Below are 72,089 nucleotides of genomic sequence, written 5' to 3' on the forward strand. Positions count from 1 at the left end.
CAAAGTTTCTATCCTCCCTTGACTCCCATTTTATAACTTCTCTAGAGAAAATACAAACATGCTTTTCATGGGCAATTCAAGAATGTGGTACAAAAAGAGAACTGCTCTTTTGCTAGAAAGTCTCTTGTTTGAAGACTAGTCACAACTTAAGGAAAAGAGCTACATCATTCAGAAATAGACTTAAAACTGCCCATCAGTTGGGAAATGGCTGGTTCCTTCAGAATAACTTCTGAGGAATAACTTCAGAATAACTTCTGGAAGTTGTTAAGAGCTAGCAAGATTCAAATACTATTGTGCTGGAAGAAATGAGAAGGATGGCTTTGAGTTCCAAATCCTCTCCCTTCCTCCACTCCTTCCCCATATATTGGGGAGCCAAGCATATTATATCAATTATCATTTATATCAACATTATGTGAATTATCACTATATCAATATTATAAGGGGTTTTGAAGCTGAAAGGAAAAAGAATAGAGGGAAATCACATTGAATGACCTTAATTTTCTCAATAAAGAGGTGAGATACTCAGCTAAGAGGTTTGAGGGAGTTTGAGAGGTTTGAGCTAAGAGTCATAGAAGACTTAAAAAAAGATTGGTTTTCAAACCTATTTTCCAAACTGGTAAAGTGAAAAAAAGTAGGTTTGGATTCCAAACCTATTCTCCAAACATGGAAAATTAGATAATGAAATTGGTCAGGTTGAATAAAAGAATTACCTTGTAAGAGTGAAGGCAGTCTTCAACAGTGTTAGAACAAGAAGTTAATTCCTGATTGAAAATGAATACCTGGGCCAAAAAGAATGTTCAAGACCCAGCTCAGAGAGAACTGGAACCATGGCAGCTCATTGAGTTGAAAGTTTAGCATGATTTCCCCTGAAAATTACAATGCAAACATGCAGAGGAGCCTTCTGTGTAACCTAGTCAACAAAACTGAAATGAAAATTATGATGACCCCTTCTCCCTGGTAAGCAATGGCAGGAGCTATGCAAAAGGCAGAGTAGGAAAATGTAGGAAAATGTTAAGAGAAAAGAAACAGAGTCAATATCATCAATCATACCCATAACCATGTCCACTATTGCTACTCCAGGAAATATCCAGGGCTCACCAACAGGTGAGCTTTAGTTACCAAACATATTTTAGAGAATCAAATGGTCCATTTCAAATCACTTTCAAGAGAACAGAAGGATTTTCAGAAGAATATACAAATAGGACAGTTTTGAGAAGAGTTTGTAGAACTTATTCTTTTAAAACATGGCAAAATGTACTTCCATGGTTTCATAAAATGTCTGTATGCATGAAAATCGCCATTTTGGTGTTTAAGTTCAAAATTTTTAAATGTTTAAAAGGAAACCCTGCAAACTTCATTCTCTCCCTCTTTTTGAGAGAAGCTCTGAGTAGAGTTGAACAACTATGAAAATAAAGAAATTATGAAACTATATCTGGTCTGATTCAAGGACTTATTCCAAATCTGCTCATCCCTAGTTTAAGACTCAATTGCCCTTTAACTCAAAAATGGCTTTTCATCCCATCATCCTGCTGTTTTTGTTACTGGGCACTCACCTAAGCTTTCTCTCCAAGCCAACATCCCCAGGAGAGTTCTGTAGGGCACCACTCTACCAATATCCTTCCCTGAGGGCTGCTTCAGAATAATTTCTGAGAAAGTTGATTGGAGCTAGCAAGACTCAAATGCCTGTAATACATAACAATGAGGCACCATCACTCATTTTTTCTCTATCCAAGCCAACAGTTTTTTTTTATTTTCAGCTCACAGAAAATCATGCCTCCAACCTCTTTTAGTTTTAAAATGTTAAGAATGACTGCAGGCAATTTTTGACCAAGGAAGAGATGGAGAACATCATTAAAAACAAATTAGATAATTTTGATTACATTAAATTAAAAAGCTTTTGTGCAAACAAAACCACTGTAACTAAGATCAAAAGAAATGGAATAAATTAGGAATCAACTTTTACAACTATGATTTATGACAAAGGTCTCATTTCTAAAATATAGAGAGAACCAAGTCAAATTTATATATAAAAATAAAAACAAGCTATTCCTTAATTGACAAATGGTCAAAGGATATGGAAAGACAATTTACAGATGAGGAAATCAAAGTTATCCATAGTCATTTGAAAAATTGCTCTAAATCATCACTGATTAGAGAAATGCAAATTAAACCATCTCTGAGGTACCACCTCACCTCTCAGATTGGCCAATATGACCAGAAAGGACAATGATCAATGTTGGAAGGGATATGGGAAATCTTGGACACTAATGCATTTTTGCTGGAACTGTGAACTCATCCACCCTTTTTGGAGGGAAATTTGGAATTATGCCCAAAGGGGAATAAAAATGTGCAAATCCTTTGATCCAGCAATACCTCTACTGGATCTATACCCTGAAGAGATCATGAAGAAGGGTAAAATCATCACTTGTACAAAAATATTCATAGCAGCCCTGTTTGTGGTAGCAAAGAATTGGAAATCAAGTGAATGTCCATCAATTGGGGAAGGGTTGAACAAATTATGCTATATGTATGTTATGGAACACTATTGTTCTATAAGACTTGCATGAACTGATGTTGTGTGAGAGGAGCAGAGCCAGAAGAACATTGTACACTCCAACAGCAACATGGGGATAATGAGCAACCTTAAAGGGCTTACTAACTTCATCAATGCAATAATCAGGGACAATTTTAGAGTACCTGTGACAGAGAATGCCATCTATTTCCAGAGAAAGAACTGTGGAGTTTAAACAAAGACCAAAGTCCATTACCTTCAATTTAAAAAAAATGTGTCTTATGTACTACATAATTTTGCTCTCTCTAATATTTTATTTTCTCCTCAAGGTTATGATTTCTCAACACATTCAATTTTGATCAATGTATAGCATGGAAATGTAAAGATTTTCAGACTGCCTTCTGTGGGGGGGGGGGCTGAGGGAGGGAAAGGAGAGTGAGGGAAAAAGTGTAAAATTCAAAACTTTAAAAAAAATGATAGGTAGAAACTACTATTGCATATAATTGGAAAACAAATAAAATATTTTAGAAATTAAAAAAATAAAATCCCATCTTCTATAGGAAAAAAAGAATGACTGCAAGCAAGTCTTTCTATAGTGCACATAAAATTATGTCTCAAATCCAAATGCCCTCTCTCATAAACAAGTCCAATTTTTAATGATTCATGTAAACTTCCAGAAGATACAATACACAGACTACCTGGGTGCATATATTAGTTCTAACCTGGTCTTTGTCAGATAGGAAGAAGCACTTTCAAAACTTCCCTTCTTTCTGCTAGTTTTTCTCTGCTGATTTGATCGACCTTCAAACTGATCCCTGCTTCTAATTACAAATGCAATCTGCAGAAGTCAGGGCCAATCCAAGAGAGACTGTGTGCCCATGACCACTAATCCTCCAAAAAAATTCAGGGTATATCATCTGAGACCCCCTTGTTCCTATTCAAGTTATGATCTCAACCTTTCTGCAACAGGGATAATTCAATTATATTCAATGTCATATAAGAATTTCTTTGCCTCAGCTCCTTCATCTGCAAATGGTGAGGAATTTAGATCAGAAAAACTAAGGTCCCTTGCAGCTTTTACATTTGTTATATAAGCTAAGGAGTCATATTCTCTGTTGTTTTTGATTTTTTTGAGCCTTGTTACAATATTATTATCATGAATTTCATTCCAGTGTAAATCAGAAACTTTTCTTTTGTCTATAATAATCATCAATTTCAAGCTAGAAGGGACAGAAACTTGAAGATCCCTATCCAAATGTAAAGGATAGGAAGTGACTTGCTCAAGCTCCACAGTTACCTTAGACAGTAAAAACTTCCTAATTATTAAAGAGTTCCAAAGTTGAATAAGTGAACTCAATATCATATGTCCCTCTTTATTAGGGTTCTTCAGGAAGAGGCTATATGACAATTTTCTTTTGGGTTATAGCAATGAGGGTCCTGCCTTTCAACTCTGAAATTCTGTGATTCCTAAGATTTCTTCTTCTCCTTTAAGGTAGGACATAATCCTCTACCTATTATCACATAAGTTGCTTGGGAGTATTGATTTCTTTCATTCTTTGTGTCTGAATCCCCTGTGCAAAACATTGTAAATAGCACACAGTGGGTGTTTAATAAAAGCTTCCTGACAGATTGATAGAATGAAATTTTCCCACAATAGATAAAAATTGATCACTTCCTTTAATAAGCCCAACTTAAAGCAATCCCTCATCCAAGAAGAAACTTTCATTGATCTCACTTGAAATAAATGATATTCTGATGCAATGTATATTCCTTATTAAAAAAGACAAGTTCCTTGAGGGCTGGAACTATCTTTTCTCTTGGCTTGTTTTTGTATCCCCAGTTCTTAATATAATGTCTGGTATACCATAAGCATTTAATAAATACTGTCACCTTGAAAAACTTGAACATAAATAACTGATCTTATTAAAGCTGTGTTTTAGGTATTTGTATACATAATAAGCTTTATTTTCACATACCCAGCCTAACTGGATCATGGATTTCTTGGTTGGCAGATATTGCAGGGTTGTGCACTTTTTATCCCTAGCACTTCACACATTCTTTGGCAAAAAACTTTAGTTGAATTTAACCAAAATTTAATCAAGTTAAATTAAAATGGGGGCGGCTAGGTGGCACAATGGATAAAGCACCGGCCTTGGAGTCAGGTGTACCTGGGTTCAAATCCGGTCTCAGATACTTAATAATTACCTAGCTGTGTGTCCTTGGGCAAGCCACTTAACCCCATTTGCCTTGCCAAAAAAATCCTAAAAATAACAAACAAAAATATTAAATTAAAATAAATTGAATCGAAAGATTTTCAAGTCACCTTCTAAGCTGCTTAACCTGGTTACCCTGACATACCCTTGGAGTTCCAGAGAGTTTAATGGTTCATATGGTCATAGAATAACACACCTCTTTTTCACTCCTAAATCATACTGAATAGCCCTACCCATTCCTGGTTTGAACTTTTCACTAACACTTGGGTGCATGGAACTCAAGTTGCTTCCTTCCATGAGGGAAGAGTCAGTCTGGAGTCATGTGAAGAGAATAAGAATTTAGAGTTGGGGGTATGCATTCAAATTTCACTTTTGCTGTGGACAAGTCACCCCTTTTCTGGGTCTCAGTTTCTTTATTTATAAAATGAAGGAAATCAACTAGATCACCTTACAGGTCCCTTCTAGCTTAAAAATTATGACCCTATGATCCTGAGAGATCTGATGTTGGATGCTATGCTTGCTATATGTTGTGGATGCTAGGGTATTAAAATACTAAAGACTTGCCAAGGTCACATATCAAGGATAAGATGTGGATGCTGAAATGCAATGACTTGATTGCATTTCATCTCCCCAAACTCACCCTGCAAGGTGGATTCTATTTATTGTCACCATTTTAATGATTCAGAAACTAAAGTTTAGAGAGGTTAAACAATTTGCCCAAGGCCACAGATAATAAGGTATCTTCCTGATTCCAGCTCTATAAGGGATCTTCTTGATTTCAAATCTAGCATTCTATTTACTCTAGCACTCTATGACCCCAGAGGACATAAGACAAAAATGACATTTGGTTTCACAATTTGTGACCTACCCTCTCCCAATACTGGTTGAGTTAAGTCTACATAGCCCATCCATTCCCAAATATACAACTTCACTGCTATCGCCCTTCCCATCTACCCCACCCCTCATTTCCATTATCCCAGAGTTGCTGGACATTCTGGGTTTATTACGTTCTCCTTTTTTCCATGCCTCATCTTACTCCCTACTGTGTCTGAATGAAAAATGTTCCCAGTATTGGAACCTGATCATACCAATTTCTAATAACTGATTATAATCACAATCCCTCCTTTCCTCTTTTCCTTCCCAAACCCTGCTTGCTCAGAAGCCATCTTGTGTCCTGCACTTTAAAATCATATCCTCCTCAATAATGCCACAATAAGCAAAAATCAGTGCATGGGACATTTCCTTTGTACCTCAGTGAAAGTCTCACCTGAGAGACCAGCAACTGCTGAAATCAGAAATTATTTCCATCCCTCTCTCCAAATCACCTCCCCACAAATTCAAACCTTTTGCTTGCTTAGAGTTGTCATAGCAACACACCTCACAGTGACTTCAGCTTTGGCCTAAGGGCTAAAGGGTGAAATAGGAGAGGGCCAAAGGGTAAACAGAGGGGGGGTGTATTCATGTTCAAGATGCTAGGGATGGCTACTGTGTTGAAATAGCTAATACAAGGACACAGTGTTAGAACCAGAGACAGAAGGAGATTGAGCTATCCAGCATCAATTAGCCTTGCAGCATTCAAGTCTGGGACTTCTTTTAAAATAATTATTTTAATCATCTGAAGTTCTCAATTTATTCCTTCCTTGCCCCCTCAATGAGAGTTATCTCATAATAAAAATTTAAAAAGAGGGGAGACAATTTAATAAAATTGACCAACACATTGAAAAGGTCTGCCATTTTATTCGGTATTCCACACATCCAGTCCCCAACTTCTGTAAAGAAGGGGAAGAGGTTTCTTTTTGAAATTTCTTAGCTCTTTCCACAAAAAGGGCTTAATGTGAATAAAAAACAAAAAAGGACAGTGACAGGTAGTGATAATGGAAGAGGTTGACAAAATAAGTAAGAGGATGTGGTACAGGAAAGAAGATTTTTCTGAAAAATAGAGGGTTGATATGAAATCCTCCTAGAAAGAAGTCACAAAGCTTTCCCTACATTATATACATGATATAGTGCCTAAATGTCCAACAAAAGACATAAGATTCACAATACTCTGGACTGGGTCATATAATTGGAAAATATTTAATAAATAAAAATACAAGAGAACACTGATAATGTCAATATACGGCTTTCTTAATCATTATGTTACCTGCAGGTATCCTTCTGTGGCTTAGTGGATTCCCATTTCTATTTGAATTTGATGTCACTGGTACAGTAGAAAGATCAGATCTAAAAAAAGAAAAGAATAAGGATTTATTAAGAGTATATTATATTCTGGGCTGCTAGGTGGCGCAGTGGATAAAGCACTGGCCCTGGAGTCAGGAGTACCTGGGTTCAAATCCGGTCTCAGATACTTAATAATGACCTAGCTATGTAGCCTTGGGCAAGCCACTTAACCCCATTGCCTAGAAAAAAAGCTAAAAAAAGAGTATACTATATTCAAGGAACTATGCTATGCAATACTATGAATATTATATGTTTTGATCTCACAACAACTCTGGATGTAGCTGACTTCTGGGTTTGAATTTCTTCTCTGACACTCTGTCACTTCTCTATGTGTTCTTGGAAAAGTCATTGCTGTTTACTATATGGATAACCCCAGACTTCATTGAGTCACACTGTCCTCACTTGTAAAATGAGGAGGGGTTCAACATGCTATAATCTGAAGTAACTTCTCTTGTCTGGATTTTTACCTGTATAAAAAAAATGAAAATATTGAACTAGATGACCTCCAAGATCTCTTCTAGCTCTAAATGCATTCTTATTGTTCAGTCATTTCAGTCATGCTCAATTCTTCATAACTTTATTTGGAGTTTTCTTGGCAAAGATACTGGAATGGCTTGCATTTCCTTTTCCAAATCATTTTACAGATAAGGTACTGAGGTACACAGGGTTCAATGACTTGCCCAGGATCACCAAGCTAGTGTATAAGCTCATCTCTTCTTTTAAAAGTGACTAGACATATTATTTCTTGCAAAGAAAGGAAAATTAAAAATTAATAAAAGTGATTATATAATCTCTCAGGTCTCTTAAAGTGCTGAATACTAAGATTTCTGCCCACCCTCCTGAACTCTCCCTAACTTCACAACCATTATGAATACTGTTTCACAATAAACATCTGCATAAGAGGTGCAATCATGAATACATTTCCACATATCCAGATTACTCCATTGTACTGTCCACCTTTCATCCAGTTTTTTTGGATATTCTATATCCTGAAAAAAAGATGCAGGTAAGTCCTGGCTTAGTCAATATAAATAGTCAAGGATGCCCCTATGCACCTGCAGGATGAGAATACAAGCTCACAACTCTAGACATATCCTCCACTGCCATGATTTTCATTACTGCTAGAAAGCATTATTTTCCCATCCAGCCCCTACTTGTTCTTGAGAAGGCCTGGTTCTCCCTTTTCCCCCATCCCCCTCTCCTCTGTCTTCCCTCTGACTCCTTCATTCCAAATATTTATTGCGTCATGACTCATTATCATTCCTCCCAGGACATCTTTAATAAATATGCTGAGGGGAAAAAGCCTCTGCTTGCATATTAAATATTAAATTTATAAGACATATAATCCTCCTAATTAAGTTGAATTTTAATCTTGCACATTAAATTAGAAGAAAAGTAAGTGGAGAAATATCTATCCCCAACCCACCCTGCCCCCCCAAAAAAGAATTCTGGTACCCAAGTGCAAAACCAAGTTGGTTTGGTGTTCTGTTCTGTTTTTTTCATGACAGCTTCGTCCTCTATTCCCATATCAGCCACCACCTAACAGCATCTCTCTGGTCCAAGGGCAAGGCCAAGTGGCAGAGCTAGGTCCCCTGAGATGATTTCTACCCAGAATGCTCATTATGTTACTGACATCCTAGACCTGGACCTGCACACACACACAAGTATATAAATACTTGGCTCACAAAGCAGCAGGTGTGATAAAAGTCGAGGAGAAAAGAGTCTCCGGAGGCTAACCTTGCAATTCTAAAGCAGTCCACTTGCCACAAGCATCTCACCCACATCTGCATATCCAACTTGCCAAATGAAATCTTAACTATGCCATCCTTTACATACCCACACCCACAAACAGGTCTATTCATGTGGCCCTAATGGCATTGTCTGAACCCATGAATTCATTAATGTGGGAACACTCAGTGTAGAAACATTCTGCCCTAAAGTATATCAGCATTTCATCCACACCTTACAGTCTCAGAATTGTCAGAGATCTTAAGGAAATTGCCTTGGTCATATAGATATATGTGTGGTATAATAAAAAAAAAAACAAGATCTAGAGTTAGAAAGACCTGGGTTCAAATGTCACTGTGATCTTTACTAAATAGAGGCAAATCCCTTAACATCTGGGAGCCTCATCACTAAAATGACTTGGTTGGACTAGGTGGACTCTAAGGTCCTTTTCAGACTTCACTCTCTGATTCTACAAATAAGATTTAAAATCAGATAGGTCTTCATTCCTCCAAGATCCATTCTCTAACCAATATAGTATGATGCTATGGAATGTACAGCCACAGGAATATTAATAATAATCACTTCCCACTGATGTGATCTGGCTGCAAATCAGGGAACATACAAATCTAAATTGCAAGTGACCCAAAGGGTAATGAAAAGACAACGAGAAGGTGATAGTTTGCCACTGCTCAATATCACCAGCAATGACTTACACACAAGAGGTGGAACAAAAGACATCTTGAAGAAAGTACATCCCAGGAAGAAGTGGTGAGCTGATAATGTATCTGATAAGGATAATAGATGGGAAGCCTCAGTGCTCCTCTGCCAGCCAGGTGCCAGGCTGCCAGGCTACTAGGCTCCTAAAATAATAGGAGAACAAAAGAAATACAGACTTTCAAGATACTGAACAGGTCTTTTATGGAGTACTGGTTCATGGGAATTCTTTGGCAAAAAAAATCTCACAATATGAGAAAGGAGAGGAACATTAATTTGCAAAAGGCAAAGATATATAAATAAGATAACAGATCAAATCCATCAGAATCCAGGAGTAGTCATAGCAGAGTTCTAAACATCATAGAATTAACATATACAGGCTGATCCCCAGAGAAAAGTTCATGAAAATGTTCTCAGAGGCAAGGTAGGGGGCTACTAGGGCAGAATGTTGTAGGAATTTTCAGACAAGAACATCTAATTGTTTTTGTTCAACTATCTTTCTTTATTGGGGCAACTAGGAAGTACAGTGGATAGAGTAAGGAAGACTCATCTTCCTGACCTGACACTTACTATCTGTGTGATCCTGGGCAAGTCATTTAACTCTTTTCATCTTCTTCACCAAGAAATCTCAAAAGAGATCACAAAAGGGGAGGCTAGGTGGCACAGTGGACAGAGCACCGGCCCTGGAGTCAGAAGTACCTAAGTTCAAATCTGGCCTCAGACACTTAATAATTGCCTAGCTGTGTGGTCTTGGGCAAGCCACTTAACCCCATTGTCTTGAAAAAAAAAGAAAGATCACAAAAAGTTGGGCACAACTGAACAATAACAACCTTCTTTGTTACAACTATGGTGAAGGGAGAGAAGACACAGAAAGCACATTTCTGGGAGTGATTGTGATATAAAACTAAAAAGCATTCATAACTCTTATTTTAAAAAAGTAAAAATAATGTAATATTGATTATAAATGCAGGAAAAGTTTGGGTGATATTGATGATGCTTATCCTTCATTCTTGATGACTATGACATAAGGAAAATGATGCCATGACAAGTACATGAATTGAATTGGGGGGAGGGCTGTGCTAAGTCACCAGCCTCACTTTCTCCTCCAGAACCATCTGAGTCCAGTGACCAGGTATGAATCAGAATGACTGGAGATGGCCTGGATGTGAGGCAATCAGGATTAAGTGGCTTCCCAAATCACACACCTAATAAGTATCAAGTACCTGAGGCTGGATTTAAGCTCCCATCCTCCTGATTCCAAGGCCAGTTCTCCATTCACTGCATCACTTAGCTGCCCAGAAGTTTGAGAATTTTGAAGTGCTTAATAAAGGTCAAGAACTGTGAGTGAAGATTTCATGCAGAGGCAGGTCATTCCAAGTGTGAGAACTAGTCTAAGCTAAGACAAGAAGAAACCTACCAAGGGCCCCACAGAACCCATGATGTTCAATCAAGTGATTAATAAGTATTTTTCAGAAGTTCAGTTTGCCAGGAAAAAACTTGGAGAAACAAGGGAAAATAACTGATTCTGTGTATTTGCTAAGAAGCCTGAATTGTTATGGACAAGTATTCCTTATTCAGGCAATGACCCATGAAGAAGAAAGGGAAATTTATGGACACTAGCTTAGTTAAGAAAATAAGCTTAAAATCTGGATTCCCAAGGAAAATGTTGCCACGGTGCCCTGGTGAATTGCACTGGGAAGAGGAATTTTGTCTTATCTGGTCCCGACTGTGATGGTTATGACCTTAGAGAAATAATACTTTCCTTCCTTAAGCTTTAGTTTTTTTCAACTGAAAAATAAGAGCATTGGGCTAATGATTTGTATGGTCCTATCCAGTTTCAGTGTTCTGGTTAGGCTGTTACTGGAGGTGTCCTCAACATAAAAGGCTAAATATACCAGAATCCACCTCTTCCTCCGAGACAGCAGGGTAAACACCATCTTCTACACCAAGCTTTGTTCCTGATCCCCTCATTTTCCAGTGCTCTCCCTCTCAAAGTTCTTTGCATCTCTTTGAATTTGTTCTTTTCATATTTATTCAGTATGTATTTAGATATGCCCTTGTTGTCTCTCCAGTTAAAATGACAATTCTTTTCCAGCTGGGATTTTTTCATTCAGTTGCATTTGTATTCTCAGACCCTAACACAGTGAGTATCTGGATCCAGAGTAGATGTTTAAGAAATACTTGTTAATTAAGTGAATGAATAAATGAGGGAGTTTATGAGGGTTTTTTCAAAAAGAGGGCTGGATTTGGGACTAGGTGAAACCTGGATTTGCTGTTTACTAGTTCTATGACCTTGGCCAACTCAATTCCTCAAAGCTCAGTTTCCTCATCCATAAACTAGAGATTTGAAGACCTTCACAGGACTCTTGCCCTGTGTTAAATAAAATAAGAATCTTAAAATTTAGAGTTAGAAGGTACTTTAGAGATTATCTTGTGGCTTTCTCTATACACATAAACTGAGAACCAGAGAAATGATTGGTTTACTCTAGTATTAAGTAGAAGAATCAAGATGGAAATCCATGCTTAGTTAAAAGGTATTCTACAAATTTAGTGATTATTATCCATAGGATGTATAACAGATTAGCAATAGGAGGAGGAAGAGTTGTAGCAAAAGCATTTAAATGGGTTCGCCATGTCTTTCCCATTAAGTATCCCTTGGGCATAAGGAGAAGGCTGGAAATACAGAAGGCTCTGACTCTCAGATTGTATAACATAATCAAAGTGGAATCCAGGCATGTAGGAGAGCAGAGAAAAATTAGAAGGAGGAAAAGAATCAATTAGTTTAGTTAGTTTAATGCAGAGGTTCTTAATCTGGGGTTTCTGAACTTTTTCTCTCATTCCGTTGTTAACTGTCATTAAGCATAATTTGTTTCCTTTGTAATTCTATGTATTTTATTTTATACATTTAAAAACAATATTCTGAGAAAAGATTATTCATAGAAAAATATTATTCTGTAGCCTGAAGAAGAATCCAAGACACAAAAAAGGTCCAGAGGTTTATTGGAAGGAGGAATTGAGAGAGAACTTTGAAAGAATTTAGAGAACGAAAAACAAAAACAAAAGCAAAAAACCTGGGGAACCAAGGAAAAATAACTGATTCTTCAAAGATAAGGTTAGATCACGAAAAAAAAGTGTAATTTGGAATAGAAGCAAGTTAGAGAGAGTTAGACAGAGCACAGACTCAAAGGGAAAGAGAAAGAAGAAACCTCAGCTAGGCCTAAGTTAGATTCAGGTGACTTAGCTGAAGCATTATTTAAAATGGTAACAAAAACATCTCCTAAATTGGGCAAAACTGGGCAAAACTTTAATTCTCCTGACAAATGTTTATCATTACCCTGGATGTACTCAAAATCTCCAATCTGTTACCATCAGTGACTTGCCTGAAGAATACAAAGAGAGAATTACAAGGCTATTGCAGGATTATGCAGGAATGGAGTGTTAAATTTTCAGTATCAGAAATCAGCAAAAGCTATAGATCAGGGCTTGATTTATAGTTTTATTGATTGTCTAGACTTAAAAAAGGAACTGAAAAATGTTAATAACACAGATGAAACTTAAAACTGTGTTATGAGCACATTTTTTCCCTGAGGCATTGTTAAATATTTAACAGCATATCCCTGATCTATAGGCTACAGCTTTTGAATGAACCTTGAGCCATTAGATAGTAGCAAACAAAAGTATTAAAACTGGTATTTGGTCACTCTGGGACTGACTAGAATTCTATGAAAGGGAAGCAGCTCGATGGTGCAGCTCCTAGGGTAGAATAGAGCACTGGCCCAGAGTCAGGAGGACCTGAGTTCAAAATATGACCCCAGACACTTAATAATTGCATAGCTATGTGACCTTGGGCAAGTCACTTAATCCCATTGCCTTAAATAAATAATTTTTAAAAAGAATTTTATGAAAGGATAATAGGAACTGAACCTAAGATTTCATGAATATGGAGAATTCCCATGTGAAGAAAACTCCTCTTCTAATGCAGATCAACACCTTCTCCACAGTTAACAGTCTTGGAGATTTATAAAGCTCTGATAGTGTTCTCTTTTTTTCATTAATTTTTTTCAAATACCAACCAATTATTTTTACTTTCTCTCATTTCCCCTCTCCCACTAAAGAAGAAAGAAAAAAGAAAAAAGAAATCATCAATTAGATGTATTCAACTCTTCATCACTCCATAGACAAATTGTCCATAGGATGTTTTTGGCAAAGATATTTCCTTTTCCACTGAATTAAAGCAAACAAAGGTTAAGGTACTTGTCTAAGCTTACACCGCTAGGAAATGTCTATAGCTGGATTTCAACTCAGTTCTTCCTGATTCCAGACCCAGTACACTATCCACTGAACCACCTTGTAACAAAGAGTTAGGCATATTAAAAAAGCTTCACCTCTTGACAGAGGCAGAATGAGGCAGATGTATTGGGATGTGGTCAATGTGGGAATTTGTTTTGTAGCAGGCTCTTTTTAACTCTTGATTTACTCAGGGTCTCTTAGGGAGTTTATTTTAATAATACTTATAATTATATTGTGCAGTGGAGAGGACACTAAATCTGGAATAAGGAAAATTGGAATTCAAAACCAAGCTCAGACATTTACTAGCTGTGTGACCCTACGCAAGTCACTTAATCTCTATTTACCTCATTTTCCTCATCTATAGTATGAGAAGAATAATAACACCTACCTCCCAGAAGCATAGTGAGGATAAAATGAGATAATATTTGCAAATTATTTAAACTTTTTATAAATTCAATAATTTTAAATTTAATTCTTAAACTACTTTAAATATTTTTAAAGTACTTTGCAAACCTTAATGTAATGTCCTATAAAATTATGATTAATAATTTTTAAAACCCAGTCATACCACCCCTCATAAACATGGCATGGCAAAGGAAAAGAAAATAACATCACTGGTTTAAGAATCAGAGAACCTGAATTCAAATGTGGCTCTGTCACTTATTACATGAATAACTTTGACTAAGTTGGTCACTCTCTGTGGTCCTTAATCAATTCCTCTGTAAAATGAGGGTTGAGCTGGATTGAAATCCCATAAATCTTCACATTTTCCTATATTTGAGTGATAGAGAGCCAGGCTAATACACAACAAGCAAGTCCCACAGTCATCCTGAGGCTTGTTTTTACCATGGGAAAAAAAAACATTCCACAAGTATGTTTGGTACTTCAGGCTAGCAGGACTCAGGACCATCAAGTGAACCATGGTGAATTCCAGTGAAGGCTCAGGTGCCACTGGCAGCATGAAAAATTCATTCATAGTCACTTCTAATTACCTAATCCCAGTGAATCATTGTTGAATACATCTGTTCTCTTTTCCTTTGGAACCAAAGACTGGAAAATCCAATCTTGTGGGCTAGTGCAGCAGAATCAAAGACAGAGTTCCAACAGTATAGAACAGAGGCCAGAACCAAATTAAAATGCAATTGAGAAATAGTTAACAAAATAAATAAAAATACAATAGGACATAGGTAATGTTAAAATATGGTTTTCTAAGTCAATATGTGGCTTGCAGGAATTCTTATCTGTGAGCTAGTTGCTGAGAGTATGAAAGGACCACAGGTGGAAGGGAAACAGATACCAGAAATGAGAACATGGTGGATACAGCAGAAAAACAAATAGTTAAGGCCATGATACAAGTATAATGCTCTTTAGAGCAGGCAAATGGTACAGTGTATAGAATGCCAGATCTAGAATCAGGAAGATTTATCTTCCCGAGTTCAAATCTGGCCTCAGACCCTCAGAAAGTCATATAATCCTGTTTGCCCCTGTTTCCTCATCTATCAAATGGGCAGGAGAAGGAAATGTCAAACTACTTCTTCAGTATCGTTCCCAAGAAAACCCAAATGGGGTCATGAAGAGTCAGACACAACTGAAAAACAACAAAAATAGCTCTTTAAAGTTCACAATGTACTTTCCATACTTCAATATATTTGCTTCTCCTAACAGCACAGTAAATGTATTTTAAGTAAACTGAGGTTCATCAATATAAAATAAATTATCCATAGTCCTGCAGCTAATCAGCATCAGAAGACAAGTCCAGCATTCTTTCTACTAATGAAAGGCAAACTGGTCAGAAGACAAAAATCTAAAGGATAGATTCTGAGGAGATAAGCTAATACTCTAAGAAGTTGACAAGGTTCATCAAAGTCAATGATCATTGTCTAATAGGTATTATCTATTCATCAAGGACTTGAGAAGTAAGAGGCCCACTGGAGTCAAAGAGATCCAAAATACAGATACATTCAAATTTGACTAGAAAAATTGTATAGCTTCATCAAGGAAGAAATAATGTCAAGCTCAATAGAACTCTAGGTAGAAAAGATTAAATAGGTCTCTGGACCAGGAATAAAGAGAATATATTCTGGTCCTGAGTATGGAGGGAAGAAAAGATTGTAGAAGTGGGGAGATGGGGAATGGTTAGAGGAAAAGGAATATGGTACTGGGAGGGGAGAATCTTCAAGAAGTTAAGATCAATTTCAACCAATAAATCATTAAGCCTTATTGTTTGCCTACACTGCCTGAGGCACTGAGCTAGAGGAGGGAGGCAAGACAAAAAATAAAACTCCAAGTTTTGCAGTTTGCTGAAATAGGATAATGTCAACAGTGCCCAAGCACCACCTCTGCTCTCTGGTAACCACCCCTTGGCAAGCTGGCAGAGAAAACCAATACCCTCTCTGGCATTTCCTCTGACATCTGTATCTATTATGTTTGCGACTGTTCTCAGGGAATTGGATTTTAAAACTCCTGGACTGGAAAGGACAAGGGTAACAGGATTACAGCATTTCACAAGCTCTCCTCAGAAAGCAAGAAAACGATAGAACAAGGGTGAACAACCCAAAGTAAATGCAACTCAGGTAGCCTGCTGCTCCACACTTGATAGGGTCCATTTCTTTCCATTCCTCTCCACCCACACCAGCAGAGACAAAGAGAGAAAGTTGCCAATTTTAGAAACATTTTAGAAATTTTAAAAGCCTTTCCCCTGGTGTCTGGCTAGAGGGATCCTGGCTTCTCTTCCTCCTACTCCCACTGGTGGAATCCACAGGGATGGTTAAAGTGGAATACAACAGACAGTCTCTAAACCCCCCCCCCAAATACTATTACCACCATGCTGCCAAGAGGATCCTCTTGTCTGTCTCAGATGAATAGTACTCATGTTACATTGGGGACCAAACCCTGATACTCACTGTCAGTCAAGGCACTGTGCTAGACAATTGAAGATTCAAAGATAAAAATACATTTCCTGCCTTCAAGGAGCTAATGGAGAGACAATAAGTGTGTGTGTGTGTGTGTGTGTGTGTGTGTGTGTGTGTGTGTGTAGCTGTAATATGTATATTGTACATATAAACACAATATTTGTCCTTAATTTTTTAAGAAGACCATGTCATCAGGGAGGTGATGCCATAACAACCACGTGAATTGGATTTAAGTGAGGAGGATGCTATGCTAAGTCACCAGCCTCACTTTCTCCTCCAGAGATATCTGGGTCCAGTGGCCAGAGATGAATCTGGATGACTGGAGAGGATGACCCTAGATGAGGGGAAATCAGGGTTAAGTGACTTGCCCAAGGTCACACAGCTAGTAAATGGCAAGTGTCTGATACCAGATTCTAACTCCTGTCCTCCTGAATCCAAGGTCAGTGCTTTATCCACTGTATGACCTAGCTGTCCACATAAACACAATATATTGAATAAGTATATAATAAACATTATATACAATATAATTAGTATAAATATACAATATAGTAAATATAATAGACAATATGATAGGTATATATTGAATACAACATAAGTACACATCATATATATAATATAGTAATTATAGTTGATAATTACTAATGCAATTATTATTTATTATATGACATTAATGTGATATACTAATACTAATATATCATAATAATATAAGCAATTATAAGTAATAATACAGTATATACAATATGAGTGTACATAACATACAATATATTAATATAAGTGTTTATTATATTCAATATAAGTATAAATCATATACAATATATTAAGTATACATTATATACAATATAACAAGTATATTATATATAATATAAATATATAAAAGTGATTAAACACAAGGTAGTTTGGAAAAGAAGGATTAGCAAAGACTGCAAGCAGAAAATTATACCTGAATTACATCTTTAAAGAAAAATGGGGGGGCAGCTAAGTGGCACAGTGGATAGAGCAGTGGCCCTGGAGTCAGGAGCACCTGAGTTCAAATCCGGCCTCAGATACTTAATAATTACCTAGCTGGGTGGCCTTGGGCAAGTCACTTAACCCCACTGCCTTGCAAAAAGAAAAAGAGGGGCGGCTAGGTGGCTCAGTGGATAAAGCACCGGCCCTGGAGTCAGGAGTACCTGGGTTCAAATCCGGTCTCGGACACTTAATAATTCCCTAGCTGTGTGGCCTTGGGCAAGCCACTTAACCCCATTTGCCTTGCAAAAACCTAAAAAAAAATGGGAGGGGGAGGAGGAAGCAAAGAAGGGAAAAAAAGAAAAATGGACCTGGGAGATAGAAATAAGGAGGGAATGCATTTTAGGAAAGACAGGAAATGGAGTGTGGGAGGAACCAAGAGAAGGTCAGTTTGGCAGGATTATGGAATATCAGAGTATTATCCAAAGAGACTGAGCAGATAGGATGGAGGCAAGTTGGGTAGGGCTTTAAAAACTAAACAAGCATTGATATTATATAATTGGAATTGACTAATAGGAAAGCCACTAGGTCAGCTCTACATTAAGAGGAAATCACTTTGGCAATAATATATTTGATGGACTAGAATTCATCTAGAAGAGACTCGTTTCTGCCTGGATCAGGATTTACAGAGTGCTCCCGAACCAAGACTGCATCTATTTTCACAGATTACAAAGGAGCTCCAAATTATTCCCTCCCTTCCCAGCTTCCTAAGCTAAGGGGTTCTGTTCTGAAAGGTATATACTATTTCCTGGAAATATTTAGGCTCTTGCCAACTTCTGCAGTCCAGCTTGTTGCCAGAAGTTGCCAGTTAGATATTTTTAGGGCAAGGTTGGTAGACTGTTCCTAGTTTAGTCACATAAGAGGGAAGGTAAAAAAGAGAAAACAATCATTTATTCAGTCAGGATTATGCTTAAACCCTTTATAAATATTGTCTCTCTCTTGATCTTCACATCAATCCTGAGAGGTAAGTGCTGTTATTATTTTCATTTTACAGTTGAGGAACCTGTGGTAGACAGAAGCAGAGTGACTTGCCAATGGATACACAGCTAGGAAATATCTGAGACTGAATTTGAACTCAGGTCTTCTTGACTCCAGGCCAAGAGTTCTAACCACTGTACCACTAAGTTGTAAGAAGGGTCTAAGGGATGGATTCTTCAAGGTCCAAACTTGAATTTTACAAGTTCCAAAACGCCAATGAATCACTTAACCCGGTAATGATTAGTCTTAAGGAACTTATTTCCCCTTAATTCACAAAACACTGAATTATAAATGATCAATTCCATTTATATTTGTTTGCAATGAGGATGATGTCTTCCATTAAGATCTAAATACTTATACCTAGTAATGAAAGCACTTTCTTTCTAATATACAAAAACTGGGGAAAGTTTGGCTAATAATCTAAGGGGTATTAAACATTCCCTGTCCTTAGAGAATTTACATTATATTAAGAAAAACAACACACATAATATACATATAAGAACATATAAAATACAAGCAGAGTATTAGTGGAGGGGATGTATTAGCAGTTACAAGAATGCAGAAAAATTTCACTCAGGACATGTTTTTTTTTTTTATCTGAGCTTTGCAGGAAGCTAGAGATTCTAACACATTAAGATGTAGAATGTATTTCAGGTGTAGGGGATAGCATAAGCCAAGGCACTGAAATGGAAGATGGAATGTTGCAAGGGAGGAAGAGCAAGAAGACCAGTTTGCCTAAAGAGCTCCCAAAGGGAGGAACTAAGTGGTATAGTGGATAGAGTACCAACCCTGCAATGAGAAGGACCTGCATTCAAATTCATCCTTAGACATCTACTAGCTATGTGATCCTGGGCAAGTCACTCAACCCCCATTACCTACAAAACCAAAAAAAAAAAAAAAAAGAGGGAGAGGAGAGAGAGGAGAGAGAGAGTAGAGAGAGAGAGAGAGTAGAGAGAGAGAGAGAGAGAGAGAGAGAGAGAGAGAGAGAGCTCCCAAAGATGAATGAAATAGAGAAGTAGGCTAAAGGTAGCTTGCAAAGAGCTTTAAATGCCAAACTGAGGAGTATATATATTTATTCTAGAAGCAAAAAGGGCACCACTGGGAAAGGAAGTAATGTGATCAGCCCCGTTTTAAGAATATCATTATAAGAGCCGTATGGAGAACAGATCTTAAAAGAAAGAAACTTAGGGCAGGGAAATCATTTGGGGGCTATTTTAGTGGTCCAGATGAGAGATAATAAAGGTAAAACTAGGGTGATAGCTACATAAGGAGATCAGTTTGAGAGATGTTTTAGTGTATCATTAAGTCAATATTTAACAAAAACATCCAAAAAAGTATAGATTATATCTCTAAAAATACAGCTCAATTCAAAGTTAAGAAAATAACAAAAATTTCAGCAAAATGAAAACAAATAGCCTCATATTTGTTGGTTCAATTATTTTCCAGTTGTCTTTAACTCTTCATTACCCTAATTGGGGTTTTCCTGTTAAAGATCCTGGAGAAGTTTGCCATTTTCCTTTCCAGCTCATTTTACTAATAAGGGAATTGAAGCAAACAGGTTTTTAATGACTTGCCCAGGGTTACATAGTTAAGAATCTGAGCTTCAAATCTGAGGCCAGATTTGAACTTAGCAATATGTCTCCCTGAATCCAGAACTGGTATTCTAGCCACTCTACCACCTAGCTGCCCAATATGTTTATATCCCCTGATAAATCTGGTTCTTTGGAAGCTTCTATTATTTTTTTTAAAAAAATATGATTAAATGTTGTTATCTTGTTAGTGTTATTATATTGTTGTTGTTATCTTGTGTTAACTTCTTGTAGCTAAAATTGTTGTTATCTTGTTATTTTCTTCTTATAGCTAAAAGTCTATCTTCTCCAAGAAACCCTTTCAAGTCCCTCTTAGCACTAGTGCCTTTCCTTTATTGATTATCTTCATTTTATCCTGGATATATTTCATTTGTCTACTTTCTATTTTTGCTTCTCTTTGTATTGTCAGTGCTTAGCACAGTGCCTAATATATAGGAGGTACTTCATAAATTCTTGGTGACTTGGTAATGTCTAAAGTATGATCATTTTAGAGCAAAGCGTCTGTTAGCCTTTAATGCATTTTTATATCAACCAGTAGTGTATGCCACACATAATAGAATACTTATGCCTTAGATTGTGCAAGGACAACCTCTCCCTGGATGGTGCTAGAGACACTTACAACTTCAAATATCTAGCTCCCTTTTTCCTAGATTCCATCTGTCATTGCCAATATTCTGTCTATATCTGTCATTCTGTAGCAAATCCCAAGTGTGTAAGAATTTTTGTATTAATTATAGATTCCATTTTAGATTAGTTGCTTCATGATGCTTCACTAGACAAGTTAAAGGTAAGGTTCCATCTTGAAAAGTAATAGGGAATTGGAGAGAAGTCAGAAGGTTTGAGAAGTAAAAAAGTTTTATATGAAGCAACAATGACAAAACCACTTTTTTAAAAAAGCTAATGAACGTTTGGGGCTGGGGAGTTGAGGAGTCTAGACCTATGAGTTTATCTTTCCACCAATGAGCCCCAACAAATAGAATTCATAGTCTTAGAGAACTGACAAGTATCAAAGTCTATGGCTTGTTCTTGGTCACAACAGCCAGAATGTTTAATCTAATGTATCAATATGATAAGATAATTTTGAATTTTGATTCTGTTGTCTTGACCATGAGTCTTGCTGACTACAAGGTTAGTTTTCTAATTACTATGACTAGTAATGCATTAATTGAAGTTTAGTCCACATCACAGAAAATAGAGTTCAGTTCCACTGTGTGCTAGCCAGTCCACATCTGGAGTATTGTATTAAATTCTAGATAACACATTTAAAGGGAAATATTGAAAAAAATATAGCACAAAGGGAACAAACAAGATGGTGAAGTATCTAGAAACTACATAATACAAGGAATAAATAAAGGAACTGAGGATATTTAGACAGAAGGGTATAAGACTAAAGGGATTTGTAGGCACTATTTTCAAATCTCTTAAAGGATTTCACATTGAAAAGAAAACTGAATTGCAGATCTAGAACCAATGGACAAGTTATAAGAAGGCAGTTTTGTGCCTAATATATATATATATATATATATATATATATATATATATATATATATGTGTGTATATGTATATATATACATATCATATATTGAAGGTGGAAAGCATAGCGGATAGAAAAATGAAGTTTTTGTTTACAATAAAATGACCTTTACTGATAATAGAAGCTTTTGAACATATGAGATTAACTTCATAGATATTGGCATCCTATGTTTAAATCTCTCCCAGGTAAAATGCAGTTCCTTGGACAATCTACTTTATAATGCAATGAATTGCCTATTACTGGAAACATTCAAGAAAATGCTCTAAGTCAATCTGTCATAAGTGTCATGAAGGAGATACTGGAAGAAAATTGAATTTACTTCTCCAAGACTCTAAGTTCCTGGAGGGCAGTCTTATTCATCTCTGTGTCCCTCAAGAAACCTGACCTAGTAACTCATGTATCATAAGTTTTTTCAGGATTTGAAAAGAATTGTGATATCATCAATGTGGGAGACTCCCTATACTGAGGGAGACTGTAGCTTCTCCAAGTCTCGACATCAGGATTTGTAAAAGGAAAAAATCAATACCAAATGACTCATGCACTGGCATCAAGCCTTTCTCAACCTGGTTACCTTGGGTATCAGAAGGCAGACACACATTAAGTCCATTGACAGGTTCAAGCTAAAAGCTTTTGAAGGAAACTTGCATTCTATGGCTATAACCTTGAGGACTCAAGAGTCTGTCCCTCTCCAGTAGATATAGAAGGTACCTTGGAGACCAGCCAAGTCCAAATCCCATATTCCAGATCCTTCAGATAAGGAAACTGAGCATCAGAGAAATTAAGTCAGCAAATGGCCACAGGTAGGATTGAACCCATGCCCTTGGACTCAGAGTCAGTATTCTTTCCATTGGACCATGTTGCTTCCTTTGTGTTTAATTTGTATATATGTTGCATTCAATTATTTGTATATATGTTGCTTTCCTCTTGGTAGAATGTAAACTCCTTGAGGGAAAGGATTATTTCATCTCTTCAGATATCTCTTTTATGATACCTATGATAGATTGTCTCGGAGCCTCTTCTTGAATGTTTCCAGGAATAGGCAGTTCATTGCTAGCCTACCTAATGAATTGCATACCATCTCTCAAAAAAATAACAACTCTTTTCCCCAGATGGGTCTTGAACATCCTTTGCACCCCCAACAGCCAGCACAATGCCTAGCAAACAGCGGGTGATTAATAAATGTGGATTTTCTTATTTAAAAAAGGCCCTAGGTTCTTCTCCCCATTAGAAGCACTTCATAAATGTATGTTGAATGAATTAGTAGTGGCTCAGTGTGGCATCCTTCTGAAAGGCTTTTGCATTTTAATAATGAATACTGCCTTTGCCTAAAAGAGTGACTCAAATGGAAGAATATCAAGTATTAGCAAGAGTACAAGGTGGGAGAGATTGGAGGCAGAAGAGCTTTTAGTTCAGACGCTTCATCTCTGCATAAGTCTGACCATGTGTGGAGTGTCTCTCTCTCTCTCTCTCTCTCTCTCTCTCTCTCTCTCTCTCTCTCTCTCTCTCTCTCCAAGGACTTCAGCTCGGTTTACCTTCCTCCCTCCCAATATCTTTTATCTTCACAACCTTTTAGCAGGATGGCTGGCAGAGTGATTGGTACCATAATCTCCACCTTGGCAATGAAGAAACGGAGGCATGGAGAGGAGTCAGATGGAGAGTCATTAGCAGAGGTGGGAAAGGAGCCCTACTTTCATCATGCCAGCTCCCATTCTCCCTGGTGACTTTGCCATGCTCTCTCCATACTTGCTCAGCCTGTGTTTGTCCTGCCAGCTTGTCTCATCAGAAACTGGCAGGTAGAGAATAGGTCTATAGTATCTCAGTGTCTGGACGTCAAAGCTCTTTCTGTTTGTATTGGTTAGAAAATCCCCTCTAAAGCCCCAAATGCAAACAGACACAGGGCCGGGCCGCTGTGGATTCTCTCTGCCGGGCTTGACAGCCTTCAAAGTTCCATATCGCCTCTACTTCCCCCAGCTCCAACCATCACTAAAGCAAGCTGTGCATCTTATTACTTCTACTCCAGGTTCTGCTATGCACCACTTCCCACCCCCTCTCTGGCCCCCATCCCTTAATCCTCTATGTGGCTCTCCTCAGAATTCCCATAGCCATCAGCATGTTGAAAACACGATCACATCCAGGAACTGCCTTGAAATCCTCCTGTCTTGGGCCTCCTGGAGAGGATGCAGGAGCAAGGGGATTGTGTCTGGCAGCTGCTTACCCTAATTTCTCTCAAATCCCCACCATGGCTGCCTTGGAAATCTCTGATTAACTCCTACATTGGTAATTAATCTATGAACGCTGGCTGTGGCTCAGTGTATGAGACTGCAGGATGTAATGCTTTTTTAGAGGGTCTGAAACCTCCAGGGATGTATTTCATAATGATAGAGGAGTTGCACCAGAGCCCTCTCCAAATGGCTTGGCCCAGTCTTGCCATGTTGGGCAATGAAGAGCTCCAAGAGACAACCCCCAAAGGAACTGCATTTCCATGGTGCCCTATACTAGACTGAGGAGCAGAGTAGAGTTTCATCATGTTGCTGGTAGATAATCATTCTGCTCTGGGTAGCAGCAGGTCCATAGAAAACAATACTCTGGAATGCAATATCTGTCCAAATCCCAGGATAGTGGCCACCAATAGGGACTGGGAAGCCAACAGGAGAATAGATATCAGGAAATGCACCTCCCTTTCTTTCAAGAGAAATGTGTAAGACTAACAATGGGAGGAAGTTTCATATGCTATCAGATGAGGTCTCTACATGGATTGGTTTTCCTTGGATAATTTTCTTTGTAACAAAGAACAATGCCTTTGGGGTGGAGTAGTATATCCAGTAATGGTAGAAGGAAAGAAGGAAGGGAAGGAGAGAATGAAGCAAAGGAGGAAGGAAGGAAGGAAGGAAGGAAGGAAAGAAGGAAAGAAGGAAAGAAAGGAGGAAGGAAAGAGGGAAGGAAGGAAGGAAAGAAGGAAAGAAGGAAAGAAAGGAGGAAGGAAAGAGGGAAGGAAGGAAGGAAAGAAGGAAGGAAGGAGAAGGAAAGGAGGAAGGGAGGGAGAGAAGAAAAACTCTTTTAATATTTTATTTTTTCAGTTACATATAAAAACAATTTTAACATTCATTTTTTAAAATTTTGAGTTCCAGTTTCTCTTCTTCACTCCCTATCTCTCTCCTCCATCTTCATTGAGAAAGCAAGCATATGCAGTAATGCAAAGCATATTTCTATATTAGTTGTGTAGTAAAAGAAAATACAGATCAAAAAAGAAGAAAAAGAAAATTTTGAAAAGTATATTTTGTTCTTCATTCAAATTTCATCAGTTCTTTCTCTAGAAGAGGAATAGCATTTTCCACCACGAGTCCTTCAGAAATGTCTAAAATCATTGTATAGCTGAAAGTTAGCTAAATCAGGAAGGAAACTCTTTAAATGGAAGGGTTGTTATTCCCTCTGGCAAAATATATTTAAGAATTTCATAAAAATTTAGTGGGTAATTTTATTTCCTGGTCAGTTTAGTTGGGAGTAAAATTGTAAAGTAAATCTGGAAAAGTAAGTTAGAGGTAGACAATAACACTGAGAAGATAACCAAACAACTAAGTGCAGTTGGGGCATCCATTCTAGAAAAGTGAAGACTATTGAGATAGTAGGTATGATTTACAGTGACATTAGCTAAGAGTTACAAGTTGGACAGAATCATTTAAATTAAATTAAATTTTTAAAGTCTGTATATTCTTTCAATCCTCAGTGTTTCAAAAACCCCAGCTTTATGTGGGGACCTCTGAACCAGAATAAGTTATCTTTCCAGTAAAATTTATGTATTTACTAATAATATTATAGAAGAACTTTTTTCTGGTTATTGGACAATTATTTATTTCCTCTACACAAAAGAGATGGACAAAACAAACAAACAAAAAGCCTAATAAATGTACATTAGCAATTACTTAAAATCTGTTTCAGTACCTTCTAAACTGATATGTTGGAGATATCACTCAAAGGGCCAGAAGAAAATCTCTAGGACATTGTGTAGGTAGATACTCTACAGAGGGTTTAAAGAATAAACATTAGGCCAGATAGGAAGGCAAGGGATTTCCATGTGTCAAAGAGGGGTGCCCATGAAATCGTATCTAAATAACTCAGTAACAACTGTTATAAAAGCACTGGAATTATTTAAATGGTAAAGATGTTTCCTTCAGGGAATAAACAGCTTTTGAATTTAGAGTCCCAAGATCTGTGTTAGTCTGGTATTTACTAGGAATATGACACAGGGAAAATCATTTCATTTGGCTGAATCTCAGTTTCCGTTTCTGCCAGATGTTCTATGTTTATGATCTAATGACTGATCTCTAAAGTCAATTCCCATTCTAAAGCATTCCATCCCCTTTAAAAAGTAGAAGGTGCAAAAATCATATAATCATATCAATAGATGCTGAAAAAGCTTTTGACAAAATACAGCATCCATTCCTATTAAAAACACTAGAGAGTGTAGGAATAAATGGACTGTTCCTTAAAATAATTAGCAGTATCTATCTGAAACCATCAACAAGCATTATATTCAATGGGGAAAGGCTAGAGGCATTCCCAATAAGATCAGGGGTGAAACAAGGGTGCCCATTCTCACCACTACTATTCAATATTGTATTAGAAATGTTAGTGTCAGCAATTAGAGAAGAAAAAGAAATTGAAGGAATTAGAATTGGGAAGGAAGAGACAAAACTCTCACTCTTTCCAGATGACATGATGGTCTACCTAGAGAATCCCAAGAAATCATCCAAAAAACTATTGGAAACAATTAGTAATTTTAGCAAAGTTACAGGTTATAAAATAAACCCTCATAAATCCTCAACTTTTCCATATATGTCTAAGATACAGCAGGAAGAGCTAGAAAGAGAAATCCCATTCAAAGTAACCTCAGACAATATAAAATACTTGGGAGTCTATTTGCCAAGACAATCTTTTTGAAAACAATTATAAAACACTTCTCACACAAATTAAATCAGATTTAAATAACTGGGCAAATATCAATTGCTCATGGATAGGTGGAGCTAATATAATAAAAATGACAATTCTACCAAAACTAAACTATCTGTTTAGTGCCCTACCAATCAAAATTCCAAAAAATTACTGTAATGAGTTAGAAAAAATTGTAAGTAAATTCATATGGAGAAATAAAACGTCAAGAATTGCCAGGAGCTTAATGAAAAAAAGTGCAAAAGAAGGTGGCTTAGCCCTACCTGATCTAAAATTATATTATAAAGCATCAGTCATCAAAACTGTTTGGTATTGGCTAAGAAATAGAGTGGTGGAGCAGTGGAATAGACTAGGTGTAAAAGCAGGAGATGATTACAGTAATCTGCTGTTTGATAAACCCAAAGAGTCCAGCCATTGGGATAAAAACTCCCTCTTTGATAAAAAAAAAAAACTGCTGGGATAATTGGAAGTTAGTATGGAAGAAACTTAGATTAGACCAAAACCTCATACCCTTTACCAAGATAAGATCCAAATGGTTACAGGACTTAGACATAAAAAACAATACTATAAGCAAATTAGAAGATCAAGGACTAGTTTACCTGTCAGATCTATGGAAAGGGGAGCAGTTTATGACTAAGGAAGAGATGGAGAACATCACCAAAAACCAATTAGATGATTTCAATTACATTAAATTAAAAAGCTTTTGCACAGATAAAACCAATGTAACCAAGATCAAAAGAAATGTAGTAAATTGGGAAACAATCTTTACAACTAATGATTGTGACAAAGGACTCATTTCTAAAATATACAGAGAATTGAGTCATATTTTTAAAACAAAAAGCCATTCCCCAATTGACAAATGGTCAAAGGATATGCAAAGGCAATTTACAGATGAAGAGATCAAAGCAATCCATAGCCATATGGAAAAATGCTCTAAATCATTAATTATTAGAGAAATGCAAATTAAAGCTTCTCTGAGGTACAACCTCACACCTCTCAGATTGGCCAATATGACCAGGAAGGATAATGATCATTGTTGGAAAGGTTGTGGGAAATCTGGGACATTATTACACTGTTGGTGGAGCTGTGAACACATCGAACCCTTCTGGAGAACTCTTTGGAACTATGCCCAAAGGGCAACAAAATGTGCATACCCTTTGACCCATAAATACCACTACTGGGTCTATACCCTGAAGAGATGTTGAAAAAGGGTAAAAACATTACTTGTACAAAAATATTTATAGCAGCCCTGTTTGTGGTGGCAAAGAAATGGAAATCAAGTAAATGTCCTTCAATTGGGGAATGGCTTAGCAAACTGTGGTATATGGAATACTATTGTTCTATTAGAAACCAGGAGGGACAGGATTTCAGGGAAGCCTGAAGGGATTTGCATGAACTGATGCTGAGTGCAATGAGCAGAACAAGAAAAAACACTGTATACCCTAACAACAACATGGGAGTGAACCTTGAAGGACTCACTCATTCCATCAGTGCAACAATTGGGAACAATTTTGGGCTGTCTGCAAAGGAGAGTGCCATCTGTATCCAGATAAGGAGCTGTGGGGTTTGAACAAAGTTCAAGGACTATGCCCTTTAATTTAGGAAAAAACAGATATCTTTATTGTCTGATCTTGTTACCTCTTAGACTTCTTGTCTCTTCTTTAAGGATATGATTTCTCTCTCATCACACCCAATTTGGATCAAGGTACAGCATGGAAACAAAGTAAAGACTGACAGATTGCTTTCTGTTGGGGGGGGGGAAGTAAGATTGGGGGGGGAATTGTAAAACTCAAATAATATCTTTAATAAAAATAAATTTTAAAAAACTAGAAGGTGCTAGAAGAGCCAAGACATGGGGCACAATGGATTGGAAAAGGGAGAGTGGAAAAAGTACAGAAGACCCATAATATTTACTTACATGTACCTTTTATCGTATTCCATCCCATCTTCTCCATTGTATTTCCTATCATCTCACTAATTTTCAATTTTTCTCTATCTAATGGTCACTTCCCTGCTGTCTATAAACATTCACTTGTCTTATCTATCCTTACAAACATTCACTATAGCCACCTATTCTCCTCTTATTACTGTCCTATAGCTCTCTTCCTTTTTCTGCCTAAACTCCTTGAGAAAATCTTCTATAATTCATTCCTCTATCTCAGCTTCTCTCACTCTCTTCTAAACCCATCTACAATCTGGCTTTCAAATTCATCATTCAACTGAAATTTCTCTTTCCACAGTTACCTATATCTCTTAAGTACAAATCTGATGGCTCTTTATCAATCCTGGGCTTTCATGACCTTGCATTTGACATTTGACATTTCACAAAGTCAATCATCCTCTTCTCCTGAATATTCCCTCCTAAGTTTTCCCCCATTCTCTCAGTCACTATGATTTACAACCTTGGTGTTATCCATCTCACTCTCCTTATTATTCTCACTCTCTTATATTTCCAGTCTAATGCCAAGGCTGGCCATGTCTACTTTTACAATATCTCTCATTTATATCTCTTTTCATATGGTTACCAACCAATCTGGCTTCCGTAACCCCAGCCTGGACTACTGCAGTAGTGTGCCTGCTGGTTGGTCTCCTGAAACTTCAATTCTCTCCTCACTCCAGTTCATCCTCCTCTCAGTTGCCAAAGCAATCTCCCTAGGGCACAGATGTGATCTTTTCCCACTTATTCAATAAAATCCATTGGTTCCCTATTCTAGAATCAAATATAAGTTTCTGTCTGGTTTTTATAAACTTCTAAAACTTGGTTCCTTCCTCACTTTTTAGTCTTTTTAAACTTTAAGCCCCTCCAGATACTCTTAAGATACCACACTGTCTCCCTTGCTTATGCTTTTTTTTTCCTTGCAGTGCTCTTAATAAGTCAACTGACTGACTGCTATCACACTCACACTATCTTGACTAAGTCAAGTAGATTCCATATCAGTTCAGCTCAATGAGAAACATTTCCACACCTTGCCCAGCCTTTTCTGTGCCTTCTGTTCTGAGGACAGTTAATGCCCTGCCTCTGGAGTTGAGTTGGCACACAGGTGTCCTGGTCTCCTTGATGAACATCCATTAACATTCATTAGTGTAATGTTGATAAATGTCCTCTCCACCCCCAGATGTGTCTAGACTTCCGTGAATGTCGACATAGAGATAAGCAGATTAAAAGTCAACAGAGAAAGCACAGAGCTAAGTAAGAGGCTGGAAGATGAGTATCACGGACCTGGGAAAAGTGACAGGGAGACATGAACTATATAACAATCTAGTTGCCAGAGGTTTTGGCTGAAGAGAATTGCAGCTATTCCCTCTATCTGGCTCCTACCCTTGTGTGGGTGGAGCACTGCTTCTCAGCTCCTCTCTTCAAGTTTAACTATGGCTCGGCACCACCCTCAGCTCCACTCTTGGGTATGGGGCAGCTCTTTGAACTAACTAAAGAAACAAGAGGAAACAAAAGTTCGCAGGTCAGTGCCATGGAATAATCTGGAGAGAGAGTCTTTCCTTATCAAGCCTACTAACCCTGCTGACTTATTTTGTGCTCAGGGGAATCCATCACAGTATCAATACACTAGTCTAATCTTCACTATTTGAGGGGAGTCAGAAGAATATTCATAACTAAATCTTTTTGGTTCATTTTGTTTCATCACTTCTAGTATCTGACCAACAAAGAAACTTAGAATCCTTTCTCAAGGGCTCTAGGTTATCCTACATCTAACTAACGGGATTTAGCTGCAATCATCACTGAGAAGAAGCACTGCTATAAGAACAGTAACTTGCTGCCCTTTATCTTCACTAAAAGCTTTAGGTCTGGCAAGAAGGGATGATCTTGGCCATCATTGAAACCTTTTTGACTGAGAGTTATTCCACAGTAAAAGTGGCAAACAGTTAACAAATCTTCTTCCTTCAGGATGTTTAGGGATCTTCCCTTCCTTTCCAAACCACCTCACAATCACCAGGGCTACCTTATTCCAATATGGATTGGGAAATTTGAGTGAGGGGGGGAAGGTAAGGAAAGCATGCCTACATCCTCAAAGTCTTTTCCCCTACAGGTTCAGTTGGCCAAAATTCCCTCTTTGAGGTAAAAACATTGAGAACTGCCACTAAAATAATTCAAGTATTGTTTGAAAGGGAAATGCAATAAATTATCTTCAGATAGCATTTTAATTACCATTAGTCCTTTTTATTATTTATTCTCATTATCATACCCACTAAAAGAATGCTTTAGAAATGGGGGGGGGGGAGGAAAATGAAAATGAAGTTGTAAGGAAAGAAAGATATAGAAACTACCTGACAAAATGGCAATCAATATGACCCTGAAAACCCAGAGGTCAATATGATAGCATTGCAACACAGATGACTGACTAGAGGAGCAAGCAATGGAAGTATCTTACTAATGGGGAATTCCGAGTGAATAGATGGAAGCAAGCCAGCAGGAGTAGGGAAGGGATATTGCTATTACAAAGGCTCTTTTTAGGATATAAGACATTATTCTATATAATTCCCTGAACTGATTTAGTATAGAACAGAGAAGACAATTCTATTACTTGCTTCTCCCTTATTATTTATATTGTTTTATATATATTTTTTTAAATTTGTGTTTTATATGATCTACAAATAGAATGCTTAGTGTTGCTATTAGGCCTATACTACAAAGAGATTAAAGAAAGAAGGGTCAATATGTATAAAAATATTTATAGCGTATTTGTTATAGCAAGTATTCAGAACTGAAGAGGTGCCTACCAACTGAGAAATGGCTAAACAAATAAAAATATATGAATTAATGAACTATTAAGTACTCTATAAGAAATGACAAAAGACTTCATGAACTGATACAGAGAAAGGTGGGCAGAACAAGGACACAATTTAATAATAACAACATTGTAAAGATAAACAGCTTTGAAAGATCTCTGATGGTACAGTGACTGTCCTTGACTTCAAAGGACTGAGAATGAAGCACATTCTCAACCTCCTGAGAAAGAAGTGATGCACTTGTTACAGACATTTATTTCATACATAGACAATATAGGAATTTGTTTTGCTTGACTATGCATATTTGTTATAAAGGGTTTTTTGTCTTTCCCAAGGGAGAAGAGAGTATTTGAGAGAAAGGGAGAGCCTCAGTTTTCAGTGTATTTATTTACTCCTCAGAAATCAGAAAATACAACAAATCAGGGTTTGATTTGTTGTATTGTCGATTGTTTAGATTTAGTAAATTATGGAGAACATGTTAAAAATTCAGACTAAACTTAAAAGTGTGTCATGTGTACTATTTTTTCAGAGAGTCAAAAATTAAATATGTCCTGATACACCTTTGGATAGAGTTGCAGAGAGAGAGGAGAGGGGGGGAGAGGAGGGGAGGGGAGAGGGAGGGGAGGGGAGAGGAGAGGAGAGGGAGGAGGGAGAGGAGAGGAGAGGAGAGGAGAGGAGAGGAGAGGAGAGGAGAGGAGAGGAGAGGAGAGGAGAGGAGAGGAGAGGAGAGGAGAGGAGAGGAGAGGAGGGAGAGAGAGGGGAGAGGAGAGGAGAGGAGAGGAGAGGAGAGGAGAGGAGAGGAGAGGAGAGGAGAGGAGAGGGGAGGGGAGAGGAGAGGAGAGGAGAGGAGAGGAGAGGAGAGGAGAGGAGAGGAGAGGAGAGGAGAGGAGAGGAGAGGAGAGGAGGGGAGGGGAGGGAGATCACTGAAGTATTTTTTAATACACAGGAAAAAAATAAAGGGAAGACCAAAAGGAATCATAGAGAACAGATCAACTTAGAAAATATATTTTTTAAAAAAGCAAGTTGTACATAATAACTATACATAAAAGCAAACTGCACAATAGTGCATATGCAAAGTTTCAGGTACAAATCTCTTGTTCTACTATGTCCGTTTTGCTTGATATTCAAGTTCAGAATTTTTTTTTTCATTTTAAAGAGTGCTGGATCAATAGGACTCAGCACATTTTGCCTAATTTGATTACCCAGTTTGATTTTCCATACTGAACTTGGAAAACCTGAAAAGGACAAAGGGATTAGAGTTAGAGAAATTGACTTTGAACCTTGAATCTGCTATTTATGACCCATATGACTTTGGACAAGATATTTAACCTCTATGGAGCTCAGTTCTTCATCTGTAAAATGAAAAGATTGGACTAGATGACTTTTAAGGCCCCTTTCAGCTCTTAAGTCAATGATCCTAAGTAGTGAGGGTTCCACTGGGATCCAGGGTTAATGGTAGGTGAAAACACTTTATGTTATAGAAGTCAGGGAAAGGGAAGTAGTCAAGAATGAGTACAGCAAAAAGAGAAGAGTTTCTATATTTGGGCATCAACAAATAAGAAGCAGGTAAGCTTTGCTATGATATTTCTCTAGAGTTAGAAAACTCTACTGGGGCAAAACCTGAGCTAAACTAAATGCAGTACACAACTTTAGGAAATCAAAAGAAACAAAATGGAACTAAATTCAGAAAAAAATTCAAATGGAATTCAAAGACTAGTCTTGCTACCTCATAGCATTCCTTGGTATTTGTAATGGGGACAATGAGGAAGACAGATTGGAACAAAGAAGTAAACAAAGTATGAGTAGAGAGAGCATGGGCTACTTTTTAAGAATGTTTTGTTTTATTATTAGTTAGATGAACATATATTTACATAAACTAGGAAGAACATGAAAATAGTATGACTCCTATTACATTTAGCTTGAGCTTTTAAAGTATATTTTAAATTTAACTTGGTAGTAATACTAATATTACCATACTTGTCTATGTCCCCTTATGAACTTTCTTCTACTCTCTACTCTGTATTTTTCAAATGTTTGATACTTTTTTCTTTTTTAGTTTCACTATTAGTCCACCTCATTATACTGATTGCTGACTTCCCCACAAAAGAAAAATAAATTAAACAAAACAAATCCACATAATTGCTGTGTCTGAAGATAGCTCATTCTATATATCTAGTTCATCACTTCTTTGCCAGAAGGTGGGAAACCTGCTTCATTAACATCCATCTAGAGTTGTGACTGGTCATTGCCTTATTATGAGATCTTAAGACTTTCAAAGTTGATTTCCATTGTAATAGTGTAGTCATTGTATAAATTATCCTCCTTGTTCTGTTCACTCCCTTCCTTCCCCTTCCAGTCCCTCAACTGACTCCCAACAATTATGAGCCCCACAGGTCAGGAAAAGTGATGTGGCATTTTGTTTCACTTGACTGATAGGGGAACCACCAAACTACAGGCTTTCAGTGAGAGCCCCACCAGACCTTACCATCCACATCTTCAAATTCTTGAGGTTTATCACATGTCCTGCTACTATGCTTTTCAAACTCCTAAGCAATGTCATCTAAATTGATGATATACTATAAGGACTTTTGGATTTTTCTGGTCCTGAAGCTGAAATCTTTTGTATATGTTGCCTCTCCTAATTAGAGCTCCTTGTGAGCAAGGAGTATCTCCGGTTTGGGGTTGATGTTTTTTTTTTTAATTTGTATCCCCAGAACTTATCAGAGTGTTTGATGCATAATAAGTGTTTTATGAATTTTCTTTAATTCATTAATTTGCTCTGCATCAGTTTGCATGAATCTTGCTGGAGTTCTTTGAATGCAACCCGTTTTATTTTTATTTCTTAAAACACAATTACATTCTACAGCATTCATATACCATAATTTGTTCAACCATTACAGAGCTGACAAGCACCCATTTGTTTTCCAGTGTTTTAATACAACAAAAAGTGCCACTACAAATATTTTTGTACATATGAGTCCTTTCTAATTTTTCTTGATCTCTTTGGAGTATGTTCCTAATAATGGATACTTTTAAGATATTGTTCTAAATTGCTTTCTAGACTTCATAGACCAATTTATCAATAGTTTATTTGATTGTCTATTGTCCTACAGTAGGACTGTATCACTTCCAAAGATACCTTAAAAGATCCACAACTCTAATCCTCCCCACTTCTAGGCCATGATAAGCCTTCATCTCTCATTCTTTTTTTTTAATTAAATTTTTATTTATTTAAGATAATGGAGTTAAGTGACTTGTCCAAAGTCACAGCTAGGCAATTATTAACTGTCTGAGGCCAGATTTGAACTCAAGTGCTCCTAGCTCCAGGGCCAGTGCTCTATCCACTGCACCACCTAGTTGCCCCCAAGCCTTCATCTCTCTCTCTGCACATTTACTTCCAAAAGGAATAAATTAGCTACTCATCACTCTGATTCATGTGGGTACTCTCCTCCACTGATACAGACCAAAACCCTTTCCATACAGTTCTATCACATGTAGTTTCAAATCCCACTTTTGATACTACTTGTGTGATCTAAGACAAATCAATTCCTCTCTTGGCATTTCAGTTTCTTCATCTATTAGAAAGGGGAGCTGGATGAGATAGATGACTTCCAGAGTTTCTTCCAGTCCTAAATCTATGAACCTATTATTTTCATCCATTAATATCCTTCTGGCAACTCTCTGTAGATGATTCTCCTGATCCAGCAAAGCCTTCTTTCAGCTTTTTAAAATTATATCAACAGAGTACCATTTCCTCCATGCATACACCAGCACAGACTGGCGGTCCAGTGTGTCTTCTTCTTGCTATTGACCCATCTCCTCTTCTAGCCATTCATGTTCTCAATGACTGATGTCTTTCTCATCCAACCACAAATCATAATGAATCATATATCTCAGGCTGCTGAAATTTATTATGTGGTTTTCCTTTTATTCTGTTTTTAAATTTTTTTTATTGTGAACTGAGCAGTCATTAGAAAATATGAACATTTCAATCAACCAAGAGCAGGAAAAACTTGTATAAGTCATTTCAACCTTTTGTTACAGTATATATTTTTAAAATATATATGATTAACCTTAATAAATTAGTAACAGAGTTGCTCTATTTGTGTTCCATTTTGAACATCTTGATTCTTCTGTGCATTTAAAAAACATTTCCTTGATGTTTTTTAATCTTTCATGTGCCTATCATTAAGTAACCATTAACCAACCACCACTCCATTTTAAAAAAGAAGCCCACCCCTGTAGCAAATCTATATAGTCACGCCAAACAAGCCAATATCCTGGTAATGATGGTTTCTAACTATATAACCCGAGGCAAGTCACTTAGCTCATGTTTTCTTCAGTTTCCTCATCTGTAAAATGGGATTAATAATAGAATTTAACTCAAAGAGTTATTGTGGAAAAATAGTTTAGAATATTTTTAAAGTTTGCAAAGGCACTACCTAAATGCTAGCATTTATTATTATCATCATCATTATTTCATGCCTTATTTGGTAATTACATTTTATTGTTATTACTATTACTATTATTATTATTACTATTACTATTATTATTATTATTATTATTATTAGTCTGAGAAAATATTCCTCATTTGGTACCTATACTCAATCTCCTCTCTACTAAGACATGAAAAATATGTTTCAGCATCAGATTCTGAAGTTATAATTAGTCACTATTTTGACTGGAATTCTGAAGTCTCCCAGAGTCATTTTCTTCACATTATTATTATGGTCACCTAATAAATTGCCCTCCTGGTTCTACTTATTTCAGGTAACATCAGTTCATATAAGTCTTTCCCTGTTTCTCTGAATCCACATATTTATTATTTAGTATGGTGCAATAATGATCTATTACATTCGCATAACAGAGTGAATTCCATCTTTCCCAATGGAAAGGTACCTGATTTGTTTCTAGTTCCTTGCTTCAATTAAAAAATGCTGCTACAAATAATCTTGTATAGATGCATTTTCCCATCCTTTCAAGAAACCTATAAACTTAAAATGCAGATGACTTTCCCTTGTGTTCTCTTTCTCTTGTTTTTTCTCCTCCCTCTATCTCTCTAGCTTCCAGGTCCTACACCATGAACTACACAAAAGCTGCAGTATGTTTAGTCTAGGAAACAGTGATTTAGTTCGCCCTTCTGATCCCCCACCTCATTTTGTGGGTGAAAAAATTTAAACTTGCATTGGATCACATGTTGACCTCATCCCATCCCCCTTCTCATGGAAATGGGACTGAAACTCATTTTTCCTTATTCTGAACAAAATACTCTTTTCCTTGAGCAGTGTTTGTAAATAGGTTAAAAAAAAAAGGAGGGATCCCTCACCATCCAGAGCCTGGAGTTTGGGAAACAGAAAACCCCACTCCATAAATGGAATCTAAAAAATATACACCCCCTTTCTCCTGACAAAAATAGTTCTTTGTAAGTGAGGTTATCTCCAGGTTAGATTTTTTTTTTTTTCAAAAAGACTCCTTGCCATGAAATAACACATATTTGTAGGATCTGGAGTTGAAGACATCTCAAAAAATCCTCTAGTCCAATTCCATGGTTTTATAGAGATTAGTACAGTACTTGGAAAATACAAGGGACTTAATAGGTGTCTATTGACTAACACAAAGAAAGAAATTGAAACCCAGAGAAGAAAAGAATTTGTCCAAAGTTATACAGCAACATTGGCTGGATTTGAACTCAAGACCTTTTGACTCAAATCCAGTGACCTTTTCATTGTACCACACTCCCTATGGATTGGACTGTTCTAAGCACCTTCTACCCATGTCCAAATTCTTTTTGTTATCTTCTGAGTTACCAACTATTTTTGATTGTCAACTTTGACTAGCCAGAGCAGATAATTCACCTATTTACAGGACCCAGAGTCCATTAGTATATAATGGCAAGTTTGGGCTTCCTTGTGGCCATGTTGTATTGGAGCCTCATTCAATCCATCATCTACCAACTGAGTCTCCAAGGTATTCTCAAACTGCTAGAGACCAGTGTGATTATGCACCTTCACAATAAAGCTCTCTCTGGACATCCTGAAGGGTCCGAAAGCCATGAAACCAAACCTAGCCATTTCTAAGACATGAAGTGTTGCTGTCCCCTGCTGGTAGGATTTGAAATATCCCCAGGTAAAGTCAAATAAAAGAATGTTGATTGAAAGCAAGCATAAAATCCTAAAAGTCCACCTAGACCCATTGTCCCCCAAAGATCCCTTCATGTTCCTGACCTTGGTTCCAATGAAGTATTCATTGTAAATAAATATCTGTTCTCTGAGTCATTTCCTAGATCCTAATTTTCTCTACTAATTTGATAAAATAATGATGCTAATGTGATCATGAGTGATAATAGCTGAATATGTGTCTCCCTTCAATATACAGTATTTGCTAGAGACAATGTGACCAACCAGGGTTTGATTTATTGTTTTGTTTATGCTCCAGATTTAATCAAGCAATGGAGAAAATATTAATAATGCAGGTAAACATAAAAGAGCATTTTTTGAATAGCTAGTTATTAAACATTTACCAGTAAACCCCTTGGTAAGTGATATTATTATACCTTGTTTTATAGACTTGGAAACAGATCATGAGATCAAAGCAGAAAGAAGCTTAGGGACTACCTATTCAATTTTATAGTTGAGGAAACTGAGGCTCAAAGAGATCCAATGATTTACCCAAGGTTCTAACAAGGAACTAGAAACAAATTAGGTACCTATCAATTAGGGAATGATGGAACTTATAGTGTTAGGTGAACTTAATAGAGTATTATTGTGCCATAATAAATGATAAATATGGTAGATTCAGAGAAACATGGAAAGACTTCTGTGAACTGATGCTAAATGAACTGAGCAGAACCAGAAGAATTTTAACCCAGGTAATCTCACTCCAGAGTCTTGACCCATACCATAGCCCATTGAGTTCTTTTCAACCTCTTGAATTTCCTCAACTCTATAACTGATCAGAGTTGATTCCAGATGCTTAACTCAATGTGGAACAATGGAATGAACTCAGGCCCTGTAGTCAGAGGACCTGGATTAAAATCCTGCTTTGATGTTTACCCCCTGTGTAACCATGAGCAAATCATCCTTTCTTTGTCAGAGTTTCCTAGTCTGTAAATGAGGACTATTGTTCTAGATTGATCTCTGAGTTCCTTTTCAACTCTAGATCTCTAAGTCCTCTCTGCTCTCATCCTTGAGTTGTTCATACCATTCTTTTTTAATTTATTATTTTTAATTTTTCATCCATATGTACTTGTATATTTTTAAGTTACAAAATTTCCTTCCACTTTCCCTTCCTATCCCCCTCCTCTCAGCAGTTTATGGTTAGATTAGTATTGTACATGCATATTTTTGATAAGTATGTTTACAATTAGTCATTTTCAGTATGAGGAATTAGGATTAAGGGAAAGAGATACTTTTTATGAAGTGTTCATCAGATTCTGAAGGGTTAATTTGTTTTGTTTTGTTTTTCTTCCTCTGGATTGTTCATACCATTCTTGATGAGCTTTATATCCACCCTTATACAGCACTAGTTTCCCACACACACACACACACACACACACACACACACACACACACTCCTATCAGCCTTGTTCTATACTACTCTCTTGATTGCCTGGGTAACCTAAAAAAAACCCTGTCCTCATAGTATATGAATGATGTAACAGGATGGAAACCCATGCCCACTTTCCCACTTTGTTTCTCCTCTCCCATTATAAAAAAAAATTCAATTAAAAGTGGGAATATGTATTAGTTTTTTTAAAAAATCAGAATTTATCAGTGCCTTCAAAAGCTGTCCCTTCCCCACTCTACCTCTACACACCATAAAGAAGAGGGAAGTGAAGGGATCCTAGACCCTCTTGAGTGATGGAACAATTGCTCTGGAAATAACATGTGCATCCAAGCAGAGGCTCCAATCAAATGCTTTTGCCAACTAGAAAGGGGAAATTATCAAAGGAGAAAATGAAACCTAGTTATTCTTCCAATTTCCCCCCACCTTCTCCCACTGCTCCAGTCCAGGTTCCAGCTTATTCAGATTTCAAATCATGCTGGGCTGATCACTGGCCGCCCCTGGAGGAGGTGAGGTTGTGTTCACCTTTGCAACAGGGGATCTCCATCCCCAGGAAAATTCACATAAGGGTTGCCTTATTAGCATCCCATAAATAATCTCTTTCCTTGGTCAAATAGCCTCCCTGGTCTGTAAAAAGCAAAAGGAGAGTTTCTTGCATTTGCCAAATGTGGCAAATGAGACCCTGGGTGGGGGGGGGGGGGTGGATAAGGGGGAGAGGAAGATTTGAGTCAATAATCCTCATTTGGAGGTCTCCAGCAAGACCAGAGAGGCTTGTTGCCTCTTTCTTAAAAGATGCCTGGTTATTTGTAAAATTCAAGTGTGGACCAACCCTCTCTGCCCGTGAAGCCTCCACCCAACTGGCCTTAATTTGCAAGTCTCTCCTGCCCCCTGCTGGTGAGTACCCAGAAGCACAATCATCTTGGTATGTTAGCTGGAATCCAAGGACTATTGTTCTAGATTGATCTCTGAGTTCCTTTTCAACTCTAGATCTCTAAGTCCTCTCTGCTCTCATCCTTGAGTTGTTCATACCATTCTTTTTTAATCTATTATTTTTAATTTTTTCATCCACATGCACTTGTATATTTTTAAGTTACAAAATTTCCTTCCACTTTCCCTTCCCATCACCCTTTTCACTAACTGCTACCTCTTTTCCTAAATCCAGGAACAAGTCCCTGGCTGTCAGTAACTGGGCTTAGTTCTACTCCCTCACACTCTGCCCGAAAAAGAAGGCCCCCATCAGAGACTCAGCTGGCACCAAATCCTTGCTCCACCATTACTACCTAAATAATGTTAGGTAGTTCACTTAGTCTCTCTGGACCCCAGGTTCTTCAATTCCAAAATGAGGGAGAGTGTAAAGGATGGACTAAATGATGCTGGAAAAACCATCCATCTCTCAAGCTGAACCTCTTCTCCTACTAATGGCAAGAAGTCTTTAGAGATTGGCTTAAAATCAAAGTTTTCTTTTCCCTTCCTGCTAGTACTTTATTACCTATTATTCGGAATCTTTCATTGGATCTGACCCTCTGTTCCCCAGTCTATAGATGCTAAATTACTCTGCTTGACTCTGATTCCTATAACCTATCTTATTCCTTCTTGATTCCTGATCCTTTCTCTGAGATTCCATATTAATATGCCTACCTATTTTAAATTGTCTCTTGATCCCAGATCACCCTGCTCTACAGACTGACCAGTTTTTAAGACCAGGACTTTCATTTTCACTCCCTTGAAAACATAGCTGTTCCATAATGAAAATAAGAAAAACTCTTCTTTACGTTGGAAGTCTGCTATTTAACCTCTCCCTGTCCAATTTTACTCATTTAAGAGTAAATTAAGGAAACAAAAGGAGTAAGATAGGGGTCACTGTGTCTCCCTCATTTTACAGCTGTACTTCTTTTGTCACCAGCCTCCATCTTTCAGATCTTCTTTTCTTAGTCATTCCACTGTCACTCTTTCCTTTTATCCTCTTCAGGAAACCCTCTTCTGGCTCCTCATTACAAGCCAAAACATTCTAGCTTCTAAACACTAGTTCACAGTCAAATAAATGCAAAAGGAAGTTGGGGCCAAGAGAGACCTTTCACAAGAATGCTTGGATGCTCCTCATTGCTCCTTTCCCTATTCTTATTGCTCAGAATTGCCATTCTCAAAAGGTGAAATGTTTTTGCAATTTCACTCTCCATTTGGGCAGGGAAATGCAAAGAGGGATTGCTCAGAGATTTTGAACTTGAGCATTCTGTGCCTTAAAAATATTCTGAGGGAGTTTGATACCTCAGAAATGAATCACCTGTAGTAGAAAGGAGACAAATGCAGCTGCTTTAGAAAGAGGAAGCTATAGAACATGATCCACATAAAATCTCCATATGCCCTTTTTCCACTAATAGGAGAAAATGATATCTTGTATTGCTATTGAGCAGAATACTTACCAAGTCAGTAAGGGAAACTTTAGCAGAAAGAACTTGATGGCTTCTGCTCTCTTTTCAGCACCACCATTCTAAAACGTGAAAGTTTTTCTTGATTATAACCCCTATCTTTAACCACAATACATACTGGATGTCTTGCTGTATAAAATCAGACTTAGGAAATGTTAGTGCTAGAAAGGACCTTAGAGAGGCTCTAATCCAATGACCTCAGATTCCAGATGAGGAAAGTGATAGTGACAGGGAAGACATCCTCCAGGTCACTGACAAAGCCAAGATCACAGAGCTAAAAGGAACCTTAGGAGGTTATCAAGTTCAACACTATTTTACAGATGTCCAAAGAGGTCCAGTGGATCCAAGGCCATATGGAAGTAAGTAGAAGTGGAAAAACTTGAACTCAAGTTTGTTGATTCCAAATCCAGCTCTCCTTCCACCAAACTACATTGTCTCATAGAACTTAGATGTCATGTTTAGAAAACTGCTCCTCTTTCTATGGCACTATTCTAGGTGCTGCAATGGAAAGTATAGAGAGGGAAGGAACTCCCAAAGATCTGAAGTCACTTAATTCTATGTTTTAAAAGTGGGTTCTAAGGCAACTAGATGGCACAGTGGATAGAGTACCAGCCCTGGAGTCAGGAGGATCTGAGTTCAAACCTGATCTCAGACACTTAATAATTACCTAGCTGTGTGACCTTGGGCAAGTCACTTAACCCCATTGCCTTGCCCAAAAATATGGGTTCTCTGCCTATGAAATGTCATACACAGGAGAAGGTATATGCAATGGGTTTAGAGAAAATGCAAGTTTCAGTGGGTACATTTTCTCCTAATGAAAGAAAATTGTACCATTTTGATTATTAAATCATATATTCCCCAAATCAAAATGGAGCAATGAGATCATTAAGAGCAATCTTCAAATGTATCCTGTAGTCACTCTATGATTCAGCAATGTATTTTTGTCTGATTGTTTTGGGGAGTTTTTTGGTCTGTACCTGAGACTTCATCAACCTAGTGAACTCCTGGTGGGAAACCCCATTCCACTTATGCAGATAAAATTTCAGTTATAACTTGTAGTCTTAAATTGTTCCTGAGGGCACTAAGAGGTTAGCATGCCTATATTATCAGCATAAAAATTGTAAAATTGTTTCCCAGGTTTTCTTCCCTTTTATGCAGGTAAATTTAAAGATAAAGATTTCTCAAAATTAAGATTCTTTAGAAGTAGATTCTCTGACTCCAGAATGAATCATTGGGAGAAGCAGGACAGATAGTTTCAGAAAGTAAATAGAACTTTAGTCATTCTATGTGCTTTTTAAAAAAAATTTAATGTGTGTGAGTTGATCAACTTTGATGGATGCAGCTCCTCTCAGCAATTCAGAGAGCTAGGACAATCCTAAGAGACTGGCTATAGACAATACTATTCCCATCCACTGGAAGAAAAACAAAACAAACAATCCAAAAAAAAAAAAAACACTACATTCACTTTTTAAAAATTTCTCTTATGTATTTCTTTCCTTTCTTATGATTTTTTTCTTTTCCCTTAATTCTATTTCCTCATATGACTAATTTGTAAACATGTTAAAACACAAATGGATGTGTACAATATTCACCTAACTGTTTACCACTGAGGGAAGGGTAGAGGAAATTATGTAACTTAAAAATATGTATATGCATATGTATGAATGTTGAAAAACTTTCATAACATGCAATTGGAAAAATAAAATATCAATTGAAAAACAAAAACATTTAATGTGGAAAAAAGCAATACTGTCTTTGCAATCCAACCAAATATTAACTGGTCAGTGTAGAAAGATGAGACCTTTAGCAGTAATATCTGAGCTTCCTCCTGCTATCCTTCCACTTAGCATTGCCATTATCAGAAGATGAAATGTTACTATAATTTAATCCCTATTTGGTCAGGAAAGCTTGAAGACACAAATTTCTCAAAGCTTTTGAAGTTGAAAGGGCCTGCACCTTAGAAATAGGTTCTCGGCTTCCTAAATAATTCTCCTGCTTCGATATCATCTGCCTCACACAACTTTCTATCCCCTTCTTTAAAACTCTTCCAGCTCCTCATTACCATTCCCCATCACAGGTAGAAAGAGGAAATCACAGGTCTCTCAGATTGAAGGAGGAAGAAAAATGCAATGGTTTTATAAAGAGAACAGTATGGAACTCCACAAGCATCAAATTTTCACATGCATTTTTCACTGAGTACAGGAAAATGATAGAATTATCACTATTCAGGTGAATGCTAGCCAAGTCAGTGCAGAAAAAGAAAAAAAACCTTTATCAGTAATCTCTGAATGTTCCTGGAGGGCCCTTTTCCCCACCATTCTAACTCTCGCTTTGGTCATTATCATGACATGAAACGTTTCCATGATTTTTTCTCATTTGATGAGAGATCACTGGAAGAGGAATTGTTGAAACACTTTTGAGCCTGAAATATGGGTTTGCAGCCTCAGGAACAAATCATACATAAATGAAGGAAGACAGACAGTTTAGTTTTATAAAGACAAAGAAATAGAATCATGGATTGATCAGATTCCAGATTAGACAAAGAACTAAATGGCCATCAAATCAATATTGGAAATTGAGACTTTGGGCAATTATCACGAAATACTTTCTGCAGTCCTTCATAAAGGTATATCATTTAAAGTTGTTGTTATTGACATAGGCAGATGTTTCTGCCATTTAATACCTCATTTTGAGCAGACCTGCTCTAGGGATGGCTTTCTAACTTTGAAGTAGAAAAGTCTTTTGTCTTAGAAATGGGTACACTGTCCCAGGAATGAGTTACAGATAGGGTGAGGATGATGAAGGCAAACGACAGAATATTTTGTACTCCTCATTATATACCTTTTTTCTTCTCTGCCTTAAACTGGTCTACTTATTACTTGTGGTGTACAATATTCCATCTCCCCACTTTGCACAACTTATCTTCTAAATTGCAATGCACTCCCCTCCACACTCCCCTCTTTGTAAACGCATCTCAAGTACCACCTCCAATACAAGATCTTTTCTAATCCCCAATCCTGTTAGTTCTCTCTCCCTTTATGAATTACATTGGATGTATTTTGTTTTTACTTCTCTGAGTGTGTATTATAACCCAACTGTAGCCTCTAGAGGACTGTTTCCCTCTTGTGTTTGTTTCTCTAGCCCCAAGATTCAGTCTGGTACTGTAAAAAAGATCAAACTAAAATTGAAGCAACTAGATTCAGACTATCCTCTAATGAATTGTGTTCAGTATGACTCAGTATATATGCTCAGTATAATTTACTCAATCTTCCTGGGTCCCCATTTCTTCATGTGAAATGAGAATGTTGGACTGAATGACTCCAAAAGTCCCCAAATCTCTGATTCTATGAATACCTTGCCCATAATAGGTGTTTAAAAATGTTTGTTGAATTGAATTGAATCCATGTAGAAAGTGACAGTGTTAGCACTCTTCTGATGAAAGTTAGCCAAGTCACAACTATAAGATGAACATCTTAACAGTACCATGGGATGTTTTCTGCAGTTCCTTTCTCCAAACTATTCCTCAGTAGTGACAATATAAAAGCATGAACCATTTTAGCAACTTCATACCCCATCCCACACCATAACCAATCTGGGCAAGAAAACATAGAAAGAGATATTTTCTTAAAGATTGCAAAGTTGAGAATAATCTGTGCTCAATATGGCTTATGTGCTTTTAAAATAAGCATATAAGAAGTGAATGGTTTTCCAAAGAGAAAAGAGTGATACTTGGAAATACTTGGAAATAGAGCTCTGCATTGTTCATCAGTCAGATGCATTAATTGGTATCAATTAATTAATATAGCACATCCTTTCATGCTCCCCAGGACAAATGATAAGATTTTTAACAACCATATGTAGATTTGTGGATGCTCTTTTCACCATTCCATCACTTATCACTGCTTTTAACAAAGCCTGAAACTTTCATCAAAAAAGAGTCTGGAGGTTCGAGATGAAGTTCTCTGTCTCAGAAATGAGTAATCTTTCAAATAAGGAAGACAAACACAAAGGCTTTATGTAGAGAAGCAAATAGAAATGTACACATACCTGTTTTATCTATTGAAATGAACCCAATAAAAGAATGTTTAGAAAGAAAATAAATACTTTGCATGTAGCATTCTTCTTGGGGTTGAGAATTTAGATCAGAAAATTCCCTGTCCTGGTAGAGTTTACACTCCAAATGAAGATAATTATGCTACATAGTAATGCCTCACAAATGTGATAGAGAGGTGCAGAATAAAGTACTACTCAAAAATTTGGAAGGTATTCCCCAATTGACAAATGGTCAAAGGATATGCAACGATAATTTACAGATGAGGAGATCAAAGTGATCCACAGTCATATGAAAAATTGCTCTAAATCATTACTTATCAGAGAAATGCAAATTAAAGTTTCTCTGAGGTACCACCTCATACCTCTCAGGCTGGCCAATATGACCAGAAAGTACAATGATCAATGTTGGAAGGGTTGTGGGAAATGTAGGACACTAATACATTGGTGGTGGAGCTGTGAATTCATCCAACCTTTCTGGAAAGCAATTTAGGATTATGCCCAAAGGGCAACAAAAATGTGCATACCCTTTGACCCAGCAATACCATTACTGGGTCTATACCCTGAAGAGATGATGAAAAAGGGTAAAAACATCACTTGTACAAAAATATTCACAGCAGCCCTGTTTGTGGTGGCAAAGAATTGGAAATTGAGTGAATGTCCTTCAATTGGGGAATGGCTTAGTAAACTGTGGTATATGTATGTCATGGAACACTATTGTTCTATTAGAAACCAGGAGGGATGGGAATTCAAGGAAGCCTGGAGGGATCTGCATGAACTGATGCTGAGCGAGATGAGCAGAACCAGAAGACAATCAGGGACAATTTTTGAGCTATCTGGGATGGAGAATACTATCTGTATCCAGAGAAACAACTGTGGAGTTTGAACAAAGATCAGACTATTACCTTTAATTTAGAAACAAACTGTTATTATGTAATTTTTCTATCTCTTATACTTTATTTTTCTTCCTTAAGGATATGATTTCTCTCTCATCACATTCAACTTAGATCAATGCATACTATGGGAATGATGTAAAGACTGGCAAACTGCCTTCTGTGGGGGGTGGGGGAGGGAAGCAAGATTAGGTGAAAAGTTGTAAAACTCAAAATAAATAAAATCTTTCTAATCAGTAAAAACAAAATTTTTGGAAGGTATACACCTGTTTTAAATAGATTTGGTTGGTCAACCCAACAATATTACAACTAGGCCTATATCCTAAAGAGATCAAAGAAAAATGAGAGGACTTTTTTGTGATGGCAAATAATTGGAAATTAGGGGAAATTTCCCATTAATTGGGGAATGTCTAAAAATGTGTCATATGATTGTGATAGAATATTACTGTGCCATAAAAAACAACAATCAGGATGATTTCAGAAAAATTCGAGAAGAAATATATAGACTGATACAAAGTGAAGTAAGTAGAACCAGGTAAACAATGTTCACAGAAACAGAAATACAGTTAAGATAATCAACTGTGAAAGATTTAGCTACTCTAATCAATATAATGATCCAAGACTATTTCAAAGGACTCATCATAAAAGATGCTATCCTCCTTCAGAGAGTGATCAACTCTGAGTACAAAACTACTTTTTATCACTTTATTTTTCTTGGGGCTTTTTTTGCAACATAATTAATATGGAAATATTTTTGCATGACTTCATATATATAATTGATATCCTATTACTCATCTTTTCAATGGGTGGGGAAGGGTATGTAGAGAAGGAAATAATTTGTAATTTAAATTTTTAAATGAAGGTTAAAAATGATAAAATATAATTTTTTAATTTTAAAAATAATTTTTTTAAAAGGGAAAGCAGAAAGAACATTTTGCTTCCTTGCTGCCTGAGGTATAAAATGCCTAGCCTTGGGAGATATGGCATTCAAAGCTTCTCCTTTTCTCTTAATGTCCTCTGGGGAATATTTATTTAAGTGCACTAATTCTGCAGGAGGAGCTATTATTTTAACATCACAATTTTTTAATTAATTCCCTTAATCTCTGGTTTAATAAAAAAAAACAATTGCAGTTTTTATGTTCCATGTATTTTAAGCCTTAAATATGTTTTACACTTGTCCTACAAAAGAGAAGATTATTACTGAGAGATTCAGGAAGGCTTCCTGGAGGAGATGGCATTGAGGAGAACTTTAAAAGATGGGTAGGTAAAGAAGGGGAATGAGGATATTTTAAACAAAAGAAAGTGAATAGTTCAGTTGGTTGTTGCTTACAATACAGAAGAGAATAATATAAAGTGAGACTAAAAAGGAAAGGTTCTGTTGGCTTGTGTCAAATTTTGAATATCAAGCATAGAAGTTTGAGTATTACTTAAGTAGTCAAAAGAGAACTGGTGAAGATTTTTGAGACCTAGGCATCAGAAAGATTAATCTGGAGGTGATGATTATGATGGTGGTGGTGATAATGATAATGATGATGATGGTAAAGATGATTGTTATAAATGAATTATAAGGGGATATCATTAATTTTTACTTAATTATTGCCAGAAAAGGCATCCTTTTTGTGTTGGAACTGAATGCTAACAGCAAAGCAGGACATTTAGAAATAATCTCTATATAATTGAGAGACATTGTGGAGAGACAGACCACCTTTAAACCAGGGTTTAAAGCTCCTGACTCCACAGTCTGTACTCTATTCACTGTGCCACCTAGAATCTCCTATGTCCAAGTTCCATCTGTGACACATAGTAACTGTGTGACCCTGGACAACTCACTTAACTATCTAGGGATTGGGGAACCTCCAGCCCTCACATAGTATTGGTCTACCAAGGCAGTCACAGGAGAGGTACAAAATTCATAAATCCAGGAGATGGTTTTTTTTTTGTTTTGTTTTGTTTTTTGCAAGGCAGACGGGGTTAAGTGACTTGCCCAAGGCCACACAGCTAGGTAACTATTAAGTGCCTGAGACTGGATTTGAACCCAGGTACTCCTGACTCCAGGGCCAGTGCTTTATCCACTATGCCACCTAGTCGCCCCTATCTGGGAGTTTTTTAAGGAAGAATTAATTAAATATTTGACCAAATATAGTCCATGAATGATGTTCTAAATATCCAAATGACCCTTGGCAGAAAAAAAGACTCCTTACCCCTGATAGAGCATTCTAAATAATTTTCTAATACTTTATAATGAAGAAATGGCATTCATCTGAGACTCCTCCCCTAGAAGTTCCCTATAACAATGAAACCAAAGGACCAGTCACTATTCTTTGAATATTTGCTTCACTTTACATGGTCATCATTTTAAAAAGTGACATTTGTAAAAATAATTCCTCATTTTAAACATAAAATTCATTCTATCTTATGGATATGCTGTCTTCTCCAAAACAACTTCCTAAGATAATAATTTACAGAATAGTTGCCATCTTCACTGGTAGACAGCATTTTCTTATAAGTTCCCTACACTAATGAAAGCAAATGTTCTCTTCCAGTTCTGTGATTCAATAGTTCTAAGTTGTAATATGTTTTTCAAAAGTGTAAAATATTTTGTATTCAAGAAGGTCTTTACCTTTTAAATGAGTTATATGCCTCAGGGATGATCACAGGATCTTTAGAAGTCATGTCCAGCTTCTTCATTTTACAGATGAGGAAACTGAAGCCCAGTACTCATATTCACCCAATTAGTGTCTGAGGCAGGATTTAAATACAGCTCTTTCTGATTCCAAGTCCAGTGTTCTATCCACTATACCATTTTGCATTTCATGGATAATACAAAGAGTAGAATGATAACAACAATGACAATGTTAATTTATAATAAAATAGCTCTTTAAGGTTTGCAAAGCATTTTCTCACAATCCTGTGGAGAAGATATCAAAACAGAAGGATGAGGATTGAAAACCCATTATATTTGTTAGGTAAAAGACCACTGGAACTGGAGGAAAGAGTTTCAGTTGATAAATCAGATAGGAAACTAGACAGAAGAGAGTTTATTATTGAGGGAGTTTGGCATCTAGGTGGCACAGTGAATAGAGCACAGACCCTGGAGTCAGGAGGACCTGAATTCAAATTTGTCCTCAGACATTTGACACTTACTAGTTGTGTAATCTTGGGCAAGTCACTTAACCCTGACTGCCTTGCACCCAGGACCATTTCCAGAAGTCCAGATTCATATTCTGTCACTGGATCCAGATGACTCTGGAGGACAAAGTGAGGCTGATGACTTAGCACAACCCCCCTCACTAAAATCTAATTCACATGTTTGTCATGACATCACCTCCCTGAGGTCATGATCTTCTTCAACAACAAAAGACAGCTATCATCAATCATCAGTCACTGAGGCAGAGGAGAGGAGGACAACAGTAGATGTCTTTCTCAAGCAGTTAAATGAAGAAGAGAAAGATAGATAAAGACAAAATGAAACAGAGACAATTGAATCAAATGAAAGATCTTTTAAGGATGGGAGATATATGGGTGTGACTTGTAGGCAACAGAAAAGGAAACAGAGATTAGGAATGTGAGACAGCTAGATGGTTCATCAGATAGAGCATTGAACCTGGAGTCAGGAAAACTGAATTTTATCTGAGTTTCAACCTGAGTATGTGATCCAGCACCTCATTTAATCCTATTTGCCTATTTCCTCATCTGTAAAATGAGCTGGAGAAGGAAATGACAAACCATTTAAATCTCTCTCTCTGCCAAGAAAACTCCAAATGGGGTCACAAGGAGTGGAACATGACTGAAAAATGACCAAACAACAAGTTCCTAGATCATAGGAATATAATGAGCATAATGCTATGAAAAGGGGACAAGATAACTCCTACTGAGGAAGGGGATACTATGAGGGAAATGCCTCTACCTGCCCTCCCTCTCCCCTCCACTACCCATTTAACCAGGACTTTGTAGGTATCATCATCAAGGACCTTCTAGGCCAGACTCACTGAGGGACAGTTTCTCCAGAGTGAGAAGGGGAAAAAAGCATCTGAAGGAGACAGCCAATAGCCTCAGTATTTTTTCTTCTGAACTTAACAAATACTATATAAAACAAACATTTCCAAAGAGGAAGTATAACAGAAAAAAAGATTATTCATGAAACTCTGAATCTCTGTTATGTTCAGCTTGATTTTTCCTTTTAAGGGCATAATAAATTTAGTATGTAACTTTCAAAACTGTCCTACTTGCCTGTAATTCCTTTTTAGCTTCTGTTCTCTTTTATGCATTTTATTAAAATGTTTTTAATGACTCTCTTTATCTTTATTTTTTTTCCTGGCAGTTCTCCCTTGTCATCCTTCCCCAAGTAGAATAAAAGAAATAAGGAAGAAGGAAAAATGGAAGGGAGGGAGGAGATAGAGAGTGAAGAAAGAAAGAAGAAAGGAAGGAAGAAAAGATGGAAGGGAGGTAGGAAGGAGAAAGAGAGGAAGGGAAGAGGAGAGAGAGAGAGACAGAAACAGAGACAGAGAAACAGAGAGATAGAGAGAAAGAAAACAAAGCCCTCAATAAACATGCATAGACAAACAAAACAAATTCCTGCTTCAACCATGCTCAAGAATATGTCTCATTCTGCAACTTAGTCCATCACTTCTCTGCCAGGAGGCCAGTAGCCTTCTTCATTATCAATCCTCTAAAATCAGGATTAGTCATTGCATATGGCAGAAGTTTTCAAAGTTCAAAGTTGCTCAGAATTGAGGTCTTTCCTTTGTTCCTAGTATCAAATATATATTCTGTTTGCTTTGACCCCTTCTCCTTTAGTCCCTAGGTATCTCTTCATTGCTGAACCTCCAAGCTCAAAAATCCCCCAGACTTTTAAAAATCACTGTTTCCTCCTTAGTTAGTCTTCAGTACCTCCTTCCAACTGAGAAAAACCACACTTCCCATTGGTCTCTTTGCCATTAAGTGATATGATTATACACCTAGTCAACCAACTACCCTCCTCATTCTGCTCCCTTAAAGTCCTATAGATCAGCTGCACATTTACTATTTTCCTGAACAGTGGACCCCATCTGCTCTGACCTTTACCAGTTATTTATGAGCTTTTGGTTTCTCAATTTTCCATGACCATTTTTTCAGTCCAGGTGACATAACTGGTTCCCTTGACCCATGAAGCCCGAAGCCTAGCATGACTGCAAATGCAATAGTCTTAGGAAAAGTTAGGAAAGGCAGAGTAAATCACTAGCTTGGGGTTTGTTTTTTTTTTGGTTGTTGTTGTTTTATTTTGGAGTTTGGGTTTTTTATTTGTCTGTTTGCCTGTGAGAAAATGACTCATTCATTGGGATTCAAAGGTAATGTCCTGGAAGATGAGACCTTTAGCAGCAATCTCTAGATATTTCTTGCATCTTCTATTGCCATTCTGAACACTTAACTTCACCATTAACATCAAGTGAATTATTTCCATGTTTTGTTCCTTACCAAAGATTTCTTTTTTTTTCAAAGCAAATGGGGTTAAGTAGCTTGCCCAAGGCCACACAGCTAGGTAATTATTAAGTGTTTGAGGCTGGATTTGAACTCAGGAATTCCTGACTCCAGGGCTCTATCCACTGCTCCACTTAGCCACCCCTAAGGATTTCTTAAAGATTTTAAAGTTGAGAAAGTCTGTGCCTTCAAAATAGTTTCTCTGCCTTTCAAATGAGTTGTAGGTAAAAGAGATACTGGGGGGGGGGGTAATACTGAAAAAAGCTCGATAAGCTGGATCCTAGTATTGGTTCTACTACTAGCTAGCAATGTGAGGTATGTGTTAGACAGCTGAACCAGGTCCCAGAACCAGTTGATAAATGTCCATTGTAACTATTTACATCTTGGAAACCAGCAAATGCTACAAATCTGGGCTTGCCTTATTGTTTTGTTGTTTGTCTATACTTAAGAAAGTGATAGAGAAAATGTTAATAATTAGTGCAGGTTAAATGTAAAAGTATATATCATGTCCTTTTTTTAATAAGGCAGTTGGTTTCTAAACGTTAACCAGTATATTTCTGAGTTTAACTAACCTTGTTCAAATTACTTAACATCTCTGCCTTTCATTTTCCTTATCTGAAATGAGAGGATTATGCCTCAACAGAGGCATAGGCAGAGAATAGGCAGGAAAAAGACATTTGTGTTCTGACTGCCAGGAGTTTGATTTGTTTTACTTAGCTACATTTAAAGTCAATGTGACTTAGTGGATAGAACACTGGCCTTGGAACCAGGAAGAACTTGGATCAGATTCTGCCCCTGACTCATATGTGTTATATGACTGTGGAGAAATCATTTAATTTCTCAAGACTCTGGGGCAGCTCTTTAAGATAAGATGCAATAAAGGCACTCTTCTTTCTTCCTCCAGGAAAGTCACTTATCCAGAGAGGGCTCTATTCCAATGCAACCACAGGTCTAGTCCCTGTCCTGTCCCCTACATATAGTTATTACAAGGGAGGGGTCTATTGGTGGCAGGAATGTTACAATAAAGGAAGGAGAAAAGACAGTGAAAAATGATAGGAGTATAAAAACAAAAGAGCAGCAAATTTTTCATTAAAAAAAACAAATATAGATTTGAACTGGATCATCTCTAAAGTCCCTGACCTTTCTAATATTTTTTGACAAGAAGACAAATGAAATTACTTTATAAAGAGAAAGAAATGGAAAAGAGTATACATCATGTCCATGAGTTTTTATTGCCTAATATAGAAAAATAAGACTTTTATTCTTGTTCACAGAATCTTAGGATTCTAGTATATATGCTCAGGGTAAACTAATATTAAGTTGAAGGAAGGCAAGCACATCACTATAGAAATACCCTGGAAAGGTAGTTTAGATATCATCAAGTACAAGCATTGATAGGCTGTGACTTGTTTAAAGTCCCATAAGTAGTTAGTGACAGAACCAGGATTAAGCCTGAGGTCTCCTGATTTTCAAGCCAAATTAACATGGTACATTAAATTTGGAATCATAGAACCAAAGCTACAGGGATCAAAGGATTCCCATCTTCTGACACAGGAAGCATATTCATGCTTAATCTGCCTAGGAAGACTTCATTGAAGGATAAATAGAGGAGTTAGCAGTCTCCAGAAGACCCTAAATTAGTCCAAGCTTCTCTACTTGGTTCCTCTTGGTCCAGAGACTCTCAGATCTCAGGCAGGGATCAAATGACACCAGAGTCTTCTCTGAACAAGTATGAATTTCTGGAAGAGCTGAGCAACCTATCTTTAGGGACTTTGAAGTTAATTAGATTCCATAAATAAAATCCATATACAAAGGGATTTGACTCAAATTCAATCTACTCATGGTGGTATCTACCTGCATAGTGTTTTCTTAACCCTGAGTTTGAGAAAGAAGCATGTTCCAAGGTCTGATTGATACCTGGAATATCACTATATAATAAATGAATGAGAAAGCCACTAGGTCTTTCTTTCTGCCTTTTAGAATCCCTAGTTACTTATTATAGGAAATTTTCATAAATCAAGAAAAATATAAGCATTTTTTGCACCATGGACCTCTTTGGCAGTCTCAAAAAGCTCATGGACCCATTTTCAGAATAATTTTTAAATGCATAAAAAATACATAGAATTACAAAGAAAAACAATTCTATTGAAATACAGTTTTCAAAATACTCTTAAAAACAAGTTCACAGCCCTTAGGTTAACAATAATTATCCCACTTGTTTTCTCTCTCCTAAAATTATCTTCTATTTATTCATCTGTGTACTTGTGGTAACCTCCAGTAAAAAGTAAATTCCTTGAGGATAGGATGCAAAATTATTATTGACATTGTAATCCCAGGTCTAGCACAGTACATTGAACCCTAAAAGGCTTCTGATCAGACTATGTGGCCTCTGAAGTCCCTTTCAGCTCTGAGCTGTCTGGAAGCAAAGTCAAACTGAAAAATTGAAAAGGAAATCAAGTGGTAAAACAAAGACCTTATTAGGCCCCCTCTCATCCAGGCTCACTAAACCTTCAGCCAAAAGGCAAAGGCAAAAATAAACACAGAAATAACCTTGGGGAATCTGACAATTCAAAAGTTCTTGTTTCTAAGGAAGCAAATTCCAGAATTCTATCTGAATAATGTGAAATAGTTGATCCCCCAACCTGAATAATGTGAAATGGTTGATCCCCCTATCTAAATAATGTGAAATCGTTCAATATTCTTGAAGGTAGACTTGGGATCACTTTGAGATCTCTATCAAACAGCTCCACCTTCACATACAGGGGATCAAATGGAAGTCTGGCCAAGAAGATTGGAAATCAGACATCCAAGCTTAAAGTGTTCTAGGGTACATATGGGTAATAGTGCTGCCCCTCTATAACTCTGAGTAAAATCACATCCCATGAAACAGCTTTTCATTAGCACCTTTTCCCTCTACCTTTCCAAAATCACTTCGACTGGTTGCTGAGTTAATAAGTCAGCTGCCTTTCTGTGTTTATTTTTTTTAAGATGAATAGTAGGGCACAGATTAGTTTTTAGCAAACAGAGGAAATTGCAATGCTGAAGCAGCAAAGAAAAGGAATTTATAAACATTTGTCTGCAATGCAGAGACTGTAGAGGAGAATCCCAGAAACTCTTAGAAAGTTAGCCTCAGGAGGCTTTTGGGCTATACCTCATCTTCATTTGATCTTCTACCTAAATTCAGAAAAGATTAGTAATTTACTTCAAATCTCAAAATTAGGGAAAAGAGTGAAGGAGAAAAGAGGAAGGGTTTGGGGAAAAGAGGCAGAGAGAGAGAGAGAGAGAAGAGGCATAAAAGTAGAAAGCAAAATATGTAGATTATAAAGAAAACCAATTATATTGAAATACAAGTATCAAAATGTTTTTTAAAACAAATTTACAAATTTTAAAAGAATTTGTTAAAAAAACATGTTCAGTTCACAGGATTTAAAACAGACACTATTTGTATTTTTAAACCACTCTAATGCTAAGACAAGTATGCTGTGTCATTTTTTTAAAAGGACAGGTTAAAAAATTCTTGCCTTGGGATATGAACTGAATATTTCAGTAAAAATGACAAAATGAATCTTATTTAATTAAAATCAAAGGACTTTCAGCCAGAAAGGCCCTTATTGTTCAATCATGTCTGATATTTCATGACCTCATTTGGTGTTTTCTTGGTGAAGATACTGAAATGGTTCACCATTTCCTTCTCCAGCTCATTTTATAGATGAGGAAACTTAGGCAAATGGGGTTAAGTGACTTGCCCAAGGTCATACAGCTAATAAGTAATTAAATTCCTATTTGAACTCAGATACTCCTGATTCTAGGGTCTGTTGCTCTATCCATTATACCACCTAGCTATTCTGGAAGGGCCCTTGGAAATCATCTAATCCAACTTCCTTAATAATGTACAAAAGAGTTAACTAAGACCCAGAAAGAACTTAACAGTATCTGAGTCCTCTAAATCCAAATCTATTGTTTCTGTTTTGGTCAAAAACTCTTGAGAGTCTTCCCCTCCCAGGTTGATTTTTTTTTTTTGATTGGGTAAAAGAGGTCATTCTCTATCTCATTTCCTACCTAGCCTTAATCACTAAATGGGTGTTGCTTCAATCTGAGACCTGTTGAAGAGCTAGTCTAGTTGAGATCTACAAGGTGGAGGGTCCATTGCTCATGCAAAAACTAACTGAGATTTTCCAGGTTATAAGGCATGAAGAGGTTATTCCCCAAGAATTCAAGGATCCCTCCATTGTCCATTGGTAAAAAGACCAAGTTCTCCCACTTCAACTAGGGTCATCTCCAGTCATCCTAATCCTCATCTGGCTACTGACTCTGAGCAGGTGACTTTGCTTAGCCCTCCTTTCCCTCCCTTAAATCCAATCCATTTGCATATCATGGAATCACCTCCCAGTGTCATGTCCTCTTTGAGAATGAAGGAAAAACAACAACAATAAAGTATGTACACCATGATCCCTCTTACTCCAATAATCTAGGACTGAGAATCATTTTCTTAATGAATTTACTCCCTCTTACCATAAGGCATCTTAAAAATTAGCAAAGGAATTCATAGAGAAATGAGGAAAACTCAAGCATTAATAAAAAGGAGGTCCTAAATAGGGCATGGTGATCCACTATGATAATATCAGCTAAAAGGAATGCTGAGACTAATAGATCACTTGAGCTCCAGTAAGCTATGTTGATCAGATCACTAGATTTGGCATTACTGTGGTGAGGCCCAAGAACAGCTCATCTTGGAAACTGGTCAAATCTCCTTTGATCATCAAGACCAGTGATGAGTTGCCCCGTTCTCCTCCAGCCTGGAAAAGATAGAGACCTAGCCTTTTAAAAGAGGAGTTATGGCACAGGAACTAGGTTTAAGTAAAACTAGCTTCAGTCTACTACATGGATCTACAATCAGTTCAATTCTATATGCGAGGAAGTGAAAGGGCAGCTAAGTGACCCAAGGGATAGAGCACTGACCCTGGAGTCAGGAGGACCTGAATTCAAATCCAACCTCAGACACTTGACACTAGCTATGTGACCTTGGGCAAGTCACAACCTCATTGCCCCACCAAAAAAAAAGTAAAAGAGAAGGGAAGTCAAAAGGAAGAGTGGAGATAAAAGGGGAACAAATTCAAGGTAGGCAAAGTAGAAAAATACTTAGAGAATTTGGAGATCAAGTATAATTGGAACACAGAACCACATTGGGAAACTATCATTTAAGCTTGTGTCCTGCTCTTCCTTATTTTTTCCTATCAGGCCTTTGAAACCCTTTCATCAAAGGCTCCTTAATGATATGAGGAGTATAAATAAATAGCTAGCATTTATGTTTTGGGGACCTCTTACTTCTTTAGCCCATTGCTCCCTGACCCATCCAAATGTGAAGACTTCATTTCTGCCATTCCTCTAAATTTCAAGACTCAGATAAAAATCTCACCTTCTGCAAGTTTTTCCCCTCCCCATCCATCTCCTTAATACCAGTGCCTTCCCTCTGAGATTATCTCCAATTTATCCTGTATATATATATATATATATATATACATATATACATATATACATATATATATATATGTTGTTAATATGTGATGGTTTTTATATCATCTTCTTTATCAGATTGGAAGTTCCTTGAGTTTTTTTTTTATCCAAAGTACTTGGCACCATACATCATACATAACAGGCATTTAACAAGTAGCTGCTGTTGAGTCCTGCCATGACCCCCATTGGGCATTTTCTTGGCAGAGACTGGAGTGTTTGCCATTTTCTCCTCCAGCTCATTTTACGTATAAGGAAGCTGAGGCAAATGAGGTTGTCACTTATGAAGGGTTACACAGGTAGTACGAATATGAGTCTGGTTTTAAATTCAGGTCTTCCTGACCCCAGGCCCAATAGTCTACTTACTGTACCATGTAGCTGCCACTAGCTCATATGTGAATTTATTGTAGGAGTGGGAGTTCCCCTGCCCTTAACTCTAAATACAGTAATATAGGGACTTGATCAAGAGCTTCCCTCTTTTTCTTAGGTTATAGCCTTCTGCTGGCCTCAAATTTATCTCTAATAATTAAAAGCTATATAACCCTTTATGGCTTGAAAAAATAATTGGAACACAGTACCACATTAGAAATGATTCTATTTTCTCTCTCATCACACCCAATTTGGATCGAGGTACAACATGGAAACAAAGTAAAGACTGATGGAGTGCTATCTGTGGGGTGGGGGTGGGGGGAGGAAAGCAAGATTGGGGGAAAACTGTAAAACTCAAATAATATCTTTAATAAAAATTTAAAAAAAGAAATGATTCTATGATTTGAAAAGTACTCCCCTGAAAGAAATTAGAAATTGATGAAAATTGATGAAAATGCTTCAGATCAGAAAGCATTGACCTTTAAAGGGGACAGATTGTAAGTGCTTTTGAAAGAGACTGAAGACATGAATATTTTTATTATGCCCCAGTATTAGTATTCCAATTTTACAGATGAACAAATTGAGACTCAATGAAGTTAAGTGATTTTTTTGCCCAGAGTCGCAGAGCTAAGAATCAGAGATCCAAGTTTCCAGCTCATGTCCTCCAACTACAAGTGGCATAGTTTTACAACCACACCATTAAACTTTGCTGTACTGTTTCAGAATGGTATCATCCTAGATAATTTTTCTAAAGCAAAGAATTTCTAACTAAATGAATGTGATTGGCTAGGTGGTGCATTGGATAGAAAACCAGCCCTGAAGTGAGAAGGATCTGAGTTCAAATTTGACTTCAAACATAACTGTGTGACCTTAGACAAGTCACTTAATCCTGATTGTCATGCATCCAGATGCATTTCCAGTTGTCCTGACTGATATCTGGCCTCTGGACCCAAGGGCTCTGGAGGAGAAAGTGATGACTTAGCACAACATCCCCTCATTCAAATCTAATTCATGTGCTGATATCATGGTCTTGTTCAAGAATAAAGGACAAACATCATCAATGGAAAAATTACCCTTTCTATTTAATGCTCTAGAGCAAAGATTTTTTTTGTTGTTGTTTTAGGGGTTTTTTTAGTTTTCATCTTTCAATTTTTTTTTTTAGTTTTCACAAGGCAATGAGGTTAAGTGGCTTGCCCAAGGCCACACAGCTAGGTAATTATTAAGTATCTGAGGCTGGATTTGAACTTAGGTCCTCCTGACTTCAGGGCCAGTGTTCTATCCACTGCGCCACCTAGAGGCCTCTCAACTTTCAATGTTTATAAGATTTTAAATTCCAAATTTTTCTCTCTCCTTTCCCTCTCCCCTTCCCAAGATATAGGTTATATACACACACCATCATGTTAAATATATATCCATATTAGTCATGTCCTGAAAGAAGAATCAGAACAAGCAGGAAAAAAACCACAAGAAAGAAAAAAATTAAAAGAGTGAAAATAATATCCTTTGATCTACATTGAGACCCCATAGTTCTTTCTCTGGATGTGGATGGCATTTGCTATCACAAGTCTTTTAGAATTGTCTTTGATCACTGTATTACTGAGAAGAGTTAAATACCATAATTGATCACAGTGTTATTGTTATTGTGCACAATGATTCTGCTCACTTCACTCAACATCAGTTCATACAATTTTTTTCAAGTTTTTCTGAAATCTGCATGATGATGATTTCTTACAGGACAATAGTATTCCATTACATTCATATGCCACAACTTGTTCAGCCATTCCCTAATTTGTCCCCTCAATTTCCGATTCTTTGCCACTACAAAAGAGCTGCCATAAATATGTTTGTACATGTGGTTTTTTTACCCTTTCTTAAGAACTCTTTGGGATACAGACCTAGAAATGGTATCATTGAGTCAAAGAAAAAGCAATTTTATTGTCCTTTGGGTATAGTTCCAAATTTAGAGCAAAGATTCTTAATCTTTCTTGGGTCTTGGACCCTTTACCTGGTTGGTAAAATCTAGCACAGTGTAAGACACATAGTAGACACATATTTATGGACTGACCCCTTTTCAGAATCATGTTTTTAAATGCATAAAATTAAATATACAGGATAATAAAGGAAATCAAATATAATGAAATATAGTTATCAATTTTTTATAGTTAACATTCTTATTTTTTATTCTGAATTCCAAATTCTCTTGGTAGACTGAGACATAACTAGGAATTCAATCGCACTAGGTAAATTGAATTTGTTCGGACCTAAGTTATGAAGATTCCCTGTGAGTGACTGAAACTATGAGAACTGAGGAAAATGAGGGTGAGGAACTGGGAGACCATGATATTCAAATGGGGCAAAGGTTGGGGAATGAATGAACGAATTTATTAAGAGTTTATGTGCAAAGTAATATGCTAGGTTCTGGGCAGACAGTTAGAAAAGCAAGGCAGTCCCTTCTCTCAAGGAGCTCACATTCTAATAAGGGAAACAACACATGTAAAGTTTCAGTTGTGTGACACATGGAGGAATCCCTTGTTCCTTAAGGTGAGGCAGTAAGCAGATGATAATTCTCATAGAAGACTATAAAGCAATTTCTAAAATTCTTAGGAAAGAGAAAGAGTGGCCTGGAGGTTCTTAGAAGACAGCAATGAGGATCAGAATAGAGTTACAAAATTTGAGAATTAGAAGCAACCCAACTAATCCAACGTAAAAAAAATCCACACCATGATAACATACCTGAGAAGTCATCAACTGCCTGAAGATTTCCAGCTTTTGAATAGCTGAGAACAGGTTTTAAGGATGGAATCCACTTTGAAGGACAAGTGGTGGTTGCTGGGTGACCACAGAAATAGTGTCTGAAGGAGGTACTGGCAGTGGTGGTGACTGTGGTCATGGCAGAGTATGCCAGCTCCTTTTCTTGGGAGGAAGGGAATTAAGAAAAGGAAGCACAGATCTCTGAGAGGAGGAAGAGGAGTTATAATGAGGTAAATTAGGATGATATAAAAAGATATCAAAAACTTATTTAAAAAAAAAAGAAAGAAAACAACCAATCTGGAAAAAAAAAAGTACCAAGATTTGCAGTATCTTACAGGAAAAGCTAGGCTTCAGTGATTACTAGAAAATGAAAGAAATGTGAGAGGAAGAGAGATCCAAGATAAAGGGGAATCTATTAACAAGAAGAGATCCATGGGGAAAGGGGAGGCAAAAAAAGAGTGGTGACTGAAGAGGGCTAATTCTGAGATGGAAAGGCATGGGAGTAAGGGGAATAGAAGAGGAAAAGGGTTTTCTAAGAAGAAGGCAAGTTCTAAATTACGGACTGGAAAAGCAAAAAGGCAGACTTTGCCAGTCCTAGGGCTATCAAGAAATGGAACCAGAGTGGGGGCGGCTGGGTGGTGCAGTGGATAGAGCACCGGTCCTGGAGTCAGGGGTACTTGAGTTCAAATCCAGCCTCAGACACTTAATGACCTAGCTGCGTGTGTGGCCTTGGGCAAGCCTAAAAAAAAAAAGAAATGGAATCAGAGGGCAGGGATTTGACTTCTTCCTCTTATTTCAGAAAATATGCTCTCTTCTCTGGATGAGGATTAGATGGTACAAATAGGAGAGAGGGAAACACTAAAAGGAACTAATAAATTTCCCTAAATAAACACTCAAATCTGCATCCTCCACCATTATCACCAAGGCAAAGAAAGTGGGATATCATCTCTACTCTTTAATTTCCTCTAAGCTGCCATTTTAGGGATACTTTTTCCCTTTAAAGACTGCCACTGGGGTGGTGAGGTGGTGCAGTGGATAGAGAACCGGCCTTGGAGTCAGGAGTACCTGGGTTCAAATCCAACCTCAAACACTTAATAATTACCTAGCCATGTGGCATAAATAGATAGATAGACAGACAGACAGACAGACAAACAAGGAAAGAAAGAAAGAAAGGAAGAAAGAAAGAAAGAAAGAAAGAAAGAAAGAAAGAAAGAAAGAAAGAAAGAAAGAAAGAAAGACTGCCATGGATCTTTATTTTACCTGCCCACAAGGAAGACAGAGGTAATGATTGTATATAGTAAAATCCCTCTTCTCCTCTGACCTAAGTACCTAGGATGCTCCCTCTGAAAGTGATGCCTTAATCCTTTAGAGTAGGGAATCATAGGCACATATAGAGATAGAACCTTAGAAATAATTTGGTTCGATGATGGTACTAGTGGAAAGAACAATAACTCAAGACCCTGTCTCTGATGCTAACTATCTGTGTGATACTGGACAAGTTATTTAAACTGGGGCTCAGTTCTCTCATCTATAAAATGAGGGGAATAGACCAGATGATCTTATGATCCTAAATAGAAATGATTCTAAAATTTATAGATATATATTTCCCCTCCTCCTAAGAGAAGGAGCTGGCATACTCTGCATGACCACAGTCACCATCACTGCCAGTACCTGCCATAGGGTAACCAAACCAATTGCCCCTGACTACACTACTGCTTTATTTTTCACTTCCATAACATATATTGATGGTTCCCAATGTAAAATTCCTCAATTTCATGGACTGGTATAATTTGAGTTAACCCAATCTTCCCATCCAACCCTATTAGTAAGTGTATTCCCCCTTTTCTTTCAGAGATTGAGTCCTTGCTTTAATCAGCTCAGGGTCTGGCCCAGCGTCATAGACAATAACAGGACTCAGTCTGAAGGCTGCCTTTGTGATTCCTTCCCTTGGGGTATTTCTATAATTAAGAAGGTAACACTGGTTGCTCTAAAGGTTCTGGCTGCCCCCAGCTCTGGCCTTGGCCTTCTTTGTCATTCTGATGGCATTTCCCATTTGGGATCAGATTTTTCTGCTTCCTGGTTGCCTCCCAGACTATTTTTAGGGGTCTGCAGAATGTTTCCTGCCCTGCCCTGCCTGGCCTGGCCCGGTCCTTCCCACCTCCCTGCCTCTGACCATAGGGAGGGAGCTGAGGCTACTCATAAAGTAAAAGGGAACAGGAGCACCCTCACACAACTGAGCTTATAGACAGGGACCTGAGATGGTGTGGAATAGGCAATGGATAAAGCCATATAGACAGTAGATCAACAATACTCTAGTGTTTCCAGAAGGTGGCAATGCACCCCCTCCTTAGGAGGGTGAACAGACAACTTGTTAGAGCTGTGAATCCTTCCTTTCCCTTCAGTACTACCATTTCCTAATTTCCTTCTTTCTTTTTCCCTTGCTGCAGCATATTACACTGAATTATAATGCCTTTCTATACAGAATTAAATGATTTGGTCCTCAGTGACTAACTGGTTAAAGAAACACTCTTCACTGGAAATTCTCTACGTGTTCAAAGATTTTACAAATAAGAACTATGTCTCTTTCCCTCCAAAAAGATGTGCCTTATAATGGAAGGCCATAGGAACAACTAGATGTGAAAAGGGCCTTAGACCATCAAGTCCAATTTTTCATTTTGAAGATGGGGAAACTGAGGCCAAAAGATATTAAGAGGATCACCCAGGGACAAACAACCAAAAAATGTCTGAAGTAGGATTTGAAGTCAAGTCCCCCTGGTTATTATAAGTCAACATCTTATCTACTATCATGGATTAATAAAGAGTATTTTGTAGGTTGTCATGAGGGGGAGAAATTCTCAAGTCCTATGATTAATCTTAATTATTATTAATAAATGAATTTTATATAGCACTTTAAACTGAAGCACAAGGAGGTTAAACAATGACTTTACAATAAGAACATTGTCTATTGTGTCCAACTGCTTCTTCTCTGGACAAATAACGTCCTTATGGCATCAAATTACATGAGCACCTACAAAGCAAGTATACATGAGGGTAAATAAAAGTCAAATACTCTGAATCTATGAATCTTAAGGGAATATGGAGTTAAGGTATGGGCCAAAGTGAACCTAATACCTGACTGAAAAATCTCTGGGAAGAGAAGAATCTAAAAAGGACTTGAGGTTTATCCCAGACCAGATTTCATGTCCAAGGTCAGATTGATTGAGGTACAACTCTGCACCTGGGGGATGACTCCAAAGATAATGTTCATGGCAGCAACTCATCCTCTGATAAGATATAAGGTTTCCCTTTTCTCTTCAGCCCCAGCCACTTGTTACTTACTTTTTTCTCGCTTTGTAACTCCCCCAAGATCCCTCCTTGTCATCAGGTTTTCCTTCCCAGAAATCAAAGCTAGGATAACACAACATTTCCTAAGGGATCTATCCTAGAAATTTGGGGAGTTCTTCTCTAGACAGTGAACAAAGACTCAGCCCACTCAGAAATAAAGGAGTTATAACACCACTGTTATTTTTCAATGTTTCACAAAAGTCAGTGATTTCATCAGAATGGGAATTTTCCTCCAGAGACCCTTATCATGGCCCTCCACATCTTAGGTGACAGAGAATCTCCATGAGTTTCTGTAATCAAGAGTCTTCTTGTGGTGAAAGGTACATGGAAGGGCACCATGGAGAGATGGAATGGTGAAGTAACTCTGTCTTGCCCATGGTTGGGAGAGTTGCACTGTGTGGATAAGCCTAGTCTCGCTACAGAGAAGGAAATGGTAAACCACTCCAGTAGCTTTGCCAAGAAAACTTCAAAACAGGGTCAAGAGGAGTCATGACTGAAACAACTGAACAAAGCTCTCACTAACTTTCTTTCTCCTTTTTTATCATTGTCCAGAAATTTCTGTGGCCTGTCTAGTCCCTTTAGAGTCTATTAAGTGCCTACTATAGACAAGCAAAAGACCTGAGAACCTGGCACAGATCCTGGTCTTTTGGGTCTTATGTAAACTCAGCTATTCTGTTCCTCAGAGTACAAAGGAACCTTGGAGATCTACTAGTCCAGCACCCTCATTTTGCTGATGAGGAAACAAAATCCCAGAAGATTAAGTGGCTTGAGGCAAAGATGGTAGAACTGATGACTGAATCAGGAAGACTTGAGTTTAAATCCTACCTCAAACATTTACTAGTTTTGCAACTTAGGGTAAGTCACCTAACCTCTATCTTACTCAGTTTTCTCTGCTGTAAAATGAGGTAATAACAGCACCTACCTGAGAATATTGTTGTGATGATCAAATGAGATAGAAGCTGTAAAATGAGAATTATATAAACACTAGTTTTCATTCTTATTATGTCACACAGGCAGTCTGGATTTGAAACTGAGGTCAGAGAATCATCATGAATTTAGAGATGTATGGTATTGTGCAGACAACAGAATTCAAAATTCATTTTCCAGCTGCTGACACCACATTCAAAGCCTCTTCTGACAGAGATAAACTTTGATGGATAAGGCCAATGAGATACCATCATATACTCCATTCAAATGATGGGTCCTCAGTTTGATCTATATCAGGACACCCCTTTTTAAACTTTTCCCATCAACTTCCTTTCCCCTTTTGTCAAACAATCAATAAATCTTCCTTTTCCTTAATATCCAGATTCCAACCCTTTCTCCTACCTCCCTTTCACAAAGCTTTTGCCCTTCCCCAACCATACTGATTCATATATAGCTTACCCTGAGTTGCCACCAGGTGGCACTACAGAAACTAGTCAGAAAATTCAGAATTTGACTCCTGTTAACTCGACACTTAATAGCTGAACCACCCTGTTTCCCTCTCCAGTCCTCAGTCTTCTCATGAATAAAATGAATCATTGGACACCCTGGCCTCCAAGGTCCCTGACAGCTCTAAATCGATGGTCCTCTGCCTCTTTTAAACACCTACATACTCTCCACTCCAACACATAAAGATTTATTTAACCAGTCCTGAGATATTCATTCAGTCCTCAAGGTTCCTAGACTACCCCAACTCATCTAAAGAGAGAGAGGCTCAAGAAGGCAAATTCAGGGTCTTGATTTCCTATCCAGAGTCCCTTACTTTAAGTTGTTCCCTTTGAAAGCAGCCAAAATATCCACATTTTTCATATATATATATATATATATATATATATAATAACAGAATTAACAGGAAAAGTCTTGCACCATGGAGTCTTGGAAAGAGCCATAGTTCAACAGATTAACCTCCCCCACCCAATTAAATGCTAAAATAGAAATCTTTTTTTTTTGCAAGGCAATGGGGTTAAGTGGCTTGCCCAAGGCCACATGGCTAGGTAATTATTAAGTGTCTAAGACCGGATCTGAACCCAGGTACTCCTGACTCCAGGGCTGGTGCTTTATCCACTTCGCCACCTAGCTGCCCCCCAGAAATCTTTTAAATTAAAAAAAGAAATTAACAAAATAGAAAGCACACACACACACACACACACACACACACACACACACACACACTCACACAATGAATTAATGAAAGAACATTATACTAGGAATCAGAAGACATGGGAGGAACTCCAAACTCTGCCTCTATATAATTATGTAGAAAAGTCATTTAGCTTAGAAGGAGTTTGGTAGTACAGTAAACAGAGTTTGGGGCTTAAAATCAGGAAGAGTTGTGTTCAAATCCAGTATTATTCACTTACTAACAGTGTGACCCTGGGCAAATCATTTCATGAAATGTCTGTTTGCTTCAGTTTCCTCATTTGTAAAATGGCAATAATAATAGGACCTACCTCCCACCCCAGGATCATCATGAGGTTCAAATGAGATAATAATCATAAAACACAGCATAGTATTTAGTACATGATAAGTGTTGTGTAAATACTAGTCATTGTTATTATTATTATTATTTCTCATTACACTTCTCTATTTCCTGTGATCATAGGTTTAGAACTGGAAGGGCTTTCAGAAATAAGCTGTAAAATAACAGCACTAAGCTTTTGCCCCAAGGCCTCTGTCAAACCTAAAATGCTATTTCTATGACACAGGTTTCATTTTACACAGCCTAGGGCTCTTGGTTCCCAGTGGAACTTTGAGAAACAAAAAATGCAAACTGATTTCATATGACTAGGGACCACTTGCTACAGATGCCAGCTAGCTGGAGAGGTAGGTGAATGCAGAATTTGGAAATAGCTTCCATGAGCCCAGATCTGTCACTGCTCCCCTGTAACCTTTCTCCCAGGCCAGTTTTCCAAACCTCAGAAATCAAGGACCTGCATAAGTGATAAGGTCACAGATTTAAAACTCAAATGGATCTTAGAGTCCAGTTAGTTCAACCCAGATGAAGAAACTGAGATCAAGAGATTGACTTACCAAACTCATATGGGTAGAAAGAGGCAAGACAGAGATTTAAACCCCAAAACTATGACTGCAAACACAGCATCCTCTTCTCAAATAGAAGGCAAGCTTTTTGAGAGCATGAAATATTTCATTTTTGGTTTTGTCTCCCTAATGCCAGCAGCTGGCATTGCTGAATAAATCCACATCGATTGATTGACTGCATTTAGAGACATCCTTAGAGGAATGTAAGCAATGGCCAATCACTCTATAATCCTGTCCCCTAAAACTCATAGTTGAACACCCTTCAGCAAATGAGAGCTATTTAAAATGGACAAAACTTAAGGGGCAAATGGATGAGAAATCGCAAAAAAGGGAACCTGGAGAGATGGAAGAATAAGGAACTTTGCCTCAGTGATGGTGTGGGAAGTTGGGATGTGCCTGCACACCCAAGTTCTCATTAAGTAGTCCTCTTTCTTTTGCCTTTTGCATCATTGCATAGAATGTTCTATGATTTCTGCCTGCCAGATCTTTAGGGATTATTCTTTCCAGGTTTTTCTAAGAACACCCTGCTTATTACAGTTATTACACTTTAATACAATAGTATCTATCACAGTCATATGAAACAATTTCTTCTGCCAATTCTCAAATGGTGGACATCCCCTCAATTTCCAATTCTTTGCCACCACTGAAATTGCTATAAATATTTTAAAACATATTTTATTTTTTTATCTTTTTGGGATTCATACTTAGTAATGGTATTGCTTGGTCAAAGGGCGTGTAGATTTTTATAGCTCTGGGCATAGTTCCAAATTGTTCTGCAGAAAGGTTGAATCAGTATACAACTTCAACAAAAGTGTCTCAATTTTTCCACTTCCTCTCCAACATTTGTCATTTTCTTTTTCTGTCCTATTAGCTAATCAAAAAGGTTAGGGGTGGCAGCTCAGAATTGTTATAATTTGTATTTCGGTAGTCTGTAGTGATCTAGAAGATAATTTTCTTATTTAACTAAAAATAACTTTGATTACTTCAATTAAAAGCTTCCTATTCATATCCTTTGATGATTTATCGAATGAGGAATGGTTCTTATTTCTACAAATTCAATTCATTTCTCTATGTATTTGAGAAATGAGATCTATCAGAGAAACTTTCTGTAAAAAAAAACATTGTTCACAATTATGCTGTTTTTTTCTCTATCCTATTTTCCTCCTGTTTACCCTACTTTCTCTCTGCTTTCACCAAAATGTTTTCTTTCTGACTTTTACCTCCCCCAATTTGCTCTTCTTTCTCTCAACTCCCCTCCTTCACTCATGCCCTTCTCCCCTATTTTCCTGTATGATAAAATAGATTTCTATACCCAATGGAGTGTATATGTTATTCCCTGTCATTTCCAATGAGAGTAAGGTTCACGTGTGATCCCCTCCACTATAAAAGCTCTTTGATGCCTCTTTTTGTCAGATAATTTAACCCATTTTATCTCCCCTTTTCCCCTCCTCCTCCTAGTACATTCCTTTCTTACCCCTTAATTTAATTTTTTTAGATAATTATCCCATCATATTCAAATCACACCCATACCCTCTGTCTATGTATGATCCTTAGGGATTATTAAAGATCTATAGCATTCAAAACCTGTGCTAAAACTAAATACTGAGAAACTAGAAACAGATCTGGCACAGCCCTTGGTCACATGGAACTTATATTCTAATGGGGGACAGGAGGAAAGATATCAGGACATCATTAATTTTAAAGACTTGGATCCTCTCAGTTGGAGGTAGATAGAGGTCAAGGCTACCTAGAGCTAGGGTGAGGGCAAGGGAAATGCCAAGATCTATGATACAACCTATGATGTAGAGTTCAAGGGGGTAGACTTCCAAGGCCACATTCAAAACTCAAGTACCTAGAGCAGCAAACCTGATCCTGTGGAGGTCAATAAGCTCCTCAATAACACATTATTAAAAGATTGCTTGGCATGACTGTTCTCTATCCTGAGAAGGCCAGAAGGAAGTACATGACTAAGACCACCTTGTTTATACCATTTTCTCCTTATTATCATTCCCAATGCCTGGACACCCCTTTTGGAAAATTCAGCATTCAAATGATTCCCCTTAGTAGCACATGTTTTTTTATAGATCTCTAAGAGGCAACACAATCCCATTCTCTAGATGTATTATTATAGTGACTATATTTCTCTGATCCCTAAATAAGAGTACATGATCTGACAAAGGATATTATCTCTGAAAAGGTCTAGTGATATGTATGGTTAGCCTATACATTGTGTATACAGTGACTTAAATTGTGCAAGATGTTTTATACATATTATCTCACTTGAGACAAATTTGACATAGATATAACAGTTGTCTTTATTCTCATTTGAGTGATGAAGAAAATGAGATCCAGACTCATTCACCCCACTCTATGTAACTTGAGTATGATTGTAAATATTAGAGATAAATTTAACTAGTAAGTTTTTTTTTTTCCTGGAAGACCTGATTTTTTTCTTTAAAGTTATTTTATTTATTTTTTCCAATCATATGCCAAGATCATTTTTAACATTCATCTTTTTTTGCAAGTTTTTGAGTTATACATTTTTCTACTTCCCTCCTGTCCATGACAATGAATAATATGATATAGGTTATACATGAACAATCATCTTTAATATATTTCCATATTAGTCATTTTGGGAAAGAAGAATCAGAACTAAAGGGGAAAAAATGAGAAAAAACATAAAACAAGTTTTAAAAAGTGGAAATAGTATACTTTGGTCTGTGTTCACACTCCACAATTTTTTTCTCTGGATTTGGATGGTATTTTCTATCAAGTCTTTAAGAATTGTCCTTGATCACTATTCTGAGAGAAGTCAAGCCCATCATTGATCATCCCACAATGTTGTACACTAGTAAATATCAAAGGTAGGATTTGAACCTAGGTCTGCTTAAACTTCAGGCTTTTTTGATGCTGGTCAAGGGGAATGCAAATACATCAGTCAGATTAGTTTTCATATCCTATTTGTGTCTAAAACCGATTCATCACAGCTCTCCTTATAAGAACTCATCAATAGACTGGAGACTCAGAAGGGCAGATTGTCCTGGTGGCCCTGAATGAGTCACTATAAAGTGGAAAAAGTTTGGAGTTTGTCATCAAAATGGCAGCTAAGTTACCTGTCACATCCTAGGCACTTTAAAATATTTTTGATTGATTAGAGTCTAATGGAGACTCTGCCATGTACTGACTGGTTGACCTTGGGTGAACCACTCTGGACCTCAGTTTTCAGATGTCACATGATAGGGTTGGTCTGGATTATTTCTAAAGTTCCTTTCAATTGTAAACCTAAAGATTCTACAGTATCCCAAGGTTTCAGGTTCCCAAAACCTAAGAAATATAAATTTATGCCCAAGTCCTTGATTAATAAAAAGACTTAAAATGAGGAATACTCTTGCGGAGCCCTCTGACACCTGTTCTCCAGGATGCAGAGATTCCAAATCATTGGGGATTTCCAAACCATTGCTGACCCTTCACTCTGTCCTCCAGTGAAATGGACCTTTTCCTTCCTGCCTCTCCCACCCGAGATTCACTATGGTATTGGGAAATCTCTGCCTGATGACTAGTGATTCTACTAATCTAATCCTTCCCAACCCCCAATCCTCTTCCTCTTCCTAAGTGGGAGTGTTGGACCAGATTGTGTTTTTAATGTTTCTCTAATTATTCCTTTTGGGAACTTGTTTCTTTCTCCTTCGGGACTGATTGTCCTGGGAAATATCTCCATCTTTGTACTGAAAGCACCCCGGCTGCCTCATGAGTGTTGGTCAGCTTCACTTCCAGAGAATCCAATTCAATCAGATTTGCCTTAGTTGAGAGGGGGTCAGGGATAAGAAATTCCTGGGTCCAGGGTCAGAGGGCTTGGGGTTATCTTGGGTTGATTGCACTTAAAAGTAGTTGTTCACTTCAAAGGAGCTTTTAAGACAAGTTGGGAGGAAAGAGTAAAGAGGGGAGGTGTGTGATAAACAGGGCAGTTCCCTGGCTGGCCCTAAAGCTATTAGAAGCAGTAGGGGCAGAGCAGCTCACCTCCCAGCCCCCAGCCCTTACTTGGCTTTTACAGACTCCTTCTTGAGTCCCAAAACATTATTCTCAGTGTGAAATCAATTGGAAAAATCAATCATCTTCAGTTCAATTTGTTAATAGAACTTATGGAGTAGAGAGCAAATTATTTCCCCTCACCCCACAAGAAACTGGTCCCTTTTGTGACAGGGAGATAAACTGAGGCAACTCAAAATGATAGTATTTCCCAAATGATAGTGGGAGGAGATCTCTAACCCTCAGCTCTACTATGTTACTGTAATAGAATTTCATTCCATATTATAGATCAACTCTGGTCTACTGGAAGGGTGAGGTACTCCTTTTTCCTTCTGTGCTATCAATATATATGAGATTGTCTGATGGTTGATGGGCAAGTTTTCTCCTGGAGAACGGAGTCAATAAACCCAATGGGATACCATCACTTTAGGTTAGGAAAAGTTTCATAAAGAGAGATTGGACAAGTTCCAGTGGTACAAAAAATTCTATCTCCAAATAAAACAGCATTTGTCTTCAGGAAGATGGTACTTTCTGCAGGGGTTTGGAGGGTTTGAGTAAATCCTCTTCACTCTCTCATCCACTTATGAGTATTTTATGACTATTTTATGACTATTTTTATGACTATTTTATGACTATTAGCTCTATCATTATACATTCACCTCTCTCCCCTGACTAAATTTAAAGAAACAAACCAGAAAGAAGAGGGTTTTCTCCTCTTCTTCTAGATCTAACATTCAGTGACTCAATATTTAGTTTACAGAATTTAGAAATAGAAGAACCTATGAGATCATTTGGTCTAACTCCTTTATTTTATAAATCCTAGGCTCATAGATTTAGAGTAGGGAGGGACCTTTGACATCAGTGAGGAAGAAGGTTAAGTGCTTTGCCCTGGTTATATAGGAAGTAAATACTAAAACTTGGATCTAAATCCAGCTCTTCAGACTCTAAAATCAATGCTATTTCCACTACACAAGTGTGCTCTAACATTTTTAAGTTTAAGAATTCCTTTTAACTTCAAAAAAATTTTTTTTTCTCAGACCCCTACAATTAGAATAGCTGTACTATTTAATTAGTTGTAGGCTAGAAAAATTTATAATGGCAAAAAGCTGCTGTTTTCAGTAATGTTTTTAAATGAACTTGCCTTTTAGTAATCAAAACAGAATCTATACATTTGAAAAATGAAAACACATTTTTGAGAGACAATTGATCTGTCTAAGCTGCAGAAGATCCTTTAAGATAACCCCAAAGACCCCCCCCCCCCAGGAATGGTCCACCCACAGTTTACTACC

This window comes from Macrotis lagotis, chromosome 7 (assembly GCF_037893015.1).
Source record: "Macrotis lagotis isolate mMagLag1 chromosome 7, bilby.v1.9.chrom.fasta, whole genome shotgun sequence".
In the NCBI taxonomy this organism is placed as follows: Eukaryota; Metazoa; Chordata; class Mammalia; order Peramelemorphia; family Peramelidae; genus Macrotis; species Macrotis lagotis.